A 70012-nucleotide genomic window follows, 5' to 3' on the forward strand; every position below is an offset into this window, starting at 1 on the left:
TGAGTGCTTCCTTTCTTAATTGCAATTATTCTCCAGGGCTGATTCATTGCATCCCTGCCCTGTTCCTACTTTGCTGCTGAGCAGCTTTACACCACGCTGATTACAGTCAAAGCAATAAGTTCTGCAAGAGGAAATTCAATGAGTCAAGCAGGGAGCTTCGGCAGCAAGACGCGGCTTCCCAACGACCCTTGCTGGTGTGTGAGGTCTTGATAATGTGCGTCAGAGCTTCACCGGCTGATTTCCTTATTGGTCGTTGGCAAAAGTCAAGGGCCCTTCTAGTAACTGATGACATGTTAGTGGAATCACATCATGTTATGGATACGTAGGAAGAGATGGAGTGGCTCGCTCGACGACGCACCAGACCTCCGACTGAATGGAAGCTACGTTAACCCTTTCAAACGGAAACGGAAAATACCACTGATTACAGCTACGAGCATCTCCACAGCATCTCCACCACTTTTGAACTTTTGCTTTATTAACTCTGAGACAAAAAGCTTTTGGCTTTCACATGGCTGTTCAAGATGTGATTTAACACCCAGTACTTTGCAGTTTTGTTTGAAATTCAGCTTAAAGCACAAACGCAAGATGACCTGAATGCAAACAGTTTTTTATTTAAATGTTTCATTCTACGAGGATCTTTATGTTTTCATTACTGAAAAGCTTTAATTAAAAGCTATTTTTGTGAATTTAAATGCTCACATTGAGAAACAACGACGCAATGAGTGAAGGCAGGTCCGAGTCGCTAGTTCATCACAGGGCCCCGTGTGAGCGGCTGTGAATTCAGTACCTTGCTCAAGGGAACCTCGGCAGTACTCTGAAAGTGTTCTGGCACCTCCCCTACTACCTTTTGTCTGCACTGGGACTCAAACCAAGAACCCTCATCAGAGTCCCCATCAGACTGAGCTACCAGCACTGCAAAAATCTTTAAATTGGACCAAGGAAGCGTCACGCCAGGTGAGAAACCTGACCATAAAAGGTTTGATTATCCAAAAAGGTGAAGCTGCAACAGGTGGGCAAAGAGCAGGTGAGCGAGGCTGATCGGAGCGGCAGTGAACCGGGAGCTGCAAAAGAAGGTAAAGACTCGAAAACTCTCCAGAAAGGCGTAGCCAGGCGTTACCACCGAGGATCTTCTACGATCTGACACGATGAGAAAGGAGCTGCTCTCTAATGCTGCAGATCTAATCGGCCCAAGGGAGCTGCTGGAGAGTGAGGTGGCACCTGAGTCCTGCCAGGGAGCATATACGTCTTCATTTACATATCCCACTGCATGGGTTCCACATTTGCTCCTATAGTTTGACCAGTGCATCATTCCCTCCTCAGTTGGAAGCAGGAAATAGGGACATCTTCGTGACCAGAGGTCAACTCCCACTTCTACCTATACATACTGTAAAAATGTGTAGGTGTAAATGCTGTATAGAGCAATATAGTTTTCTATAGACAATTACAATTGAATATGCTAACAAAATCAAACTAGACTGAATAATATAATGACACAATTGAACTCTGTCAGTCAGCGAATGGACCCCACTAGCTCTTGTAGGATGTGTACATTGCAAGTATAATTAGAATCACACATTAAACACGCTGGATTTCACTCAAATTTGATAACCCCGCACTAATATTTCATCCTGTTTTTCTTTTAAATGCTCTTAAATGCTCAACCTGTGTTTTACAGGTAATCATTGAGGGAAAAAAAATCTCTCCTGAGACGCTGTGACGCAACGCCCCTGCAGGGACGGCGTGATGATTTTGTTTTTGGTTCTTCCCACAGGCCGCGCTGTCACCATCGGGCCCAGGCAGGAGGCCGTCTCTGGGATACGTCACATGGCACTCCTCTCTCCAGACATATGGAATATGACTAACAATTCCGAGGAAGACACAGCAGCCCGATAACAGTTGGCAGGTCGGCTTACTACAGGGGACAGCTCTAACTTGTTATTGCTTCCATCAGAAAGTCACCAGCATTGAATCATCAGCACATTTGGCACACAATACCAGGGTTTTCCACCCACACGCTCACTACCAATGGATCCCATATGGATCCATTTGAATAGACCTGACGTCACGGGGGGCCTCCCACCCCCTTTATTACAGCTCTGATGATATAATTTGTATCTGTGCTGATGAATATCTGGTGTATATACTGTATATATATATATATATATATACAGTATATATACTGTATATATATATATATACGTATGTGTGACGTATGTGTATATACGTAATTAAGATTTAACTGTTGATTTATCAACTGCTTGGAATAAGAACGCAGAAATAGAAACAATGTGTTAACCTCAGGCAGACAGTGTTGTTTTAGCGTGTTGCATAGATCTCCACAGAAAAAAGACACACAACCACAACAAGTCTCCATGAAATCATTATTGTTTCTGTGCATTGGTGTTTTGGTGTTTTACCTTTATTAAACGTATGTTCCTGCACCCGCCCGTCCATGCACACCTTCAAACAGCACCAGACCAGGGTTTCTCCCACACAAACCCACACTCCCACTCCCACTCCCACTCCCACAGAAAAAGAAAAGAAAAGTCTGTTGCCAAACAGACTCGGTTGGGAATCCATTGTTTTGCTGTCAGATAAACCAGTTGGTCTCCGCTTTACTCGTCTAATCTCTTTAATTCCTCGTAGCTTCATCCGCAGGTGGTCGCTTTGGTTCGCTCTGCATGTCGCCGCGGCCTCTCATGTTTTTCTTGTCTCCCCTTCTTCTCCAGTAAAAAAGAAAAACAAAATAACGGCTGAGAACCAGGAATTACGCCCAGTGCTTCTGCCACAGGAAAAGTCTTCACCTCCTTTTTAATCGTTTGAATCTCTAATTTCAGAAAATGATTGATACAAATACAACCTTCTTCTTCTTTTGTTGGAACTGTAAGATTAAAAGCTACTTATTCTAATACTCCTGACCTGGAAGGCCGGTCTCGAGCTACATCCGCAGCTTTGCATGGGCACCACATGCTTGTGTTTGCTTTGTAGGTTTGCTTTCAGGTCGAACCCACCACTGTTCCACTCTGATGTATACGTGCAGCTCTGCAGTTCATTTGCATCTAATCTTGTCCAAACTAACATCATGACTTCCTGAGACCGATGGGATGTTTCATATCTGCAGGAAGAAAGAAAACTGGATCTCATCGGAGAACGTTGTTTTCATCTTTCAAAGCTATCTGGTTCTGGACTGATGCCTCTGCCACCTTAACAGGGTGCTGCATCTGTCCTCCTCCTGTGTCTGCGAGCCATCATGTTGTGCACTTGTGTTTTCTTCTTTTGTCATTTCCCAGCAAACCTTAACCTGCCTGACCGCAGTTTAAACATCTCACATTCTCTCTTTCTGGGTCTGCTCACCGAGTCCTCATTTCCATGCTTGTGTCACCCTCGTAGTTTTCTGTGTCACAGCAACAGTGAGTCTGGAGAGTTTCCTTCATAAGCTGAGCCCTGGCTGGCAGCATGGTGGCAGAATGCCCCCAAGGCAGTAGTGGTGGTACCGAGGGCAAATATGGACCAGTAAAATCCTGAGGGTGCAGGACCGGCATCAGACTCTAAGAGCCTTTGGTCGCAGATACTCAAATAAAAAAGCCCATATAAACACATATAACACAAGGTGGGATGGAGGATAATATTCCCACTGAATAATATCCCCCCCGATGAAACATTAACTTTAAACACTCCGCTGAGTCTATTTTAAACTGATGGAAAACTTAGGAGTGATTTTATTTGCATTTTTTTGCAAACAAAGAAAAATGTCAATCCACAGATATTTCTTTCAGAAAAGAGCCTTGCAAATTTGTCAGTGACATCTTTTGTAATTAATCTGCTATAAAACAAGACAAAATCCAAAACAAATGAGTGCCCTTCATTATTACTCAGATTTAACTAGGTGGCACGAATAATGGTTGTATTTTAATTTTTTGCCTTTGTGTTGAGCAAGGGCATTTAATAAAGACACAATAAATAAATAAAGTTCACAAGGGGAACTTAGCTTACTTAATGAATTAATGACACTTCACTGAGCAAAAATGTTCTGATTTTCTTGTTAATGCTGTTAATGCTGTGCACTGTTTGCAGGATCCCTTATGACAACTGTAACAGTCAGCTCCACCATTATCCAGTTCACCTCTGAGCCTCCCTGGTTTCCCCCAGTAACCTCCAATAAAAAAACCCATAAATTAATATATCAATTTGTCCTTCACAGGAAAATTCTGTCCACAGTCCGAACAGTGACGAGAATACAGAACATCACTCACATATAGCACGGCTCAACGCACACCACTCATTTTTTCTGGTGCGTTGCATTTGGAGTGAAACCTTTGCTGGATGTAATGTTTTTCTTTTTCCATTTTAATGATCTATAGCAGTGACCAGAAGGAGGGCAGTATGAAATATGGATCAGGAGGGTGGCTGGGGTCAAGTGCAATGGTTTTTGCGCTGCGTGCAGTGGCTGTGCTATTGAGGGCTGGGAGATTGGGGGTAGGTCACCACAAGTCTCTTCTTGTTGGGGGGTGAAAGGACAGTGAAGAAGCAAGTAGGGCAAAAAAGGAGGGCGGCCTGGACAATGCTTATATATAGTAGTAGGGGGAGTTTATGGAGTGCTGAGAGTCTTTCTTGGCCGTGTTTATGAACACGACATTTAACTTTAGGTGGCTGTCTGTGCATCACTGTCTGAGATTTGAAGATAGACCTAGATAGGTAGTGATTCTGACGGTACCGCTAGTGTGGCTCCTGTGGCAGTCCAGAAAAAGGGAGCGTATAATGAGAGCACGTTTCCTTAAGGACCTGGATTGCATCTGGTTCCGGGGCCTTCCCTGGTTTGCACCGGCTCCACAGCTCAGGGAGGGACACGTTCTTCAGGAGTGACCTAATCCCTTGTGTCAAAGATGTCCTGGTGGTGAGAATATCTGTGGAAAGTAAATGGATCTTAAGGGTCCGATTATGTGAGAACACTCCAATCAGAGCACGCCAATAAAAGCAATGCTGTTCTGGTTTTGTGTGTTGCTCATGACCCTGGCTGGGAGGTATACACAACGAAGGAAGGAGGTGGGGAATTAATGTACAACACACCCGTACCCCTCCGCCCCGCAGAACGGTGAAGTTCTCCAGGGTGACCTCAGCGTCAGGCACCGTTTCATCCCACCAGGCTTCCCTGAAGGATCTCTCCACCAGGCACTCAGCATGAAGTGTGTCCACTTTATTCTGGAGAGACTGCACATTCGCCACAATGATGGGGGCTAGCGGCGGTTTCAAGGGTCGTCTTCTCAGCCTGCCACAGACCGCCCCACACACACTGTGGAGGATCAGAGACGAAGCTGGACCTCCCGGGTGTGGGTGGGTCCGCTCCGGCTGCCCGACTGTTGCCAGCGTGGCTCGAAATGTAATTAAAAAGATCCAGGCTGCTTTGTGTCGCGCAATCGCATACCAGCGTGTCCTTTAAATCCAAGTGAATGTTCCCTCTGTTAATTTAGGAACATCACAGTCATTTTTAAATTTGAAAACTCACCTGCTGTCATATTCAACTGCAGAAAGTCTTTATGACACGTGTTTTCCCAGCACCTGCCACACCAACGTGCTTTCACATCTGGCAGACAGAAACATCCAGATTTGCATACGCTGGCTAAAATATTCCGATTTTCAGAAATTGCTCCAAAAGATGTCGCAATTTTTGGACCTTTGCTTTCGTTTTTGTATTTTTGGTTGATTTTGAAGTTGAGAGCAAATTCAGTCCACATTCTTACTGTTGAGGCAGCGCTGTGTGATTACAGGCTGCCTGTCAGTGCTAATGGAATCATCAAGGCAAATCTGGACAGAACAGAACTTGAATTCTGTGAAACAACAAACGAGATATACAGACGTCCCATGAGGTCCTTTGTCTTGCTTTAAATCAGAAAGTCATTTATGAAATATTTCATTCTGTGTGTCTAATCTAAACCTTATCACATAAGTGGGTTGTTGGTTTATCTGCTACACATAGCAATAATGGTTTTAGTCAGGAATCTCCCCCCACACACATGCACACGCGAGTCATCTCTTCACAAAAGCAGAGGGTGTGTAGGAGAACCCAGCTACACAAAGAGACATCCGGCTAACACACATTCAGAATTCCAGGATTATACGTCTATTTTTTCCCCTCTCACCGTCCTCCATTCATACAATTATCATGAGGCATCTTTAGGTTTTTTGCCCCCCCCGATTTGTCATAGCCGTGAGCTAACTATAGCTGCCTTTGTACAGTACGTGGGGTTCCGTGATGTAACACCCACTGTGCCTGGGCGAAGTGACGTGTAGGTGAGGAGGAGGAGAGGGTGCGGGCTGAGAGGCTTCAGCACACCGGCAGACAACTGACAATGAATAATGAGACATTTAAAATGTCCAAATGAAAGAAATGACGGTCAGTTCCTTCTCAGGGCCTTTTATCAACTAGTTTTTATAAGGTACCATTTGGGTGAAGATGATTATTTCCTGGTATTATTTCCTGGTTCCTGGTATATTTCCTTATATTGAGCAGTGTAATAATGATGTTAAAGGAAAGTTTACACAAACTGTCTATACATAATATGGCTTCTCTGCCTCCAATCTTAATAACATTTGGCGTGTGAGAGAAAGACTATTCTATTCAAAATGGGAAATATTTATACATTCTATTATAGTCAATAATTACTATAATATGTAAGTGAAATGTAACATGAAATAAACCTTCTTTGTCCACTATTAGGCCTACAACTATACCCAAAATAGAACAGTGAAATATCTAAACAGTTCAGAGGACGTAAATACACGTGTGGATGTTTTAACGTGGATGATATGGGTTAAAAAAAATGCAGGACAAAATGAAAGCAAATGTAGCGTTACAGTTGAGATTGGCTCATTTTTAATCCAATTCGCACGCTGTGACCTTCGAGGAGCCGAAGAGGTGGGAGGGAAGGACACAGCCATGTCGTGTGTCATGGTGTTTCCTGGTTATATCATCTCTTTAGTCACTGTCAAGCACTTAATCCAGCAGCTAATTGGAGGCTTCCCACTGATTCACTTAACAATGCTCACGGCTGCCCTCTGAAGCTTCTGCACAATCTAAGTGGAGCGTGTGAAAATGCAAATGAATGTAACGGTTCTTTTTCCTGATGGCAACATCACAGGTTTCATCCACATTGAATATGAAAGACCTGGCAAGGCCTCCCTGGCAGCTTCAGGTGTGAGCTACCCAGAAACCCTCAGAAATCAGTGCATGTGGCCTCACACACACATACATTCATCAGCTATTACAAGAAAATAATTGCAATTTTAAAATGTTCGACCACATTTTTTATGAAATGAACCTAAAGTTACTTCCTGGGTAGTTCTCTGATTGACATTTTGTTAATTCTGCAAAAGATTTTACCAAGAATATTTATTTTGTTGTGTCAGAACAAAAAATGACTCTGCAGACAATAGTGTTGTGTTTTTAAAATCTTTACCTGCCGACACCATGTTGAAAAAAAAAGCACACGAACAGCGCAAACACACCCTCTACCCATAATCCTCCTGGGTGAGAGACGTACCCCCAAGTGTCTGCTGCAGTATACCATATATGCAATAGTCATAAACTAAATTATATATGTTTGCCTTGTAAGATGGGTGCTTTTCTACCTTTGATAAGACATAGATGCTGTTTTATGATAAAGATTTATTTTAGATGTTCCCCCATTTTAGACTGATATCTTTCGGTCCGTGCACAGGTGTCCCTTCATTTGGTCTTTTTCCTCCCGCTACTGTATGTATGATGTATTTAAATTTGGAAATCTTACAAATAGAGGTCTTGAATAAGCAGGCACCTTAATCTTCTGTGAGCAAAGCTTTTCCACTGGAAAATGGCAGGAGCTCATCTGGTGAGTAAAATAGAATCTGTTGTCTCTTTAAAAACCTCCTGCCGGGCGACATGATAACACCATAGGGCTCCATTAGAGGTCCATTAAAATAACTACTGGGACGTTGTTCCCCATCCAGTTTCTAAGACAACCATGCCAAAAATAATATCAAAATAAAACTTTGCGATGGGTGATTCAGCAGGAAGCCTGTCTGGAACATCAGAGTTAACTTCTGCAAACACACATGATGCTGTTGTCCACTTTGTTATTTTGATGAGCTGCCATGTAAAAGCCGTCTATTCTTAGACCTTTTTCAGCTTCCACTTTTGGAAACAAACAGGATATTCTGCAGGTCAGACAGGGAAAATTACTTTGCCTGCTGGGTTAAACCCTGTAGCGACAGAACGCCGCTGGGTCAGGCTGCTCCCCTTTGATGATTGCAATGGACTTGATTGGCAATTGGATCCCAAATGCAGAGACGGCGGTTCAGCTTTTGAACTAAATGGATTTATTTACCCAAAGGTGAATACAAGCAATTCCAATAATTTCCTAGTCCACAAACAGTCAAAGCAACGTACGTAAGCAACGTCAGTGGAAGAAACCTCAGGAAACACAGAGCCCTGGAGGCTGAGGTCGTACTCTGAGGATTCCTTTTGACCCGAGGAGTCGTCATCTGGCAGCAGAAGGAAGTTGCAGATAGCTTCATGAGCAGATAGTGAATGAGCTGCAGGGGCACCAGACTGCTGGTTAACCAGAGAGAGAGGAGGAGAGTCTTTTTAATTGCTTCATCAAGCTGCCGAACAGTTGTTAAACCTTTGCTGATCGCTGAAATGACCTGCAGAAATGTACATTATTGATCAGTTTTCTGAAATCTTTTGTTTCAACCTGCGACGGTTCTCTTCCATTTCAAGCTAAACTGAAAAATGAGAAAAAAATCTGCTGTATTATATACCGCTTAAGTTGCTTCTATATCTGCTGCAAAAGAGTGTTTGCACTTGCTATCACCTTCAGGTTTTCGCAGATTTTGGCATCAGGTGTCAAGCTGACACCAAAATCCTGGCAGAAACGATGTCAGCACCTCGAGTAGATCCCCCATAAAGCCGCCTCCGACACCAGAATCGTATCCTGTTCACACAACAGGCTGCAGGCTTCGTTTACCAGTCAGACATTAATGGGTGTGCAGCGCAGATCATCAGCATTAACACAAGTAGCAATAATGATGGAACTTAATTATCAAAGAAATGTGACAGGCGATGTAATGCATGACACATGCAGGAGTTTTTGGATTTTTCAGACACATTATTTCTGCCTAAAAGGGCAAACTGCTGCGACCCGGAGGAAAATACACCGGTCATGTCAAAAAGAGTGATTCAGAGTGATTCATTCCTTTGGTTTTTGGTCATCGTGATCAAATGACGCACATAATGACTGCAATAAAATGTTCTCAGGACGGAAGTTATTACAGTGTCAAGTAGGGAAACCTGGGTCTGTCTGTACTTAGTCTCCTTGAGAAAGATGACGCAACAAGACACTTTCCACTATAGAGACAGAGAATAGATGGGAAAACCCTTTTTGGTTCATAAACACAATCAGAGATCATGTTCAGCGTCACAAATACATAGAATGTAATATTTTATTGTTGCTGGTTGTGGCATTTTTCTAGGGAAACATTTTGCTCAGTTCATAACGACATGAGATCATGACGCTGCTAATGTTGTTTTTTTCCAGCTGGCAGTGCATTAACGAAGCAACTCGAGCCAGCGTTTAACACCTCACCCTGCCTCTAACGACATGTTGAGGTACGAGAACTGTACCTGGGCCCTTTTACTCCCCCTCCCAAATAAAAAAGCCTCAACAAAAACAAACAGTCCAATGATGCTGTCAGTGACTCTAGAAACCAAGGTTAGAGTAGAGAAACAGCACCTTTATGTTTCGTGTGCATGTGGCAGACGGCATTATGGGTCATTCGTTTTATGCATTTAAATACATGAACGTGCACACGCGGTCTATCGACCTGCCCGACACATTTCTAATAGGTAATAAAGCGATGCGAGTGCCATTGCACCACTTTGGTGAACAGCCTGCAGTGGGAGGGAAAATTTATTCAAGAGTGTTTTTCACCGAGTGGCATCACAACCTGGAAAGTGGGACCGTTCATGTGTCCAAATATTTGTTTAACGTGGGAGGAGATTTTTCAGGGTTCACCTGCGGAGGTGCAGTCGTCTTCAGATAGCCGCAGATGTTGTGCTGCAACTGGCGGATGGGCATTGGCAGGAAATCCCTTTGTTGCCATGACAACCCCGTGTACCTACGTCGGAATGGCGTCAGCCGAGTCCCTGAGCCTCAGAGCAATATTTTTTTTTGCAGTAAATCAAAGCGAAGTTTGCCCTTCAGGTTGAGTCATGTTATGATGTTAGAATCAGGAACAGGATGTGGCAGGAAGAGTCTTTGGTGCTCGCAGTGACACGGATGTGACACGGAATCCTTCTGCTTAATCTATAAGAGGTGGCGAAGTCGTTGAGCTTCATTTACCACCGCTGGCTGCGGCTGCTCATGTTTGCTGTTTCAATTAAACTTGAAGAAATCGCTATAAAACATGTTAACCTAACATGGCTGTTGTTTCCTTCCACAGTCGAAATGCATCCACATTATGTCGATTAGAGTCTCTAAATTAATGTGTGTGTGTGTGTGTGTGTGTGTGTGTGTGTTGGGGGGAGGGGGTCAACGGTGTGTGTTCTGTGATGGACTGGACTTGGATGACCTTTATAAGTGTCACATGATAAAATAATCTTTTGTCTACATTGCTACTCAAGAACATTCTACTGGATCAATCAACTTGGCTCCTCCCACATTGTAAAGTGGTAGAAAGTTATATTCCTTATATTTAAAGCAAAAGAGATGCTACTGTAACACCAACGTACCGACAGTAATTCATGAAAGATACAACAGAAATTACAATAAAGGGACAATTTTGCCCTCCAGCACATAGATTAGGCCATAATGCAGCATTATGTAGAAGTGATGTCGATCTATCTGTTTACCTGACCATCATCCATCCATCCATCCATCCATCCATCCATCCATCCATCCATCCATCCATCCATCCATCCATCCATCCATCCATCCATCCATCCATCCATCCATCCATCGAACATGGAGCCTTTGTGGATCCCACCTATCCCACAGAGGTTTGACGGGATTCAGATGTTTGGTCTTTAGAGGCCAACTCAAACTCATTTTTGTGCTCCATGTGTTGGGGTCCAGGGTTCCGGGTCGTGTGTTGTTGTGGTCCTGTGTGTTCCTTCCTGCAGGGGGCGTGGGGGAGCCAATATTGGCAACAGCTGGTGCTGCAGGCAGGGACACCTGACGGCAATCTTCATCAGGCCACCTATTTAGGGAAGGAGCGCCTGTCTGCCACTGTTGGAGAGTTGTGGTGTTTCCCATGATAGAGCTGACTCCTGTTTCCTCATCATTGGTTCTTTACAACTCATTGATGCGTCTCCATGCTGCCGTGCTGGAATGGAGAACAGGCAGGACCTGACTCCCGTGGTGGCTCCGAGCTGGAGCTCTCTGTGCGCCCCAGAAGACTGGACAAGTGCGGGGGGGACTTTCTGATCGATATCTCAATAAAGACTTGGATTTTGGACTTTTACCACTGCGTTTTGACTGCTTTCGGGTCCTGGAAAATCCTAAACCTAACACCATGAACAACTGCGAAACCTTTTTTTGCGTGGCGGCAGGGCACGTTATGGAACCGACGTGAGATACAGCCAGTAGCACTTCCATGAGAGGGTGTGAGCGGTCTGCAACGATGTTTAGGTAAGTGGCACCTGTCAAAGCAGCAGGAGCCAAGTTTCACTGCAGAACGTTGCACAAAGCATTTGCTTCCTTCCCATAGTGCATCCTGGCGCCACAAATAAGACAAACAGCCATTTATGTGATGTAAAACAGTTCTTTAGCAATTTGAACCCCTTCCCTTTGTGCATCAGTGAACCTTGACCTCTGTCAGTTCAGTCTTTTCCTTGAACCCTTTTGATGGATCCTTGCACATAGCAAACAGCCCAATAGAGCTGCAGTTTGGGAGATGCTCTGACTGACTCACCACAATTTGGCACTTGCTCATTTTTTAATAGGGTTATTTACTGCAGCTGTCAGTGGTCAGAATGTTACATGATTCATCTTTATAGTGGAACTCACAACAGTAATTACAATGGCATATTTGAAATATGGGTCTGTCTTCATCATCCTTGTGAAAATTGCTTATGGGAATTCTGAATGTCATGCATGATCTTCCATAAAATGTCAAGACGAGGGGCGAGATCTCGGGGCTCTCGCAGTAACATCTGGACACTCCCACGAGACCTTCACACTCTGCTGCATCTTCGGGAGGCTCACACTTCACAAGCACTCGCAGAACCGACACACTTTCCACCCTCAGACTAACACTGAAAATTCACAGCCCAGGTCCCTCTCATCAAGAACATATGACCCACACAGCGATCATCAAACTTGTGAGCCGTTTCATCACCAGCGTAGCTTCTGATCCGTCTGATCACACTCACACACATCTACACACATGTGGAGTGCAGATCACAAGTTGTACGCTCACAAACCCGTTTACTTTTTAATCTTTGTAAATCCCAGAAGCTCAATGTTAATTCTGCTCAGACTGTCAGGGTTTGGTGGAAGTGGGACACAAAGCAGATGGCACGAGCAGAAGATGGGAATCTCTGAGACGGCACATTTGTAAACAGGCCGAGCTGCACTGTCTGATAAGAACCAAGAACTTTTGAAACTTTTAGCACAGCTTATTTAGTTGTCATATAAAAACAAACTTGAGTGATAATAAATACATTTACTTCTTCTTGAAGGCAGATTTTAGTCTTCCTACATGCGATGATCCTTTGTCACACATGCTCATTCTTTAATAAGCCTTGTTACTCCCCCAACATGTTTAACCTCAACGTATACATGAAGGAGAAATGAGATTGAATTTGTAGCTTCAGGAACTAAACAGCTAATTTTCAATGCATTTGAAGTGATGCTGAGATTAGCAGGATTTAGCAGGACTGGCTAGGATAAATGGGTGCGGCAGGAGTTCAGGTGTTCCAGGGAAATTGTAGCTGCTTTTTTTTTTTTTATAAACACACAAAATTTAAATTCTTGCTTTGTGTGAGCACATTAGGTGTCATTAAATCAGGAAAGAAGTTATTATCATAATTTAGTCCACATTAGATGACACATGACTCAGAAAGGCCGAGCTCTCCCATGTCTGACTCCCACGGCCTAAACATTTACCGGCCTCAGAAAATGAGAAACCCTTTTCATTGCCTCTGTGTTCTGGTCATTGTGAGCGGTCAATTGTGTGGGAAAGATGATCTGCCTTAATTTATTCCATTGCAATTTCAATTAATTATGCTTTTCTCGTCAATTATGGAGGACAGAGTGACCAACACGGTTTCATTCCTCATCTGAGTCCTGTTGGTGCGTTCATTTCCAGCACATGTCTGTATTGTATTAATTATTGTAATTAATTATTGTATTAATCTTATCAAAGGTTGTCAGTGCATCTTATTATTGCCTGATACTGCACCAATGCTTCTTTAAGCTGGACATATCAAAGAAGTGACACACACACACACACACACACACACACACACACACACACACACACACACACACACACACACACACACACACACAGGACAAAAGGACGGGTGAATATCGGGAACAGATGAGTACAAGTCCAACAGCTGATCAAAGCAAACTTTAAAGGACATTAAGTAAGCGTGACAACAGTAATCAATCAATCAATCAGTCAAATGAATCTTTATTTATACAGCCTCTGTTACAATCAAAATTGTTTCTAGGCGCGTTCTAGAATCCCAGGCCCTGACCCCCAACAAGCAACAGTGGCAGGAAAAACTCCCCAGGAAGAACAGGAATAAACCTGGAGCAGGACCAGGCTCATGTAGGGGGACCCTCCTGTTGATGGGGGCGCTGGGTAGAGAGGAGAGGAGAGGAGAGGAGAGGAGAGGAGAGGAGAGGAGAGGAGAGGAGAGGAGAGGAGAGGAGAGGAGAGGAGAGGAGAGGAGAGGAGGCGAGGCTAATGATGTTGATGTTGCGCTACGCTCCACCTGCCTCCCAATCAGTCATTAGCATGTCGAGATCGATGTCGCCAGTTACTACTGAGCTTCTGCTGGGAACGTTTCGGATCACAAACGTTATAAAACCTAAACGTCCTCGTTATAATTCCCAACGACATCACAACAAAGTCAGAAAAAGGAGCCTCGGAAAGATGCAGACGGCTGAACGAGGAGAATTTGAAGACCAATACTGCCGTTGCTAATTTTCTCCTGGACGTGTTAGATTGAGCGAAGTTTGGCTAATTTCATTCTAAGTGATGTGGGAACGGTTCAAATATTCTCTACAGCCAACAACGCTCTGCGTGCAGGTGGGTCTTTTTCTCAGGTGGCGATAAATAAATGCCTGGTAAAATTCTCCGGCGATGTTCCATCTGCCTCCTTCATGAACAATATTATTTACTGGTAATTATCGCTGTCAAAAGACAGATAAAGCTAAGTTGTGGGTTCTTGCCAACAGCAAATGAGATCCAAACCCACATATTCTCATCATCTCCCGTAAAGATTCACACATACGCACGTAGTCTGGTTTTGCTCCTCAAAATAGCTGGTATGGAACTTCGAAATAAGCCAATGGCGTCCAGTCTGGCAACCGTCATCATGCCAACCCTCCAATGTCTATGGAGGCTACATGCGTCAGAGTGAATGCTGGGATGGCACAGTGTGGGCGTGACACACCGTCATATGGGAATTTAAAAAGACACGGTAAATGATATTACCTCATTCCTTAGATCAGTCATGGCGCCGTATATTTGGGTTGATGAGCAGTTTTGCTCCTTGGAGGTTTGTATGGAGGCAGCCTGTCTTGTGCAGACCCCAGCGTGTGCAATGACTCTGGGACCAATTAGAATATCTGCTTTATCAGGCTTGGATGAAGGGCAACATTACTCAGGCTGCTGGGATATTTGAACGTGCAGATGTCCAACTTTAAACATGACGATCACCAATGCAACGATAACCAAAACCACTCCCGTCTACACTCACTTGTAGCACAAGTTTGCATCTGTGCAAAGACGCGCTGGAATTGACGACCATGTTGTTTGGCTGTGATCAAACCGCTGTCTCAAGCATTGTCTGCTGACCTTTTACATCTCAATACTTTTATCGCTGCTGCATTCTAAACACGTTGCACTTGCTTTCATTTGCAACTAGGCATATTCTTTCCTGAAATATAGCCAGAGTCACCCTTAAATGAGCAAAGCTGCCTCACCTAAGAGGATTACTCCCTCATAAATATGCATAAATATACAGTGGGATGTGAATGACTTCCACCATTCTTGTATGTTCTAAAAAAACACAGGAAGGAAATTGGAATAGCTAGCAGTTCAATATGGATGCCAGCCTCAAGAATGTCACCTTTCCAGAGCACTTATTCCATTAAAGAGCGTCTTTCTTTAACTTTGAGTCAGTCAGACATAAAAAAAAAGGTTAATTGCAAGTAGCCACAGAGCCACATTAAGGTTCTCCAATCTGCCACTATGGAGAACTGTGTGTTCGTGAGCATAAGACCACTGTCAACGGAGAATTAGCTGCACATCCAGCCGTGCTCAGTGTCTGTTTTGTGGTTTGTTTTTTTTGCCATGTTTGTCTGTGTACTTGAGGAGCTGAAAGGAAGATTACATTTACTCCAGCCATCTGGTTGTGGAGGTCCCACCTGTGTTCAATCTGTGCACAACACTTTTATTTGCATCAACGCTGGCAAGATTATCAGCTCGTTAGTATGTAAGTGTCGGGATGTTTGCAATGTTTGGGTTTTGAGAAGAATCACATGTCATTTCTGCCTGACATGTAGTTTGCCTGGTTTGGGACAGAGGTGCACATTTTTGTTATCTTTGGAGACTTTAGGGTTATTTTAACTAACACACACACACACACACACATGCACACAGTCATTTGAAGTTGTGAGGACCAGACAAAATGTCCTCACTCCCCTGAAATGTCCTCACTTTACTAGTAGAATGTGGATTATGGTATTCGGTATATAGCAAGTACAAGGGCACACAAACACACACATAGCTGAGTAATTCCTTGCAGCTCTCGGTGTACTCCCTCCCCATCTGTAAAAGTTCAAATGGATCATATGTGAAAAAATTGTAGACTTGTGCCTTCTGCTCAACAAGGAACGGCACAGCCGTGGTTCTGGCTGCTGAGTGAGTAATAGGTGGCGGTGCAAATGTAAGACGAGGAGACGTAGATGAGTGTAGACCACCGATAGTCTGTGATACAGAGGTGAGACCCTTCAGGGTACGATGTTAACCAGTTTGTCACTCCAGTTGACACCGCCTTGGCTTGTGGATTTAGTCATGCTTCTTATCAACTCTGTGGGTGTCGAACAGCAACAGACCTTCAACATTCCAATCTGCAAATGTTCAAATTACAGAAGAAATAATAATAATATAATTCTCACAATCTGTATTCTCATTATACAACTGATGCAGGGAGAAATACAAATAATCTGAAAATTGCTCAGTGTTTATTGCACATTAAGAAATGTTGGTCGGGCAGCTGCAGAGTCACATGACCTTGTTAGGATAATAGACGGCATTTACAGAAAGCACCAAAGTAAAGTACAAATTTGTGAATAAATAAAACTGCACGACTATACTCCCAGGGGAATATTTACCTGTGTAAACTGCTGTCTGAAGGACAAAAAACAACCCATTTTTATGAACAAAATAATAATTACAAGACAAACAGTTCAAAAATCAGTTTATTGGAGTTTTAACAGTAGGAATATTTTTATACTGGGCCCAAAATAATTATACTGTAAAATAGCAGTGAGTATTCTCGGCCTGTAAGTGTTTCACAGAACTGTTAAAAGTTGCACTTTCCAGCTCAGGATGTACGAGCTGATGCATCCGTGTGATTCTGAAGCCACTAAAGTGCCGTTTTCTATAAATACAACATAGAGGCTTGGAACCCATTTGAGCTTTATTGAGATTTATTTTTCGCTTTTCTCGTATTTAATGAATGTAGCACAATTGTAACCCCCACTGTCTCTAATATATATAAAAATCTCTGCCCCCTCCTGGGCGGTGTCCCCCTCCTCCAGACTTGGGTCCTCTACCAGAGGCCTGGGGGTCTGAGGGTTCTGCCCAGGATCTCAGCTGTTCCTGGGACTCTTCTGGACAGAGATCTCTGATGTGGTTCCTGGTATCTGCTGGAGCATCTGCTCAGCTTGTGGGTTACTGCCCCTAGAGTCCCAATCACTACTGGGACCACTGGTGCCTTCATGCCCCACATTCTCTCTATCTCCTCCTTCAGTCCTCGGTACTTCTCCATCTTCTCCTGTTCCTTCTTCCTGATGTTGCTATCACTCGGGATTGCTACATCCATCACCACCACTGTCTCCTGGTGTTTATCTACCACCACTATGTCAGGCTGGTTGGCCACCACCATCTTGTCAGTCTGGATCTGGAAGTCCCACAGGATCTTGTCCTGCTTGTTCTCCAGCACTTTTCTCCACCTGGACCCTGGGGCCTCCAGTCCATACTCAGATGTTCCTGTCCACTATGCCAGCCACCTGGTTAAGCCGCTCCATGTATGCTTTCCTGCTAACATCTTGCACCCTGCTGTGACATGCTAGACTGTCTCAGGGGCGTCTCCACACAGCCTCCACCTGGGGTCTGGTCTGGTCTGGTCTGGTAGACCCTGGCCTCTATTGCTCTGGTGCTCAGGGCCTGTTCCTGTGCAGCCTTGAGAGCCTCTGTGCTCTCTTCCAGCCCGGCCTTTTGCAGCCACTGGTAGGTTTTCTGGATATCAGCCACTTCCTCAATTTGTCGTTGGTACATTCCATGCAGGGGCTTTAAAAATGATATTTTCCCCCATGACTACTCTCTATTATTTTAGTCTGAAATAAATAGTATTACGTGGATGTTACCCCAGGTTTTATTTGTCAGTTCAGTTTCATCCTTGTTAATTGATGACAGAATACGAAGATGACGCATGCGAGTTAGCAACTGACATTTCTGAGACCCAGGCTGCTATTCTGATGCTAAACAGTGAAGCATCAAGTGTTTTCACATCTCCAATAAGTGATCTCACATCTCGCTCTGGTCATAGCATTAAAGAAAGAGAAAAGGATCAGTTGTTTTCTCAATGAATGTCGATTAAACCACTGACGTACATTTTAGTCGCATCTTCTGAGACGAGAGGCAGAAGTGGAATGCTGGAATACTAATTTGCACTTCTTTTTTTGCCGTATGCCATCATCCCCCCTCCCTTTCAACAGGAACAGCTACACACTCCCACATCTGTGATTGAGTAGCATCAGGACGGCTGTCTCAGTGTCAGAGTCCTTCTAATGTTGGAATGTCAGTCACACCCACAAATCTGCTCATTCAGGTCACCAAACTGTACAGGCTATTACACTATTTACACTTGTATTTCCACCACATATTATTTAGAGCATTGAATTTTCAATCATCTCCTAGCTGCGTTTTATCTAGCTGTGTCACTGGAGGGGCTTTGGACCCGGATGATCCTAAAACAACAAAAGGAAAGGACGTAATGCTTGATTTGATCACTATAACGCTGCATTTTCTGGTCACCTAACAGAGAGGCTTACTGTGGGCTTTCTTGTTGGCCAGAAAGTGGAAAGCAGCAGAGGGAGACGTACAGCACATGTCCCAAAAAAAGATATTTATGTCCTCGTGGATGACGGAAATGCAAAATAACTTAGCTAAATTTACAGTAGAAAAGGCCTATGACGTCATATCGTTGACCTTCCTCTCCCATAGTTTGCACATGGAGAACTGTGGCTATTTTCATCTGAGTGAGTAAGAAACCATTATCTCTAAGACGAGTTCTCCTTATCCCCATTCAGCTGCATGTGAGAATGGCTTGAGTAACCCATCTCTCTAAATACTCATTGAGATCCATTAGGACCAGGGAATAGAGGGAAATGTCTGGTGGAAGGTTCACTTTGTCCTCAAAATACTATTTTACAACCTTAGTTGTGTTGCTGAGAGACAGAAATATACTTCGGACAGGTCGGCTCAAACCTGGAGGCAAATGGGATGAAACTATTGTCCACATGTTTGACAAACCAGCCCCCACACAAGAGCCGAGGTCACGTCTGCAGCGTAAAGCAGCAGCAGCTTGTGAATGAAGGATGCTTTGAAAAGGCTGTGATGGTCGCCCGGGGCAATGGACCAGGAGGTGACGTCTGGTGAAAATGTGGGGTCACTCTTAACTACCCACCAATCCCCAGTCACACAACACAGCCCTTGGGGGGGGGGGGTTCCATCAGCAGTGGGACGCCCCAAATATGAATTGCTTTAGACACACTTAGTCTTTAAAGTACATCTTAATCTTAAATCCCAGTATGTGAGGTTCACACCAAGATCCGCTCTGCTGCCTCTGAGTTCCTGTCGCACAGCTTCGTTCTAGTAAAGAGACTGATCATGAAAAACATAGAAAATCAGCTCAATCTCACCTTTGTTAAATCATCTGCTTCGTTATGCTATTACAATGAATACATTATCAATTGATGTAATGACTCTAATATTGGTGCCCCTTTTTCAACATGCTGTCCTGATTTCAGAGCATATTTTAGCTTTTTATATTTTAGCTTTTTAGCTTTCTTTTGTGGAATAGCCTTAAAATGTATTTTTGCTTCACCATTATCATTTTGATTGTGTCAAATGGGCAAAGTTCAGTCAGCTGAAAAATAAAAACTTAAATTTGAAATAATTAAATTCACTGATCCAGCATATTGATGCCAATATCCCTTAAAAACGAAAGTTTTATCAGAAAACGATCTGAAGTTGATGCCTACAGCGGCAGCGGACCCTTTTGAAGTAGCTAATGTTGGGTTGTTCCCGTAAATGGGCGTGAACTGTTACTGAACTCTGCATCCTTGATATTATTCACTGTGCTTCACCATAAACTGCACTATCCTACCGCAGTCTGCAATTATCAGAGAATTATGTGATGATGGGAGGGCAGATGGTGGCTTTGTGAAATTATGTAACTAAATATTAAAATGAGGCACAGTGCAAACACAAACAAAACCCATCAGAACTTCCAAAAAGCTGGCTGTGTTGCTCTGAAAACTTATATCACACATGCTTGTTTTGTCATTAGAAGAGAACCTGAGACACGTGAGGCACAAATATGCTATAGGACACAAAAGGAATAAGGCTTTTAGTGCATGTGTACTTCTTTATGGTGATTTCGACCCTGCCTGTGCTGGTAATCTGCTCGTTCTTCTGTCTGGCCGAGCCTTTTCCTGCTCCGTCTTTTCCCATTTTCCTGAGTTCTTCTCTGAGGATTATCAACCTGTGGGATTCTTTCCTGGATTTCTTGGACGCTGTGTTCTTTCATGATCAGAGGCTGTTTATGAATAAAATATGATTGCAAATTCCTCCACCGTGGTTTGTGTGTTGTTCCTGCTTCTGGCCATGACAGGTTCACTTCAACATTTGCACCTCAGGCATTAGAATTTGTCCGTCTGCAGTTCTCTGTCAAGGGAACTGTTGAAGGTTTGTTTAAAAGAAAAACCCAAAATGCAGAGACCAATGCAAATGACTGAAGATGAAAGCTACCGTGGAAGCACAAAGGGAAGAGAGAGGATTGGGTTTTTGCTGTGGGCAGAAACAACAGCTTCACATCAAGCTGAAGTGACCTAGACAGAGCCACAGCAAGAGGGGGGGAGGAAGAGAGGGGAGGGAGAGAGGGAGCGAGGACGGGAGCAAGGGAGGGAGCAAGGAAGGAAGGAAGGGAGGGAGGGAGGGGAGGGAGCGAGGGTACGCGGCAGCGAGCGGAAGCGGTGGGCGAATCAGGGACAAGACTGATAGAAAGCAGTGATAAGAAAATTGAAGAAGGTGCGGGAAGTGTTGTTGAGATGATGTGAGCACAGAGTCAGGGGATCAAAACAAAGACCTCATCAAGGAGAAGAGAGCGCCCGGGCAGACGGGTCGTTCTCCAGATGCACTGTGAGACATGTGATGGGGAAGATGGGGAACGCTATTAGATGAGTCTGCAGACATAACTCTGTGCTGACGAATGAGGACTCACAGGACGAGAAGTTAGAATCCTGGCATGAAGATCAGTGAACCATTTACCTTTATTATGTGTAAAAGGTTGCAACTTGCAAAAGGGAAACACAGATGCTGCTCTTTATCTTTACTGAAATTGCTTGAATCATGCAGCCCGACAGGATCCTGCATGTGGATGAGTCCTGAGTGAACGGTCGGTGTTTGCAGCTTGTGCAGCGAGAACCATCTGGTTCAAAAGAAACGGGTCTCTTCTATAATCTCTCTGCTGTCACCTCAGTTTGCTCAACAGAACCTTCTTGAACTCAGCATCTGTGTCAGTATTTTGTTCTCTCGGCACCATTTCTCTTCAGGTTTCCTCAAACGCCCTGAGTTTCCATGGAGACAGGAAATACCAGGCAGGTGGTGAATTCTCAAGGACTCATGTAACAGTGGATATTCCACTTCCGACAGGACAAATGACCCCCCTTGGAAAAAAGTGAATGGAAAAAGAGAATTCTAGTTGAGTGCAGCTCTACCTGTCAAGAAGTGACGTCAGCAGTCATCAGAAGTCAGCGACATGCTGGTTCAGCAGCCCCAGAACCAAGCATGTGCTACTTTATACACAAAACCGTGTTTGATCCAATTGCATTTACTTCTTTAGCAATGACGAGAGTTGGTGACTGAAATACAAAATAAACTCGGTGGCTGCAGCTTGTCAATAATATTTCATGTTTTCCACCAGCTAAAGGTCAAATGTAGAAAAAAAACAAAAACCCAAAACAGTGTGTATCATTAACCTAAAACCTGAAATTTTGAAAAGATGGCTATATAGAATAAATGAAGATGAGGGTAAATTAAACCTGAGCTGTCAGCGAAGCAGCTTTTGACTTGAAAGCAATAGGCCTGCAGAGAAGAACATTAACGTTGAATAGCTGAGAGCAAAATCCAATAGCAGGCGCGAGAGGGTATCGACGTTTACTGGCCAGCAATCCAGCTTCAACATTAGACGAGTGCACAGCAGCCGCTATGTATTCAGGTGGAAGAGTCATAAACACAGTTAGCATGTCCAGTGAATAAATGCCTGACAGGTCCCAGAAATCAATTAGAGAAAAGCACCACATGGATGAAACCGGATTGTGTGACAAGACTGATTGACATTTGTCCCTCCTTTTCTGTCCAGGTTGAAAGACGTCAAAGAGCTCCGGTGAAGAAAAAGCAGGAAGTTATTTCTTTGCTAGCTCACTTTTAACGCCTTTGTCTCTGATCATCATTGGACCCAGTTTAACCAGAATTCTTATATGAAATTTGGAGGGGCCAAAAGGCTTTCTTTCACATGCACGAGGATACACACATAACTGATTATGTGGCCCTCCATCCTGAATAATTGCTACTGTAATGTCAAAATTTAAAATATTGGAATGACCCGGCAGGGTAAACTAAAATCTCTGACTCAACCTCATTTTACTGCTGTGTAGCTACAAGCAAATGACACCTTTGATCTCAGCCTCTAAAACACTTTAACAGGATCACAAGTCATTTGTCAGGGGTCTTTCCCATTAGCTTTGATCAGATTTATGGAGAAAAAAACCCCGTTCTTACAGCATTTTCATCTTTGATTGGGCACCAAGAGATGCTGCCCAATGTTTTTAAAACATGGTTTGTGTTCAAGAATAAACTCTCAATCATTAAGTGTCTTTTCTTGGATATGGGGGGGTGGATCTTGCTTGATCGGGACTGTCATCAATGTTCAGAACAGGCCCAGCTATACAGCTCAAAAAAGCAGAAAAGATGGATTTAATTTTAGAGCAGGCATGAGGATTTTCAGATTCAAAACACCCAATTACCTTTGTGAGAGGTACCCTTTATTTGAAGAAAATTGTCTGCATGTATCTGCAGTTTTATATAAAAACAGACTGATTGAGCTGCTTATAGGCACACTAGGCAGACTGTTTTTCTTTTAATTTAGTGTCCTGCCATCAGAGCCAGGTGAAGCATAATTGATTTTGCTTTGGCTATTGAATTTGAAAGCAGTGCCCGTATTACAGCGCTATATTTGATCAGCAATTGTAGCACTAATGTAAAAAAACCTATTTGTGGCCGTAGAGCGTCTCTTTCTGTAAGATTTTCTTTATGATTTGAGCATCATTGGGGCGGGTTGGACGGTCTGGCTCGAATTAAACAGGTGTCTCGGAGGAGTTGTGTTCCATCTCTGGGTCGCCTCATGGCTTGGTGATGAACATGACCTATATTTCATCATATATTTCATGCTACGCACATGTCATGTAGGGATTGTTGCGTAACTTTCCTTATATAATCCCCAAATTTGATCAAAGAATAAATATATCATATTCCGTGTATTTTTGTTGAAAGGTCGTCTGGGGAAGAAAACCAAAAAAAAGGAAATAAATGTGTAGTGGCCGATGCACTTAATCCATTTCTGCTGAGCATCGGGAGACAATAAACAAATGCTTAAAAGCTCAAAATACCCACAAGAAGGCGGAGCAGAACCCGTAGTCGTGTCTCCGATCATCGGTAACACTCCATGTGTAGTATGAGTAACCGCTGACACACCGTCCACACCCACCGGCTCCGGCTGTAGGCAGTAGGACGGGCAGGCCCAAGGCACGAGGCTCCCAGGATAAAAATGATTCCAACCTGCTGCCCAATAAAAAACCACCGCACACCCACATATTACGGCGCCGTGGACCTCCGATCATCAGCAGTGCAGGCAAACTCCCTCTCACTACTTCTGCCTTCGGAGCAGCTTTGCTTATGTTCAGGCCTCTCAGGTGGTTTTACTTCAGTGTTCATCAAATAACACTGTAAAGTAAGTCCAAATACTAGTTCACTTTATTGACGTGAATCTTGTGGTTTAAGTTTTATGTCTATGAAAAGGTTAATTGAACAAATGTACCAAAAGGCCTATTGAAAGAAAGACAGCGGGCTGAAAAGAGAGATAGAAAATAACCTTGATGTGCTGAATCACTGTCTCTGTGTACAGTTATTCAGAATATCCAGACAACTTACATTAAATGGAACAATGCTTCTCACTCAGAAACATCCGGTGCACATTCTTATACTTCATCTTCTCTTGTTCATTCTGTTCATGTCCATGGCCCGTTTGTGGATCCCAAGGTTAGGGTAACATACAGTACACAGTGCAAGACAATTATTTATTTTAGAGTCCGTACCTGGGCTTCTGTTGTGTGACTCAGCAGCTGGCACATCGCATGGTAACCCCACATGTTGTGTTTTCCTCACTCATGAGGGCTTCATCGTCAGAGAATGCATCTCCATCTCTTTGCTGCCCCCGTCAGGCTCATATGGGAACAGCAGCACTTCCGGTCCTCATCTGTATTCCTCTTGTGTTGCAGTCCCCCTCCCTCTCTCAACTGTTCAGCTTTTTTTCATCAATGAACAAGCACCTCCAAGCACACACATATTGTCAAGCAGTGGTAAGGGAAATCATACTCCTGTGCAGATGCACATGCGGTTCTTCAGATTCTCCTAATGTCAGTGCTTGGGTTTGCCGGATGTTTAGACATGTGCCCATATTGAGATGTGAATTTACTGTCATTTGGATGCACAACATAGAAAATAATTGCTGCGTATTTGCAGGTATCGTCTTCTGCACAGTCATCCCTTCTACGCTGTGACTCTGCAGTTCCTCACTGGGCTGCACACGCGGCAGGTGTTGCACCCCCCGACTGAAGAATATTAAAAGACTCTTGTGTTGCGTCTGAAGGGAAATCGAGTGAGGTCAGCTGATGATCTGGAGGTTCGCAGACTTAGACGATGTGGGTGTGAGGTTCCTCCTGGGCTTTGCTGCAGTTGATTCCTGCAGCCTCCCTTCTGTCTGAGCTGCAGCCTCTGAAAGGACCTCTGCATCCGCACGTGTGCAACACACACGTGGACGGCAAGTTACAGAAAGTTTGTTCTCTTCTCTCTTTTACATTGCTGCGTCTGCTGTGTTGGCATCTGTCAGCAGGGTATTGGCTTTTATGCCCAGCTCCACACCATCTCATGACAACAGGGGTGTTAAAATCTGTTGCTTTTCCCGGTACTGAGATACACGTGCTCATTTACAGCACATGCTGAAGCCATCTATGGTAACATGGCATCCCTCCCGCTTTCCTCCACTAATTCATGACATAAAAAAAAGAAAACTGAAATTCTGTGGCCAAAATATGACAGTAGTGGGTGGTTATTTCGATTTGCTAGAATTTAAATCTTGCTTAAAACAGAAAGATGAAACCAGTAAAAAAAATACACTTTACAACGCCTGATCTTAAATAACAACCAGAATCAGAATCAGAATCAGAATCAGAAGCAGCTTTATTGCCATTGTTCATGTAATACACAGTATTACACAAGCTAGGAATTTGTCTTGGTGTGATGCTGCGACATTCAACATAAAGAAGACAACACTAGAATAAGATAAATAAAATAAGACATATATATATATAGTATATATATAAATAGTAAGAAATAGTGCAGGTCAATGCAGGAGTAATGTCATGTTCGTGAGTCCGACTGGCTGCTGTACGTGGTGCTTAAGGCAGAGAGACATGGTGATAAGTCACTTGGTGTTCAGCAGCCTGATGGCAGAGGGGAAGAAGCTGTTCGTGTAGCGGGAGGTTTTGGTCCGAATGGACCGTAGTCTCCTGCCTGAGGGGAGGGGGGAAAACAGTCCGTGACCAGAGTGGGAAGGGTCGGCCGACAGCCTATAGGTAGGAGGTGGGGCACCTGGAACACTGGAGCCACATCAACAACCTTGCCCTGAACTCCGAGAAGACAAAGGACGTTAGCTCAGACTTCAGACGTCAAGTCCAGGGCGACCACCAACCTAGTCCAGAGCTTCAAACTCTTGGAAGGGCACAGGACCTGAGCCAGGACCTGCCATGGGCCACCAACACAGCTTCAGTGAAAGGGCTCCAGAGGCTCCACTTTAGTAGCATCCTGAAGAACGCTCAGCAAAGCTGCTGCCTACTTGCTGCATCCACTTGGTCCATTCCCTCAGCAACACCCACGTCCTTGCACATATTCCACACTCCCAGAACTCATATGTCTTGTAAAAGAATCACTTTTGCACCTCACACCAGAACCAGTACCGTGCTGCGTAATACTGTTGCGCAATATTACTGCTTGATCAATACCTGGACCTTGTGGAACACTACCTTATTGTGCAACATTACGTTGCTGCTGTGCAGACTCTGCTTCACCATTATCAGACGGATAAATGACCAGCGTCTGTGTGAAACCTATGATTTTAATGGAATTCTCAGGAAATGTTCGTAATGGGTCAAAGAACAGAAGTTTCACTTTGGGCGATGTTCCAGATTTTGGAGGGACTTTGGTCATCCAAAGATCAAAGGCCTTGTTGTCTACATTGTAGTGTTTCCTCACTTTCTCCTTAAATCTGCTGATGCTAAACTCCACACAGGCGGTCAGACAGATCCATGACAGCAGACCATAGTGTGTCCTCTGCTATGTGTGGGCTCTGTTACATATTGAATAAACTCCAGGCAGTTGAAGAACTTGACATTTTGTGAGTAGTAATATCAATATGTAAATTAAACTCAGTTATTGTGAAAGTCATGGGTGGTTGTTTGACAGAACAGTTTTGTCTTTTTACATAATTCCTGATTACTCTGAAGCAAAGGTCAAGCCAGAATGACCTCTGTAACTACCTGGTTGGCTGAGTCTACCATGAAATGGCAGAAAGATGCCTTGGAGCCTTATCTGGTCAATGAAAGCAAAGCTTTGCTGGCAGGATTGATCACGTTGGAACGATGAGATTATATCAGTGAGGGCAGCAGCCACCATGCATCAGCTTTTGAGTCAAGTCATAGTCGGGGACACTGAAAAACCTTTATTGATTTTATTATAACACCAGTGTGTCTCACCAGCTGTCAGCCTGACAGATCTAAGCTACTGCTGAGGTCTTGGAGGCCACTTGGTCCTGGAGCCCATTCAGGGCTAAAAAAATAAATTCATTTCCCCTCTAAAGTTTTGCTAGTTTCACTGAAACAAGAACTTGTAGTTTCATTAAATATTTACCTTTCATTGCAAAAGAAATGGAATTTCTTGGTTTGTATGCTCTTCTTTTCAGATCAATTATGCCCTCTAAAGCTTAATTGTCCATCGCTTCTGCAGATTGAACCTTAATGAACAGAAATGTGAGTTGACGTGTCACACAATCGTCACACCTCTACATCAGGGAAGATTCAAGGAAATACAAACCGTATTCTCCACAACTGCCCTGGGATCCTACAAAATTCCGCTGTTGTTGTCTTTCGGTTTGTCAGCCTATTTTGAGTCATCGGGGGTGATCAGATTTTAGTTGATTAATATTCCATCACCGCCTACACACCTAAATTTGTCATCTTCATGTTGTCTTCTGTCACACTGTCAGTAACATTCTTCAGCGGATGAATCACGGTTCGCTTGGAGGATATTTCAAGACCGTGGAGGATGACAAGTTTTTGTCATTTGGTTTTTCTATATGACCACCAAATAAACAGAAATGGTGTTTAAATATAGCGTTGAAGTGGCGGCTGTGGGAAGACACGAGGAATTTAAGTGAGAAAAAGTACTTTTGTGTTTTTTTGGTCCCAGTAGAGCAGACTGGCATGTATAAAGTTTGCATCCTGGCTAAGTGGAAATAAGGAATAAGAGTGTGCCAAAACCTGGTGGACTCAATTTCAAAAGATTCAAATGTGAATTTCTTTTATCAGGGTTTGACATTTCTTTTAACTGTTGTGTTCCTCGTCATTTTACTAAAGCACTCATTTATCTATTCAGTAATCACTGAATTTCCATTAGACTGACACATACAGGCAGACCACAGTTAGAGAACCAACAATAAACCAACAATCACTTCTCTACCTCAATAAGGGATTTGTTCATTAAAAACGCCACCAGCAACACACATGCAGGTCAGCGTTGATCCACAGTGGCGGCGCAGCAGGTCTGACCCTCATCTGGCCTTCCGTAATGGCAATAAAGCTTCCTCTTATACAAAGTTGGATTTGGCCACTCAAAAAAACACCACAGTGATATTAAAGAATTTTAAAAACACAGATCCTTTCTTTCAGTATTTTGGCTTTAAATAAAGCATTAAAGACATACAGTTTTTGAGTTGGGGGTGGGGGGGGGGGGGGTGTTAGGTTAATTATTTTAGTTCAAATGTCTGTTTTAATCTCACTGTGTCTCCATTAAATGAGCTGAGGTCAGAGGGCAGCTGAATCAGCAGGAAAGCCAGACTTTGATTTCCCTGCCCACACAGTTTCCTCCAGGAGGATGTGCAACACTCCCAGGCTGAGCACCGGAGGTCAGATCTTTCTCCTGGGTTTGCTCTGGGATCTCCTCCCTTAAGAACCTGCCTGAAATGCCTCCCTCTGAAGGTGTCCAAAGGCATTTGGACACCTAGCCTGCATAACCTGCAAAAGCATCTAATATCTAACAGGCAGTGTTTTTGAAAATGGAAGTTTGCACTATTAGAGATGATGCAATTATGATGAAGCAAAATCCCATAATTGTGGAGTCAAACTTGAAATTTGCACATCTGAGGCAGGAAGCTGCAGGTCATCAAAATCCTGCTGGGTTTATTCTGCTTCCACTCTCAGAATATTGAGTTCATTGAGCTTCAATGTGTTTTTGCTTTAATCCGGAATAAATTGAAGCGGATAACCTCTGTAAGAGTGACACACATACTGCTCCTATCCACTGGCCATGATGTCGTCATAGAAACAGACTAGATTCTTTTTTAATTCAAAATATTTCATGAAACAAAATGAAATGAAACCATCACTACAAAAACTAATGACTTTATGTTATTTGTTTTGGAAAGAAATCATTCTGTAATGAGTCAAGAAAGGAAAAATAGGTTTAAAAAATTGACGTTGGCATTTGATGCACCTGAAATTAGTGGGTAAACGTTATTAGCTTAAATATCAGGGAAGGGCCGTTACTTTCTCAAAAGTGCCCAGATCATAGAGAACGTGAAAGTTCATCAGTTTATTCAGATAAGAGACACGAGGCAGAAGCAGCTCAGCAACCATCAACAGAAGATTCATTACTAATACACACAGGAAACACAGGCAGACAGGCAGGCAGAGAGACAGGCAGAGAAACAGGCAGACAGACAGGCAGGCAGGCAGGCAGACAGACAGGCAGGCAGGCAGACAGGCAGAGAGACAGACAGGCAGGCAGAGAGACAGGCAGGCAGGCAGGCAGAGAGACAGGCAGAGAGACAGGCAGACAGGCAGACAGACAGGCAGGCAGAGAGACAGGCAGGCAGGCAGGCAGAGAGACAGGCAGAGAGACAGGCAGACAGGCAGACAGACAGGCAGACAGGCAGACAGAGAGACAGGCAGGCAGGCAGGCAGACAGGCAGGCAGAGAGACAGGCAGGCAGGCAGGCAGACAGGCAGGCAGAGAGACAGGCAGGCAGACAGGCAGGCAGAGAGACAGGCAGGCAGGCAGACAGGCAGGCAGACAGGCAGGCAGAGAGACAGACAGGCATGCGGGCAGACAGGCAGGCAGACAGGCAGAGAGACAGGCAGGCAGAGAGACAGGCAGACAGACAGGCAGGCAGAGAGACAGGCAGGCAGGCAGGCAGAGAGACAGGCAGACAGGCAGGCAGAGAGACAGGCAGAGAGACAGGCAGACAGGCAGGCAGACAGGCAGGCAGGCAGACAGGCAGAGAGACAGGCAGGCAGGCAGACAGGCAGGCAGAGAGACAGGCAGGCAGGCAGGCAGAGAGACAGGCAGACAGAGAGACAGGCAGGCAGGCAGACAGGCAGGCAGAGAGACAGGCAGGCAGACAGGCAGGCAGGCAGGCAGACAGGCAGGCAGGCAGAGAGACAGACAGGCAGGCGGGCAGACAGGCAGGCAGACAGGCAGGCAGACAGGCAGGCAGGCAGACAGAGAGACAGGCAGGCAGGCAGACAGGCAGGCAGGCAGACAGAGAGACAGGCAGGCAGGCAGACAGGCAGACAGGCAGGCAGAGAGACAGGCAGACAGGCAGGCAGAGAGACAGGCAGACAGACAGGCAGGCAGGCAGACAGGCAGGCAGACAGGCAGGCAGGCAGACAGAGAGACAGGCAGGCAGGCAGGCAGACAGGCAGGCAGGCAGACAGAGAGACAGGCAGGCAGGCAGACAGGCAGGCAGGCAGACAGAGAGACAGGCAGGCAGGCAGGCAGAGAGACAGGCAGACAGACAGGCAGGCAGAGAGACAGGCAGGCAGGCAGAGAGACAGGCAGACAGGCAGGCAGACAGACAGGCAGACAGACAGGCAGGCAGGCAGACAGGCAGAGAGACAGGCAGGCAGAGAGACAGGCAGGCAGGCAGGCAGGCAGGCAGAGAGACAGGCAGAGAGACAGGCAGACAGACAGACAGAGAGACAGGCAGGCAGGCAGGCAGAGAGACAGGCAGGCAGACAGGCAGGCAGAGAGACAGGCAGGCAGGCAGAGAGACAGACAGGCAGGCAGACAGACAGGCAGAGAGACAGGCAGGCAGGCAGGCAGAGAGACAGGCAGACAGACAGGCAGGCAGAGAGACAGGCAGGCAGGCAGGCAGAGAGACAGGCAGACAGGCAGGCAGAGAGACAGGCAGAGAGACAGGCAGACAGGCAGGCAGACAGGCAGGCAGGCAGACAGGCAGAGAGACAGGCAGGCAGGCAGACAGGCAGGCAGAGAGACAGGCAGGCAGGCAGGCAGAGAGACAGGCAGGCAGGCAGACAGGCAGGCAGAGAGACAGGCAGGCAGGCAGACAGGCAGGCAGAGAGACAGGCAAGCAGGCAGGCAGAGAGACAGGCAGAGAGACAGGCAGACAGGCAGACAGACAGGCAGACAGAGAGACAAGCAGGCAGGCAGACAGGCAGGCAGAGAGACAGGCAGGCAGGCAGACAGGCAGGCAGAGAGACAGGCAGGCAGGCAGACAGGCAGGCAGAGAGACAGACAGGCAGGCGGGCAGAGAGACAGGCAGAGAGACAGGCAGACAGACAGGCAGACAGACAGGCAGGCAGGCAGGCAGAGAGACAGGCAGAGAGACAGGCAGGCAGACAGGCAGGCAGAGAGACAGGCAGGCAGGCAGAGAGACAGACAGGCAGGCAGACAGACAGGCAGAGAGACAGGCAGGCAGGCAGGCAGAGAGACAGGCAGACAGACAGGCAGGCAGAGAGACAGGCAGACAGGCAGGCAGAGAGACAGGCAGAGAGACAGGCAGACAGGCAGGCAGACAGGCAGGCAGGCAGACAGGCAGAGAGACAGGCAGGCAGGCAGACAGGCAGGCAGAGAGACAGGCAGAGAGACAGGCAGAGAGACAGGCAGACAGACAGGCAGACAGAGAGACAGGCAGGCAGGCAGACAGGCAGAGAGACAGGCAGGCAGGCAGACAGGCAGGCAGAGAGACAGGCAGGCAGGCAGACAGGCAGGCAGAGAGACAGACAGGCAGGCGGGCAGACAGGCAGGCAGACAGGCAGAGAGACAGGCAGGCAGAGAGACAGGCAGAGAGACAGGCAGACAGACAGGCAGACAGGCAGACAGAGAGACAAGCAGGCAGGCAGGCAGACAGGCAGGCAGAGAGACAGGCAGACAGGCAGGCAGAGAGACAGACAGGCAGGCGGGCAGACAGGCAGGCAGACAGGCAGAGAGACAGGCAGGCAGGCAGGCAGAGAGACAGGCAGACAGACAGGCAGACAGGCAGGCAGACAGGCAGACAGAGAGACAAGCAGGCAGGCAGGCAGACAGGCAGGCAGAGAGACAGGCAGGCAGGCAGACAGGCAGGCAGAGAGACAGACAGGCAGGCGGGCAGACAGGCAGGCAGACAGGCAGAGAGACAGGCAGGCAGGCAGGCAGAGAGACAGGCAGACAGACAGGCAGGCAGAGAGACAGGCAGACAGGCAGGCAGAGAGACAGGCAGAGAGACAGGCAGACAGACAGGCAGAGAGACAGGCAGGCAGAGAGACAGACAGACAGGCAGAGAGACAGGCAGGCAGAGAGACAGACAGACAGGCAGAGAGACAGGCAGGCAGAGAGACAGACAGACAGGCAGACAGACAGGCCCTCCTGGAAACAACATGCACCGGCCCACACAGAGAAAAGCCCTGCGGGATCCACTTGGGATCCTGTTTATCTCAATCTACTGATTTCTGGTGTTCAGTCTGAGTTACTGAATTGTCTGATGGCAAAATCTGATCTAACATATGATCTTAAATCACAATTCCCATCAGCATAATTACAATAATACACATACAAAATTTCACACGGACGGTTCCTTTTGATGAAACTCCTCAATAAATTCACATGAAACCAGTTTCCATAAAGGTATTTAAGTTCCTTTCCCTAAAGGACAAGTAATAAAAGTCCACTGTATGTAATTAATGATCGTATTACCCCACAGTAACGAAAAGCCCAGCTGAACTGAAAAATTGTCAGGTCAAAGAATGACTTATTAGACGTTTTGTCTACTCACAATGCGGTTTTGGAACGGTGGTTAATTATTCCCAGACTCTGGAATTTTACAATTGAGTGAGTCAGGCATTGCTTGAAATTTCTGGTGTTTGAGACATCACATCAAAATTCCAACAACACCATTTCATCTCTCATAATGATGTGTCTTGAGAAATCAAAATGAGGCTGATATTTGCGCCTTTATTACTGCTTTTATTCCCTCTGATTCATCCAGCAGCAGTGACACATACAATGACCTTAATCCTCCCACGGATTCCTTTGTAATGGTAGTTCTTTTGTGGATAGCCCAACATTTGTTTCATTGGTGTTCCACCGCCAAATATGCGGCACCATGATGATATTGTGAGCATACTGGGAGAAGATGTCAGAATACGAGATCACATTAAACTCGCACAACCTTTACTGGTTACCGTTAAATGTGCCAGATGTGTCTTAAGCTAAAAGCTAACTGATCATTAGCCTCTATGAACAACTGTGCTGACCACTTATAAGCAACATTTCCATTGGTTGAACCCACAGCACCACAAACTGTACCAGGTGATGCGAACACTGCCATTAAAGGACCTGAAATCTCAGAAATGAACTGGTATCAGCCCCTTCTTTAATCTCAGATGCATCCTCGCCGATGACACCTGGGCCGTACGGGGCATGTGTCAGCCAGCTGCATGTGAATTGGACCACAAAGAGGCTTTGAGGTGCTGTGACTCAAACATTTTGATCAGCTCCACGTTAACACCAGTTTTGCGAGTTAGACAAACCCCCAGAGGCATTTTCCGACCGACACCAGCATTAACGCTATTGTAAAGTCTGTTAGAGTCTCTCATCAGTCTAAAAAAGGCCAGTAAGATATTTGATTTGGTTCCCGTCGTGTATGATATCTACGTTTCTCGTTACAACAGATCTGCAGTCACAGTTGTGCTTGTCTAAATAATTACATTGGTAAATGAAAGTTATCATATTCCATCGCTCAGTGAACTCACATCTGTCTGAGTGTCAGTGTCTCCTGACCTGATATTTATGTTGCAGCATGTTTGAAGTTCAAATATATATATAGTTCTCATTTCTCAATACAAATACTTTTTGTCCCGCTGCTGCATAATTTACTGGTTTATTTAGATTTGATTTTCTATCAGTTATGTGAGTGTGAGGGCAGTTATTCAGCAAATTATTCAGTTTGATTAAAATGCACTTTTGATTTCTTCATATGGTTAATCAATAAAATAAAGCTCTCCACACAACCTTACAGGACCTTATTAGCAGCAGGATTATCCAGCTAGATGCACTTATCTTGCACTCTCCCTCTCTTCATTTGATATTCATGCAGTTCAATGTTCTTTAAACGCATTCTTTGGACTGAGAGTTTGAACTTGTGCCTTTTAAAGTTCTGCACAAGCTGTGGCACTTTTATTAATCTCACTGCTCGTATGTAGCACGGGCGCTGCGGCCCCATTCAATTAAGGTTGATTAATAACTGATGGCATCTCAATTAAAGGAATTCCCCAGCTGCTTCTTGTGTTTTAGTGTTAGTCTGTGTTAATCAATTAGCATTATGTAAGTAGAATAATCTTGTCTATTAGTTCACGTTACTGAGGAATCATATCCGTGGGAAAGAGAGATGATAAAGCAAACACAAGGACTGCTAATGTCACCCACAATAGGAGATTTAATAACACCTGTTGAGGGTTAAAGGTGGCTGTAAGTAATGGAAAAACCTTGGACAAACTAGACAGCTAGACGGCCCGGGCCAGAGCCCTGACTCGACCCAGGCAGCCCCTCCACTCTTGGGAACCTTCACCTTCAGTGGTGCAGCCCTCCCCTGGTCTGTGCACAATCTTCTGTCTGAGCTCTGGAGGTGGTTCATTTGAACTCTCGAGTCGGTTGCTTATTTGCATTCACAGTCATGTGAGCTTGCCTGTGTTGGCCCAGTCCATGTCCAATCAATTCGGGTCAATTTCTCAATCAAGGTTTAGCAGCATCTCAGAGACAATTAAGAGAAATGGGGGGACCCCAGAGCTTCACACACACTTCCATTAGTGGTAGCATAAGGCCATATCTGCAGCCAATGGAGGTTGTTCACATCCATATGTGCTGTGGTCAGGATGAGTGGTTTCCACCGCAGTGTCAAGATCCTCAGCCTGACTTTCAGACCATACAGTGGTGCAGGGGTCCCGGGTCATTCTGCTGCATGATAATGGTCGGCGTCATATGGCTGGAGGGGGTCGACAGTACCCGAATGAGGATGGTGAGTGATGTTATTTAACGGCTTCTTCCCAAAACCTAAATCCAACTGAGCACCCCCTGAGATGATGATTGGCCAGGGTGGAGTCTGGGAGGATCTCCTCCAGGACACCATCCAACATGCACTTGGCAATTCTCATTGGGAGCATGTAAGAAGTTTATACCCAAGATTATTCACAAACAGCGTGCCAACAGAGATTTCCATAGAAAATTAGTCAATCATCTTCCACTACAGCTCCACAACCTATAATTAATGAACAGCAACTCTTCTCACATTTTTGCTACAAGATGAAATTACTGTCATATAATTGTCAGTTTTCCAGGTGATCAAATTTAGATTAGACGGACATTTTGGTTCGGAGGCTAGCTAAGCCACCAGCGCTAATCATGACTATTTACTTAAGGCAGAAAAAAGTACAAAATCAAGAGAAGTTATGACAAAGTTGGAATTGTTGGATTGCAATACCTCTCGTGTGTCACTGCCAATCCGCGTGTTCTTTTAATGAAGACTTCAAGTAAACAAATGTCAATTTCAAAATGTATTTAGCACATAGAATCAATTCAAGATACAAATATAACAGAGCTCCGGGCCAGTTCATAACCCTACAATAACAGAGTCCATTGCCAGGGCATGAAGTCTGACAACCTAACTATCCCTTGGCCCAGTCTTTTATAGAAAGACATATGTAAATTATTGATGCTAATTCAGTCCAATCCAGTCCTTCTTCTTGGGTGACCTCATCTTCTTCTTCTAGCCTCATTTGGTGTTGGTGCAGTCCTTCTTCTCCTTTGTCTTCTCAGATGGCCAGATCAGATGTCTTATTCCTGTCCAGGAACTTATCAATCACCAGTAAATTATGCTCTCATGTTTTACGATGAGGGTCTACCATTTCCTGTCTGCCTGGCTCCAACTGTCTAAGCAGTATTCATGTCAAAGAAGGGTCAACTGACTTGCTTATGTGTATTCCTACTAAAGATTATATACTATCCCTAACTTCTAAACTAACTGTAACATAAAACAAAAACATATAGTATAACACATGCTAATAAGATAAAAGATGCTAACAAGATAAACTAATTCTCTTCAGAATGTCAACAAGCTCTCATTTGAAGGTTGTTTAAGTGAGTAAGAGACTGACGACTGAAGTCCTGTCATTCCAGAACCATCTCATTCATTTAAAGTGGGTTTGGATCAAGAGAGAGAAGATGTTTTTTTCCTTTTTTGGCCTTGACGTCACACCATATTTAACAACTATGAGTTGTCTGAATTTTTGAATAAACGAGTGTTCATACATAGGAAAATATTCAATATTATGTTTGTCCATATTATCAATAATCAGTGTGTTTATAGTTAGACCATCATCTTATCATCTGATGCGATTTGCAACCGTGACCCAAATTTCACACTAACAGGTTTCAACTCTAAAACCATCCCTCTAAGTGAGACAGAAGGAGAACCATAATGACGCACAGGCCTTCCCTGCATACATTTCATCCATATTTATCAAAATGGAAAATTACCATTTTAATTGGATCATGCAAAGTCATAGAGGGATTCGCATTAGCATAGAGATGAAGGAAAGCCTGGCAGAAGCTCTGCTTCCATTCAGAGAGAAACATTTGTTGCAAGAACTGAACCATCCGGACGTGCAGAATGAGCCACTTGCACAGGAGACTCAGAGAAACCGGGTGGGACGTCAGGGCTGCATCCAGGACAGGTGACCAGCTGGACAGGCTTCGAACATAAAGGACCAGCAACCACATTCACACACTCCTTCACAGCGACGGTCAACTTGATCTGGCCTTAATTATCCGCCCATCTCCCATATGCATGACTGGACTGTGGGAGGAAGCTGGGGACCCCCAACAGACCCGGGTGAACAAGGGATTTAAGTTGTGTTTTGTTCTGCCTTAAAACATAATAATGCATTTTTAAATCTGCTTTTTTCCCCCAGCAATGATCCGGTTTAAGGAACCATGAAAAAAGGCTTCTGCACTCACTGCTTTCTGAGCGCTTTCCTTGTTCTCCCTGTTCTCTGGAAGTGTTCCCAGAAAGGTGTCAGTATTTACAGTCTGGCTGGCAGAGCTTCAAAGCTTTATCACACATTTTTATCACACAACACGCAGCACACAGGTGCAACACGACTGATGTCAAGCTCACACTTCTGAGGACACATGTCATATTTCTTCTGCTTCTTCTTCTTGTCTGCAATGTCAAGTCATGACCTAATCACACTGGTGTTGAGTTGCATTCACTTAATTTTTGCAGGGCTCTGTTGCAGTTGGGCTCGAAACGTTTAAACTCGCATTTATAGTCCTGATTATAGACCAACAGAAATACCAGTAAGTGGAGTGACGTCAGTGTTCAGGTCCAACAGGACGCTGCCGATTGAATCAGCAAATCATCATAATCCGGCCTGGCATCGTTTTCAAACCGATAGCCACGGGCAACTGCTTCACAAGGGTTGTTGTTTTAAACTGCCCAGAGAGGGTGGAGATGAAAGCAGAAGCCTGTGATACCTCTGTGTCTCCAGAGGAAAATTTTGTATTTTGCTGTTAGGCTAAAACACGGAGTGCAGTGGTCATCTGGAAGCAGCTCGTCAAGATAGCTTTCTTGAAACAGGTTTAACTAATAAAAGCCTCATAATCTGTTATTTAGTAGAAATAATAGACCAGATGCAGTGTGTCCACCAAGAAAGACAAAACCAACATCTTTTCTTTCTTTGGCATGAAAAACTGGAAACACCTGAATGTTGCATCTGCACGGTGAGAGGAAGTGGTTCAGACAAACTGCGCTGACGTTGGCTGCTTGCGATGTGATGCATTCGCTGGCCCATGATGGATCCTGGCAATTATCTGTGCAAGCTGCCTTTATCACCCGTCACCTTTGTAATGGCTTTTTTGTGAAGCAGACAGGAAGCAGATTATCATCAAAAGAACTCCAATTACAAAGCTGCTCCACCGGGCTCGGAATGGCCACATCCGCTGTGGAGAATGTAGCCTTCACACGATGACCTGCGCATCTCCGTCCTCTCAATTTAGACTGCTTCTAACGTCACATTTGCTCCATTATTACCGATGAAGGTTGTGTTTTGTTGGCCTGTTATTTAAAGAGGCATAAATGACCATCTGTAGAAGTTTTATTTTTTCTCCCCCGAGTACAAGGATTTTGCGTTTCAGCAAACCGGAAATGTTAAATAATGGTGACAACATCAAAAAGGTCTACTAAGAGCTAAAGGCTTTGGATTTTTTCCAAGTCCAATATCAGGTGAGGTTCTGCTTTGTCCACAGAATTTCTTCGTTACAGGTTAACAGCCTGTAAAACTCTTGTACCCACTTGAAATCCAATTAATTTGTGCTGCATGAGAAGATCAGGCCCTTAAATAGCAGATTAAACAAGCTCCATCCTCACAGTGGATGAACCTGACATGTTTTCAGAGCTGCTCTTTCTAATGATTGATGGAGGTCTGTAGTTTGTGTACAGACAGTTTCGGTATTTTCCCCCCAAATCTATTTTCTCATACAAAATTACAAACAGTGCACAATCACAGTCACAGCGGGGGGGTGAGGTCAAATCAGACCAGTGATTACAGGTTTGGGAAACTATAACAACATGATCAGCAGCACTCGAGCCACCGGAACTGAATCAGACTTCATTGAACTCTGAAGTGACGCTGAGAGATGGAAATTCAAAACGCTCGATGAGATTTCAATGTCTGTTATATTTGTCAACAACTTTGCATTCAGATTCAATTTTATTTCTAAAGTTACGACCCAAACTGTCTCTAGGAGCTCTACAGAAACCCAGAGCTCAACAACAGAGGCAGGAAAACCTCAGAAACATTGAGGAGGACAAGGCAACTCTGGAAGGACCCTCCTCCTGATGTCCAGCCAGGTACAGGATGAGAAGGAGGGGTGAGGACAAAGCAGCCAGGACAGCAACAGGTAAAAGTCCTATTCAGGGACAACGGCTGCCATGTTCACCTGAGCAGAGACGAAAAGAAGAGGGTGGAGTCAAGGTGAGTCTACCAGTACATTTAAGAAGATACGCAGGAACCTCAATCTGGCTGCAGATCAGCAGCAGGTGGAGGTGTGACTGAGGGAAATGGTCAGCAGTGTTGCCTCACAGTAAGAAGGTTGTGTTACATCCTGACGCACAACAGACCTGCTCGCTGTGTCTGTGTGGGTTTCCTCCGGTTTCCCCCACCATCAAACACATGCAGGTTAGGTTAACCATGCAGGTTAGGTTAACCATGCAGGTTAGGTTAACTATGCAGGTTAGGTTAACCAACAGTGGCGGCGCGGCCGAGGCCACAACGGCGCATCTTGACCCTCCACCTGACCTCGAAATTTCACTGTGCAAGTCATTTTATAATCCGCCACGTCTCAGTCAAGCAACGGGGGGAAACAATTTTCTTAGTTTATGATGGTCACATTAAAGTTGAACATTTCTGGAAGTTTGAATTGAAATCAAATTACCCCCCATTAAAAAAAGTGGCTATATTCAGAATTACCTGATGACACATTCTGTACCTGTGGAAAATGTGGTGCTGAAAGGTTTTTCTCATGCAGGTCTAATGACGCACATGTAGCTAAAAAAAAAGGAACCGCTTGCTGAAGCACAGCGACTGTGAATAACAGGAATTTGAAAGCTGCTGCGCTACTTCAAAGAGGTTTTCTCCACCCTCCATCCACATCAGAGGAAACGAGCGGAGTGCATGCATAGTTGGCGTTGTCTTAATCTCAACTTCTTTGAGTAAAGTGGAAGAAAAAAAGGTTTGAGGTTTGATGGCAGTCCCAGAATGACACCTGCAGTAGCCTCCATCTGCTTTTGGCTAGGTCAGGGATGAATGCGCGCTTCATGAGCTCTTCTGCGTCACACAGTGAGCAACAGCGCTCGTTTTGAATGACCGCCCCCACCTCTACATGCTGCATGTTCCCACAAAGCAACGCAACAGCGCGGCTGCAGCTGTGCATCCACACGCTTGTTGTCTGACGCGCCACTTCCCTCTCAGCCACAAACGCACAACATTCTATGTCACAATTACACCTGATTTACACACGTTAGAATCCTCACCATGCTGCAGGGATCTCTGTGCTGGAACTTCACCGTGAAACACAGTTGTCACGGTAACGGAGCTTGTCATCCAGAAAAACCCCTTCAGCTCAGTGACGCTGTGCCTAGGATGAAGCAGATTTTCACTTGAAATTTAAAAAGGTTCAAAAGTGAAGCTGCCGTTAATAATCAGATTTTTGCTCCTGCAAAACAATAGATAACAACCATTATCGAATTCATTCTGACTATTGTTTGTTCACATGTAAGATAAATATTGGCACAAATGGGAGGGGGGGTGCTTCCGGTAGCAGCTTGATGCAGAATACTAATGCTGCAGTTTGAGGAACCTGGTGACAGGAAGTTGGCTGCCCTTAAGTGGAAACGAGGGAGTGCTGCTGAATACATCACTCCCATCCTCACAAACTTTGGTGGCTGCAGGCAGACAGCGCTCCGTCTAGACCTGAGAGGAAGAATAAAACATAACGCCCAGACTGCAGAGAGGAGGAGGAGGGAGCAGAGGCCTTAAAAGATCTGCACAGTTACGAGCCACATCTGAATGAAGAGCACGTCGTTGCAATCACACAACAAACGTATGCAGCCTGATTAGAGGCGGTAGAGGACGCCATCCTGCTTCTCATACATTATTTGTTTGGACAAAAGTGTTGGTCACCAGAAAGGGGAGTAATAATTCTATCAAAATAGAGAACAAGCCATCAAACTCTTAATGAAACCTTAAATCTCTGAAATTCCCAGAATCCCAGGGCCTGGAAATCAAGTTTTGATCTCCCGGACTCTCCGTGTTTGTGCGTGAAACTAGCGTGATTCATTCTTCTCTGTAGTGCTGCTTTTTCATAAGGTGAGAGGGAGGTGCTGAAGCCTGGCCCGTTATCACCTGTTAACACGTTAAAAACCAGGACATGTTGACAAGTTCGCAACCAGGACATGTCATGTTAACAAGTTAGCAACCAGGACATGTTAACACGTTAGCAACCAGGACATGTCATGTTAACACGTTAGCAACCACTCACTCACTCACTCATTTTCTACCGCTTGTTCCTCCACTGAGGGTCGCGGGGGGACTGGAACGTTAGCAACCAGGACATGTTAACACGTTAGCAACCAGGACATGTCATGTTAACACGTTAGCAACCAGGACATGTTAACAAGTTCGCAACCAGGACATGTCATGTTAACACGTTAGCAACCAGGACATGTTAACAAGTTCGCAACCAGGACATGTCATGTTAACAAGTTAGCAACCAGGACATGTTAACACGTTAGCAACCAGGACATGTCATGTTAACACGTTAGCAACCAGGACATGTCATGTTAACAAGTTAGCAACCAGGACATGTTAACACGTTAGCAACCAGGACATGTCATGTTAACACGTTAGCAACCAGGACATGTTAACAAGTTCGCAACCAGGACATGTCATGTTAACAAGTTAGCAACCAGGACATGTTAACACGTTAGCAACCAGGACATGTCATGTTAACACGTTAGCAACCAGGACATGTTAACACGTTAGCAACCAGGACATGTCATGTTAACACGTTAGCAACCAGGACATGTCATGTTAACAAGTTAAAACCAGGACATGTTAACAAGTTAGCAACCAGGACATGTCATGTTAACACATTAGCAACCAGGACATGTTAACAAGTTAACAACCAGGACATGTTAACAAGTTAGCAACCAGGACATGTCATGTTAACACATTAGCAACCAGGACATGTTAACAAGTTAACAACCAGGACATGTTAACAAGTTAGCAACCAGGACATGTCATGTTAACACGTTAGCAACCAGGACATGTCATGTTAACACGTTAACAACCAGGACATGTCACGTTAACAAGTTAAAACCAGGACATGTTAACAAGTTAGCAACCAGGACATGTCATGTTAACAAGTTAGCAACCAGGACATGTTAACAAGTTAACAACCAGGACATGTTAACAAGTTAGCAACCAGGACATGTCATGTTAACACGTTAGCAACCAGGACATGTTAACAAGTTAACAACCAGGACATGTTAACAAGTTAGCAACCAGGACATGTCATGTTAACACGTTAGCAACCAGGACATGTTAACAAGTTAACAACCAGGACATGTTAACAAGTTAGCAACCAGGACATGTCATGTTAACAAGTTAACAACCAGGACATGTTAACAAGTTAGCAACCAGGACATGTTAACACGTTAACAACCAGGACATGTCAAATAGATTTTTAGCAACTTACCAGCACGCAATAAAATGAGCCGACCCAACAACCTCCAGCATCCCGACTGGCACTAATGTAGAACGTTGGCACGGTCACAGCCCCCTCCTGCCTCCGGATCATCTCACACACTCTATCCTGGATTTTGACCCCCACTAAGCTGGCCAGAGACTTTGGAACAAGCCCAGGACCTCCCAGGACAGACCCAGAAGCACATCACTGGTGAGCTATTATTATTATTGTTTTTGTTGTTGTTATATTACATGCATGTAGACGCAGTACCTTTCAGATCCATCCTAGTCTGTGACGTTGGCCTTCTGTGAACCGAAGGACATTTTGGAATAAATACAGATAACCAGCCTGAAGTTATTGGATGGAAGGTTGATAATTGAACTTAATGACACGGTTTGTGCACGGCCGAGTGCATCAATTCCACCCGCTTGTCCCATCTCGCACATCTGAAGTGGCGTTAGACCAGGACATACGCGTGCTGCATTTTGATGAACCCGTATCTATGGAAACTCACCCTCGAGAGACAACTTGTTCAATACAACTCACTTTGAGCATTGCACAGCACTTAAGTTGAGCTTTTTACCTATTGTGGAGACCATGTGGAGACCATTATCAGGGCTGAGAGACAGGACAATGATGATGTGCTGCTTCCAACCACAGCTCTACACACTTTTTCTGAGTCTGAATGAAAAGTCAAGCCCAAGTGAGCGGCTGATAAGCCAAAGTCAGCTCCGTTCATGTTTCCTCTGTGGGCTCAGGGTGGAGAAACAAAGAATTACTCCCTTCATGCTTCACTGTTGAGGAACCAGCGGGGGGGATGTGAATGGAAGGAACATGTGAAGGTGATCTTTACAGAATACCAGCTAATGACAAACACATTTGTTTTTTTTTCAAAATCATCAAGTTATTGACGTTTTTGTTTGACCCAGCTGTTAATTACAGTAAATGATTGTTGAACGTATTTAGTTTAACTCGGTTAAATTACTCTGCCTCCAGTTTGGGCTCAGGTTAATAGAACAAAGGCATCAAAAAAGGATTCAAGTCTTTCATGATTCAGCCCAGTTTTCCGTGCCTATAGCTACAAATGTGCTTAATCGCCGGGCAAGAATTTATTTGCTGTGGATCATTTTCTTCAATTGTTTAATTTGTGACACCTGTGAGACTCCCAGCGCTCTGCTGGAGGCTCTGTGCAAAAATATTCCAATGGTTAAAATAACCTAAAACTCACACCACGTGTGTTTTTCTGTCTAATGATGCAACGGCTCCTTTTTGAAATGGAAGTGAGCCTAAAATTACTGCTTCCATTTTTCACAGGTACTAATTTGAAACCGTTTTCCCAGAAATACATCTTGGAAATGAGCCACTGGTCTAAAAGCAGCAATAATTGTCTTTAATTCCAGACTATCGGGGGGCTATTTCGGGACTAATCATTTACCCGGGCGGGCATCCCAATGTCTTGGCCAAGACGTTTCTTCTTGTGCACGCCCACAGTCTGCTGACTTATTCAGGGTTTACAGATAAAGATAAATCCCACTGTGGCACATTCATTAATGATAAACACATGAGATGAACCTTTCTTATGAGTTTCTTACTATCAGAAGACTGGGTAGCCTTTTTCAATGAAACCCTTCACATTCATTTTCTGCCCAACAGGAGGGATGTCTCTCAGACACTTGAGTTGCGCTGACCTTTTTTTTATTTAAACTTGTGCATTTCCTTCATTTCCACCCTTTTCAAAGATCTAGATTGCTTTCATTCTTTCCCGCTGCTGATGACGTGCGCTCTGCTCGCCGACTGTGGCAAAATGTGTCGAGATGAACCAGAAAATACCTGATTGCATCGAGTTAGCGTGTGAATCATGAGCATTTGACAGTAGGCAGCCAGGGTCAGGTAGCAGCTACAGAGGGAGGTCTGTCCAGGGTCCAGGGTCCAGGGTGTCCAGCGTGCTTTCCTGTGTCTCAGCTGGTGAAGGCTGGAATAACCCCCCCAAAAAGTTTGTTCAGGGCCGGTAATGTTGGTTAGCAGAGAACTAATGGAGGGGTGGATGATTGATGAATAGATATCTTGCAGGATTCTAACAGTGAAGGTATGATTGAGAGGGACCTCAGGATTGGATCACTCCCACCAACCCCTCCTTTTTCCCACCCCCCTCCCTCCCACCGGAAATGACTTGATGGACCTACTGCGGCTAGAAACCCAGTTTCCATGGGGACCGCTGTCTTTTAGACTTGCTAGACATCTGCGTAAGACAGATGAGCAGTTCAGAAAGAAAAGTTTTCAATCTGATGCACTTAGTTACTAACGCAGGGATTAAATGAAGATGAATTGTTGGGAAAGGAGCTTCAAATTGTACCGCGAATCAATCACTGGCCGGTACGACAAGGCGACGGGGCTGATGAAGAAATAAGTGCAGTGCAACTATTTTTTGCACCTAAGCCGACAGTGAGCAAGCAAATCAACAAGTCCATGCACTCAACTCGTATGCACCCCCCAAATAACATGCACGCGTTATTAAATGTGCTTGTTCAAACATTAGACTTTAGATTTAGCTGCAGGAAGGAAATAGTGTACTGATATGGTCTCGCTACCTGGTGCAAAAATGAATATATAGCGCCCCCTAGTGTGTGTATAGGATTTATAGGATATATTATATATATATTCTCACACTCGTATAATTGCAACACATGAACATCACTGTTTAATGGTGATGGGAGTCGTGACATTCGCTCTATAAAAAGCCGCAAACAATGTGAGACGTCCTTGCAATTAGGTATAATTAAGGATAAATAAACGGGACCTGGTCTTTAACATGATCAGACATTGTCAGTGCTTCCTCCTTCCTCAATCTGTGACTTTCTTTCTCCAGCAGTGAGTCATTAGTCAGTAATATGTGGCTGCGCATCATTAATTATGCTGCAGGGGGCAGGAAGCGATTTAACGCAGCACAAGAGGGAATACAAACCAACAATGGCCAATAGATGACTGCCCTGTTCGACTGTTTGGGCTGGTGACATGTTAAATGTCAAGAAATGTTTAAATTATTATTTCAATACATTAAATGGTGTGAGTTGTTCACCATTCGGGTCACAGCAGTAAGGGCTCCGACCCAGGACAACAGGACTCTTATTGTTATTAGAAGATATTTCATCACTCATTCACACCCATTTTCAAGCCAAGAATCATTATTGTGGAGCAATTTTTATAAACCAGCTTCATGAGATGACTTTGAAGGTGTTTATTTTCCTACTGATCGACCCGTCAGTTCCATTACGAGTCATACAGCAGCTTCACTCGACCTTGGTGCTGATTGTGAGACGCCACAATAACTTAAACATCACCTGGACTTTCAGTGGTTGTTTTTTTAATGAAAGTATTTTAGTGGGAAAGTGGTGACAGAGGAGCTAATCAGCCTTTTTGCACGTCTTTCTTGGCTCATCATTCAGGAGCTATGTGGTCTCCCCAGGCCCCCTCACTGTGCTGGGTCCCAGGAGCTCCTCAGTCCCACGGACTCTTGGGTTCTTGGTGACAAACGAATCCCGGCCAACTCATTTCCAAGACCTGAATCCAATCAAGCATGCCTGTGACATCACACCACAGCACAGCTCACCACGGACCACGGAGCCTCTTTTCAACCCATTTATCAGGACTTTATTGCGGACTGGGATGTACAATTGAGCTCTTCACTTTGTTCTCATTAGTATTTTCCATTGTTAATGGGAATTTAGAATCCAGAGTAATGCTGGCCTTCTGTCCACCCCCTCCACTTTTTTTTATGAAACCACGGCATTTAGGTAGATATGGGATGATACATTTTTAAAAAGCACACAAGAGAAGGGAAATGAAAGAAAATGGTGACATCGACTCTACTGTACATCGCTTTGTCATCATGTCGCATCCGCTGAGCGATTCGTCACAGCTGCTAATGTTGGACGTCAGGAGGAAGGTGCATCAGCCTCCTGTTGTGAGGTGTTTTCATCGCTGGCGTCTTTTTATAGCAGTAGACCGCAATGAGTGGTGATAAACAACAATTCAATAGGATCTGATGGCTTATTAGTGAGATTAGGAAGGTCTGAGTCTTTGTAAACACACACAGGAACTTGTGTGCACACGTACCAGGAGTTGGTGCACGTTAAATGGCCTGAAGAGAAATAGAAACACACACACACACACACACACACACACACACACACACACACACACACACACACACACACACACAGTTTGAGGGAAGAGAGGGGACGTCCTCTTTAGTTCTAAAAGCTCGGTGGCGGCTGGTGGGGTTAGCAGCAGGTCAGAGGCCACTCGAGGGGGCGTCCAGCAGGCGACACATCGGGGTCACGTGCCTTCAGTTCAGGGCCTGTGCACAGAAATCTCAGTTATTATTTTTTTTCCACTAAAATGCTGACTTAGATATAGTAAGTGATACATCATTCAAAAAACAAGTGAGATATAAAATGTTGGGACATAAAATGCATGAAATGAGAAAAATGAAAGCCCCCACACAGGAAGAGGACTTTACACACAGCTTTACACACACACCAACAACACTCAGAGCGAAGGGTCAGCGAGACGATGCATTCACTGACATCACAAAGGCATCAGATTGTCCCTGTAAGGAAGATCTGACCTTTCACTGGGCTCCGTCATCCCCAGATTTCCCCCAGCTGTCCCAACACTGCGACTGTTTGGATCTCTATTCTTGTGTGCAGTGCAGACAGCTGGTAAGGGAGCTGCCGCCCGGCTTCTGGCTGTCAGAGTTGCTGCTTTTGGCCCCTGGGGGCCCATTGGGTCCTGGTGTCAGGGAAAGTAAAGCTGCCCTTCCTGAGCCCCTCCTGCTGCCAGCCCAGACCCCTGCAGATCGGGCTACTGCAGCCAAAGAAGCAGACAGAGAGGGAGCAGCAAATATAAATAATTAAAATAATCCTGAAAGACTCAGAAGTTTCTTGGGGTCACTTCAATGATTGTTGGAATGCAGGCTGCCTTTCCAAGCAGCTCGGTACTGGAGCTGATGTCCCAGCTCCTGTTTGTCTCTGTTCCAGGTGCTGAGGTCCCAAGCGGTTTGGACCTGATCCTCTCGATCTGTTTTAGTAAGAGGTGGACTTCTTTATGGATGTGCATGACTCTGAGTCAAGGAGCAACATTTGATATAGATGAAGCTGCTTTTCTCCACCTGCAACAAAATATATTTTCGCAACACCTTTTCACCGACTTATCAACACCAGAGAGCCCATTTCCTGCTTGAGTCGCAGCCTCGTGAAATTCAAAAGATCTTTTAAAAGGTATGTAAGATTGATGTGTTTATAAAGCACTTCCCTGATTATTACAAGCACTCACAGCACTTTTCATATTGTCACAGTCATATAACAGCACTGGGCAACTCACATAGAATGATCCAGCATGAATGAGCAGTGCGCGTGTGTGTGTGTGTGTGTGTGTGTGTGTGTGTGTGTGTGTGTGTGTGTGTGTGCGCGCGCATCCCCAGTTCTTGTCCTTTTTTGCTTGTGCTTGCTTGTGTTAAAACCATCAATTATTTCCTGAGCTACACTCAGTCACCACTGGTCCTCAAGATCCACGATGACCCCCAAAAACGGTCAAATTCATTGTCAGGAGACAATAGACTGTTTGTTTGTTTTCTTGTTTTAAAATTAAGTTCATATTCTGATACATTGATTTATAGCATAACCTTTTGGTGACACTAGTGTGTGGTGCTATCTGTGATTAAAATGCCCTCCAACAAATGCAGGAAGTAGCACTTTGATGATGATGATGATGATGATGATGAAGCTGTTGGAGATATGACCTGAGCAACCTGGCTGTGTAATACTGCCCCCGTGTGGACAGTCTCAGAACAGGCAGGAAAAACAGCTTCTGCTAAACTGCTCATTTTTAACTCTGCATTTTATGTTGGGAAATTCCTTTGATTTTGTTTCCAAATGGTTCCCACTTGTGTGTTTTCCTGATCATAAATATAAAGCAAACCCAGACCATCAAATTCTAAGAGTGTGGTTTATTAGGTGTTTTACAACTGGCAGCTCTGATTTGTTAAAACGTCGTTTTGGACACACTAAATGTTGAGCACAAGCTTTAGAGATTGTGCTAATAGGACCAGCAGAGCAAACCCAGTCTGAGTCATGGAGAAGAGAACCGGTGGTCAGTGAACTCTGCAGCACATGTTGCAGGGCGATCTACAGTAACAGAGGTGGCGACAGCTGCTGATTCGTCAAAGAGGCCTCTTGTTGAGGCTCAATGAGGCTTACAGGCAAGTGGTCGGACTGGTTAGACCAAAAAAAACAAAAAACACTGACTGTGTTCCACTGTGTGCCTCCGTGCTTTGGGAATCAAAATATTCGGCCATGGGGTGTAAGGCTCAGCAGCAGAGCCAGTTTAGTTTATGGATTCTTTTCAACCAGTTTGGAGAAAATTCGGATCAAGCAGGTGTGTGTGCTCCTGCCCTCGGGTATATTTTGTGCAGGAATGTTTGTGTGATGAGGCATGTGAAGGCAGGAGGCAGCCTCCCAACATGGGAGTGTTAAACCAAGTATAAACCTGCCTCACACACACACCAGACAGTGAACAAATATATGTCCACCTTCATATTTTCCTGTGATTTTCTGATTAATGAGCACGGTTAATATCACAACACCCCAAAATGATTGACGGTCCGTTTAAAGACACTTGATACTCAACCAAACACACTGTTAAACGTGTATTTGATCCACAAACATGCAGCAGCTCTATGCTAATGTGTTTCCAAATCGTCATCTTGACATTTAAGTCTGTAAAAGTCACTGTGCATCCACGTGCACAGTGTTTCCTCCGTCTTAATGGTGACACGTTGTAATGACTAGAACGCGCAGGAATGCAAGCGCGCGTCGTGCACTCGGAGCCGTTTCCGCACCCATCCTCTGGTCCCGTGATGCCAACCATCTCTGGCATGTTTGCCTCTTTAAAAATAGGGCGGCCATCGTGCCAGACAGCCTTCTTTATCGCCAGGAATCAGTTGGTCTGACGCTCTGCGTCGCGGCTGGAGCTGCTCTGCGCGTGCCCGTCAAGTTTGGACAGGTAACCGTAAACGCGCCGCGGACCACGCCCTCCCTGCGCACAGGTAACGCGAAGCAGGAAGTTGCTGTCAACGAGGTCCGACGCTGGAAAGACACGGAAAATGCGTTTTGTTTAAGAAAGAGTAGATGTGAAGGATTCCCCGGTTTTTAAAACAAGTATTGGTTTTGTTTTGAAGGCACCATGCGGCTCAGCGCGAGCGGCGCACTTTGGGGACTTTTTCTCCTGACGCTCCTCGACTCAGCAGGTGGGACGTTCATTTCTTTCAGATGAAGATGGGCTGGTTTGGTGTTTGGTGAAGCTTTGTTCGCGGTTTGCTGCGTCGCTCCATTAATGTCGGGCGCGCTCTGAAATCGGCCGAACTGTGGCGTCATTTTACGAGAGAGACAAGTTGGTGACACAGAATCGGAACAACATTCGCGAACTCGGCCGTTAACGACTCATTAGAGGAGAAAAGACGTTTAAGGTTCGGCACTAACTTGTGGACCCTCCATTCTCGCGCTTTGTGAGGCGTTTACGGAGCTTCCTGGAGGCTTGAATTGATCATGGCTTCATTAATAATTTACCCAACAATCTGCTGGTGCAGTGTGAATCATAAAAGTGTCGTCTTCCTTCTCCTCTGTCTAAATGTGTTCCCCCCCCCATCGGGATCGTCCTGTTTGCCTAAAGATCTTTACATTTTGGCAGAGTTTCGGGAGTTTGCACCCCGCGACACACCCACTCTTTCGCCCTTTGGTGGTTTCTCCCCCCCCCCCCAAGGAAATGCAAATATTTTAATGTTGCATTCAAGTGCGCTTGCAGCCTCACACGCACATCATCATGAGAAATGCTGTCAATCAGCGTGCGTGTCTGCACAGCTTTGTTCCTGAACACTGATATGTAGGAGTGCAATTTGGTTTTCATGTCCCACGGTGGATTTGGTTCTATTTGACACATTTAAAGCACATTTGATTCAGAAGGGACGATTTCCTCCATTTATTTTTGCAGTTCAGGTGCTGTTGCCCCTGGGGCAGATAAAACTATGGTAATTATTCAGTCTGACTGCATGTTAAGGTATTAACAGCATATTTTAGAGCGCAGGGTCCAGAAAGCAGCGTGTAATTTGGTGTGACTGACATCAGTGTGTAGTTTCAGCATTTTTCACTGCATATATTTTCCTTTTAAATGATAATGTGGTATTTATGTAAAACATATGTTTATTCTTAAGAGATATTCTATAAAATGGGTTATATTTTTCTACAACGTAAATATGCATGAATGAAAGCAAATGTGTGTTGGTTCAGTTGCTCTCTCAAACGTTTGCACGGGTTTGGAGGGAAACACTTTAAACTGCCGTTTAAATATGCAGATTGAGCACCAACAGTGATCCAAGCCTGCTAATAATCCAGATTTATCATTCCTGAAACATCCTGAAACACCAGCTAGTCTGTTTTTCAGGACTATTTGATTTCTTTAGCCGGTGCTCAGGTGACTCACGAGAGCAGGAAGCTGCTAAATTTGCACGGGTTCGTCACAACATGGCGCAGGAATGGGTGTGTCTGCAATGGCGCTTGCTCAAGGGTCAGCTACACTCGGTGTGTGATCTTAGCACCGCTCAGAATTAGCATTAGATCTTTTTAATTAGAGGGATTTCAAAGCTTCACAGCGTTCCACATCCAGCCGTTAAAAGTCTTTTTTTTTATCTTTTTGGTTTAACCTGAACTCTTGATGAGCAGAACAGCCAACAACCTCTGATCTGATCCTCCAGAATGTTTCCAGACGGTGATCAAACCAGACGCCGGATCGACAGTGACCGTGTCCACGCAGCTCCCTTCGGATCAATGTGCCGTGTGCACCATCAGCGGGGTGAATGACACAACCACTTCCTGCCACTCCTCTCTGTCCCTGGAGCCTGGACAGGAAGTCAAACTGCTCTTCAACTGCAGCCAGTCCATCGAGCAGGCGTACGCAGTGAAGATTGCTGGCACGATCGGTGAGATCATTCCTCCCTGTAGATGTTGGTGTACCAATAATTTCTGCTCATATGAAAGCGAACCCCCTGGAGGTGTCAGGTTGAGTCACTTAAAAACTGTTTGATTCCGTCACTAGAGTGCACTCAGGACGCCTGCAGCCCATCAACAGTGAAAACTCAACCGGCGCTCCTCAAAGAGCTCACCAGAACCTTCAGCTGGGAGCTTAAGGCGCCTGAGAAGATAGCCGTGGGTCTGGACATCCTCGGGGAAGGCCTGGTGGAGACATCACAGCCGTGCCCTAATGGATTACTGTACTCTGTGGCCACCTCCAAATCCAACAGCACGGGCCAGACCCAGTACTGTCAGGGTGGATCCGTGACCCGGTTTGACCTTCTCAACCAGGCTGTCGTCTCTCTGAAAGTGGAGCCCAATGTTCCAGTCACATCTGTGCTGTTCCAGGCCTCAGCAGGACCTTTAAGTAAGAACCTATTCAAACCAAACCTGTGTAAGAAAGTGCTGAACCTCCGGCTGGTGTGTGTTAGCATTTGTTAGTCATCTTGTACGCAGATTTCAACAGGTTGGACGTGTTCCGTTTAAAGTAGCTGCAAAATTAACTCAAAGTATGAAACTTTATGTTGCTGAATGGAAAAATGACGACGGGTCATTTAAAGACAAAGCGCCACCTACATCTCACTGGCAGTAAAACCCAGGCAGGAGCTGCTAGCGTCCCACATTAGCTGTGCCTTGTTTCCTAGCAACTGTCCTCATTTTGTCAAGACGCATCCCTGAAATCAAGGTTTGATCATTTCTACTTAGCTTTATCCCCCCAGAGGACGTTGAGGCCTACAAAAACATTTCAATGGTTCGGCTCGTTACCCACCCTCGTTGTTTTATTTCGCCTTTAGAGGGACGGAAAATGATCACAACTGTGGATTCCAGCACGACTGTTGTGGTTGAGCGGGATCCTGGGGAACCAGATTGTGAGGTGTGCTCAGTTGATGGATCGACGCCCAGTTGTAGCCCCACGGAGAAGATGCTGAGCAACGTTGTAAATCTCACGCTGGAGTTTAGCTGCCCCGCGCCTCAGAATGTGTTCAGCGTGAAGATAACGAAGCACATCGGTGAGAGCTTCGCCCGTTTATCGGGAACTGGCCGCTGTATTTCACTTATTTCTAGATTAGCCTACATTTCTGGACTGTTCTGAAATCATTCTTTAATTAATTCCTTTTATTTTTTAGAGTGCACCAAGACGCTTTGCACTCCAGATGCCGCAGAGGTCCATTCTGATCTCTTTGAGGACTTTCAGAGATCACTAACGTGGAACATTAGCGTTCCAGACAGGACGGTCTTAACTCTGGAGTTCCCCACTGGGCTGGCGGAGCTCTCCGGAGCCCAAAGGTGTCCCGACGGCCTCCAGTTGTCAGTGAGCACGACAAAAAGCGACGGAACAGTCAAAAGTCAGCGCTACTGCAGGAGTGGGACTGCGTCTCGTCTGGAGCTGTTGGGAGCAACGACCGTGAATGTGGAGGTGCCGAAAGAGGAAGAACTGGAGGGAACGCCGTTTACTGCGAGAGCGGCACCGAGAGGTAAGCGTCTCCGGAGTTGAACACCGCCTTTTCTCTTTGTTATTTAGCGTCCTGTCCACGTAAACGGGCTGTTTCTGCAGGTGGCAGAAAAGTGTTGGTGAGCCCGAACCCCGACACCATCATCAGGATCCAGCGAGTGGCCCAGGAACCGGACTGCAGCGTGTGTGAGAACAAGGACTCCGGTCAGGTATGCCACCCACAACGTCTGACCCTGAAAGACGCCACCAACGCCTCGGTGGAGTTCACCTGCCCTCAACCTCAGGAGGTCTTCGCTGTAGAGATCAACAGAGAGATCGGTACCACGATAACAGATTTTAGTGAATGATCTAAAACGGTTCCAGTGTTGCTTCATGACCAGAACCTTCCTCTGTCCACATCTCAGACTGCAGGCAAACCCCCTGTTCAGGGGACCTCGTTAGGGCCGAGTCGTCGCTCTTCCCGAACTTTAATCAAACCTTCACCTGGGATCTAAGCGTTAACCCCACTCAGGCCCTGCAACTGGACGTCCCAGAAGCGGGAATGCATCAGATTCCAAACGGGGACACTTGTCCGGACGAGCACACGTACTTCCTGGTGACATATCTGCGCTCGGGTCCTGCAACCATCGGTACCTTTTGCACAGGTGGAACCATAACCTCCATCATGGTGCTCTACAAAGCCCGCATGACTCTGCAGGTACCCGGAAACAGGAAGCTGGAACCCGTGGACTTCAAACTCAGCAATGGACCTGAGACCAGCAGTAAGTCTGCGTGTGTTTGCTGTGATAGCAGGATAAATGTCTTCATTTTTTATGTTTTTACCTGCAACATCCTCTCTGCGCCCCTCCAGTGGTGGCCTCGGTGAAAGTCCTTCTGCCGCGCGGCGTGTCCAGCACAAGTTTCTTCACAGCCAATTATCCCAGAGATTTCCCGGACAAGCAGCAGGTGGAATGGGACTTCACAGTGCCGGGAATGCACAATTACACGGTGCATTTCCAGGAGTTCCAAGCTCCAGAGTGCCTCAGCAGGACGGTGGAGATGGAGTACCACAAAAAGGGCAAGAAGGTGACCAGACTGGCCCCGACGGACCCGCAGCCCCAACACCAACAGGGCAGCTTCAACATGGTGCTGAAGAACTGCGACACCAACACGACGCTCCCAGGGCTCAGGTTGAGCTACAAAGTGTCTCTAATGAGGAGCGGTCATCCAGGTACCCAGAGAAACCTGAGGAGTCGGGAAGCTTTTGGGCGTTTAATGCAGACATTTCAGAAGTTATTAAGAAAATGGAGAAGCTGGTAAGTGGCACTCTGAGTTCACACCTCTTATTTCTCCCTTTGTGTCCCCTCGTAGTGCTGTGCACCGTGGATCTCACCAAACGCAAAGATCTGTCCCTGCATCTGGAGAGAGTAGGTTCTGATCCTAACTGTGAGATGAGCATCAACTCCAGCATCCAAGAGAAGATAAACATAGCTGCAGGCACCAAAGTCAGCCTTTCCTTCCTCGACTGTCCCAATGAAGATGTGCGCCTCACTGCCAACCAAGTCATTAGTAAGAACTCTTAATATTTAACCGAGTTGTTTCATCACTTTTGAATAAGAAACTGTTGTTTTAGATAAGATTTAAGCTTTGCACGGTACTTTGAAGCAGGTGTTTCTATGCTAAGCTAACTAGTTGCTATCCATTTTGACTGATAATTAAACGGACACTGCGAACATAGATACATTGTTACACAATCTGCACAAGTAAAGAAGGTGTGGGCTTAATGCATATTGTTTGCCATCTGAGTAATGTTCTCTGTTTCCTCACAGCGTGCGCCACTCTGGCGTCCTGCCCCCCAACCCTCCTCACCGTGCCCAGCCTGGCTTCCTGTCTGCCGATGCCCCTGCACAGCTTCACGTGGCACGTGAGCGTCCCTCAGGACAGCACAGTGGACCTGGCGTCACCCACAGGGAGTCTGCGCCAGTCCCTGCCGGACCAGGAGTGCAACGGGTCCCTCTCCCTACACGTGGCAGAGAGCGATGGATTATCTGTCGGGGATTTCTGCTTCGATGGAGCCATTCAGAAGATTCAGGCTCATACCAACCTCTCCATCACAGCCAGAGTTCCCAACTTCAAGAAAAGCAGGGGGCCTTTTCTAAATGTCAGTTTCAGTCAGGAGATCCCAGGTAATATATGTGACTGAAAGAAACCTGAAGGTTATCAATTTTAGTCCCTTTGTTGGATGTTGAAGTTCTGAATGGGATCCAAACTGAGAACGGGTGACACATTGGGTTAAACCTGAGCAAAAGCTTCCCTCCATGTGCACAGACACATGCATATTATCTACTGATTCTCTAATACAGCATGTGGGGTTCACTGTTTCAGCGCCTGTAATCACAAGTACAAGTAGACATTTGGAATGTTTTCACAGAGGTGTCGCTTCATGGAGATCCATTGGAATTCTGTTGCGTATAAATTTGAATGCTCGTTACCCACACGGGGGCGCTGTTGCGCTACAAACGTTTGAGACGCCGAAGCTATTCGGAAGGTCAGTAATTAACATTTCTGGCATTCTCCGTTTTATTTTAGAGACCGTCATTTACAGAATCAGTCCAGAAGAGCCACAGACTCTGCTGGCGACCCCTAACTGGCCACAGGGAATGAAGCCTTCCTCCACCGTGTCCTGGATCGTCACGTTGCCGAGCCAGTACCAGGCCGACCTGCAGTTCTTGAACGTGAGCCAACCAAAGTGCAATGACAGACACACTGCCATCAGAGTGAAGCTGCTGGGGCAGGAAGAAGAGCTCCTGAGCCGCAGGGAGGACGAGCCCACAGAAGACCTCTTGCTACCCCAAAGTTTCTATCTCAACATGTCCAACTGCATTGCAGAGGAGGGAGAGTTCAAAGCAATGACTAGAATAATTCTGCAGAAGAAGCCAAGTAAGTACTTCAATTAATTATCTATTGACACGTAAGACATCCAGCGTATCAGCAGTCGTTTAAAGGCTCAAACACACCCTTGTTGTAGTCTCTGCAGGCATTTTGCCCATCGTTCTGGGGGTAGCAGGAGCTCTTCTGCTTCTGCTCATAGTCCTGGCTGTTGTCTGCATCCTGAAAAAGTAAGTAGAGCCTGGTGTTATCTTTCAGAACCGGCATGTAAATATGAGACAGACTACACCTCAGGCAGTGTAGAACCACTCTGAAAGTGTTTCCTTCTGTGATTCACCAGGAAAAAGAGCGAGAAGACAAACAGCTCATCCATCTACATTAGCAAAGGGGGTTTCTTCCAGCCCACTGAAATACGCTACAAAAGTCGATCTGACAACAACTCCCACATCTACGACTCCATAGATGAGACGATGGTCTACGGTCACCTGCTGCCTGATTCCAGCTACCCTGACAGCCTGCAGGACAATTACAACGGAATGCAGGTGGACTCCTACCAGACATTCAGCGGTCCCACCGAAGGAAAGCTGCCTGTCATCCAAGAGCCAGACCACGATCCTGAGGTGGACCAGTTTAATACGTTCCTGGACCCATCTCAGAGTTTCATGCCGCCGCGGCCGCGCACGCCGATCGATCGGCAGGATAGCCTCGGCTTCCAGGACAGCAGGATGGTGGACAATGAGCTCTATACCTTCAAGAGCACGGGGGATATGAACCCCATACGGCTGTCTGCCGTTGGCATGGAACCACCACCAGTCATCGCCGAGGACTCCCTGTAGTGTGTCAAGACTGTAGCGGTACTGTTACGCTTTGTTATTACAGAACAGCTCCAGGTTGCACTGAACTTCACTCACTCAGGACATCTGGGTGCGATGAGCGTCAGAATGTGATTGATCACAGCTTTGTCTCGTTTAACACTTTAGGAGAAAATGCTGTGATGTTCCTCGTTAAAAGTTTGGCTGTCCGGGAGATGTTTACACCTTTATTCCAGCCTCATGTCTGTCCCGCCAAAGGCTGCTCGTTAGCTTAGCTTAGCATAGCATAAAGAAAGCCTGGAGCAAACTCCTCACTGGCACCTATAGGGAGTCTCTTGCTCTTTAAGGATCAAGTTTCCTGGTGGAAATTTCCCCTTTTGTCTCTTCTAGTCCCAATTGTCACAGGCGCTGGAGGACGTCCGTGTGTCCAGCCAGTAGAAGCGAGCTTTTGTTACTTTTCCCCTTACATTTCAGCCTTTTTGCTAAACTAAGCTAATGGCCTCCTGGATGAAATCCCCACTTTCCTTTTTAGTGTTGTCAGTTGTCAATTTTGCCTTTTTTTTAGATTTATTAAATATGCCTGTATGGCTGCAGGTGCAGGAATGTCCAAGTACTTGTAGTACTTGTTTTAACTTTTTAATGTCTCTTACTAGTAATTTTTGTGAGTATTTCTTAAGCTGTTTTTGCAATAAATTGTACAAACAGGTTTTTTGCTTTTTTTAAATCTATTCACTTGATGTGGAGCTGATATTTGGATGTTGAAAGGGTTCAAAACTGGTGTGAAGCCAGATTTGAACCACCCTGCAGGAGTGAATCAAACAAACAAAAACAGAGCAACAGCACCCTGAATTTCACTTTTTATTGAGAACTTTTCAAGCTTGATATTATCGGTACCAGAGCCGAGCAAAAGGGGCGTGGCCTCTTAAAGGTCACTCAGAGCTGTGTCTCCATGCAGCCGTTGTCCTTAAACACTTGATTGTCTGAGGAACTCGCTGCGTTCTGACCGACGTTGACCTCTGGCTGAGGGTTTTCGCCCTCCAGATAAGAACCGCTGGCTTAAAGCTGCGTTTTAGAAACTCAAATCTACGTGGCGTTGCAGCGAGCGTGCACGGTGGAAGCAGCCATGAGCATGCATCTGCTGAAATAAATGGGGTTAAACAATGTTGAACTGGCAGACGGAGGCCTTTTCGTCTTTACAGTTCTGGTCAGACCACTTCCCTTGGGAGGCCACAGACAGGACGGCGCAGTTCTGGGACTGGCCGCCGTCTGGCTGAGGGGACCGACTGTTGGACGCGTCCCAGTTTTTGTATGTAAGGTCCAAGCCGGTCTGGTCCACCCAAGCGCCCTCCTTCACCATGTCGGTCGCGCCGAGCCAGACCTGCTCGCCGGGGCCGATGCTCTGGCGGACGTAGTCTCTGAGCTGGTCGTTCTCGTCGCTGGACGACGGCGTGCCGAGGACGCCGCCGAGGTTGTTGCAGTCCTCACTGGCAGTGTGGTAGCCTTTCCTCACAGGGTCCACCAGGTAGCACTTTCTGTGGATCTTTATGCCTTTCAAACAGACTGGAAAAGATGGACAAACGGTCACCTGCTGAGTGGGATTTTGGACATTTTGGAAGTCCTCCAGTAATTTCTCACGAACTGGAGCTCAAAAAAGACCAAATCGTGACGTGTAAGAACTGTAGAGAGGGTTGTCCACCTCACCTCATCACCCCCCCCAAGCTCATTTCACCTGAATCTGCCTCATCAGATCCCTTCCCTTCACCTGACCTCCATAACAAAGTGGTTCCAGTGATAATCATACAGCCGTTACACACCTGAGAGGAACCTGCCGTTAACCTACGGTAACGTTACACCTCATTTGTAGATGTTGCTGACTTATTTGGAAACAAGGAACAGATTGGTGAAGGGAGGTGTGCTACCAGTCTGCAGGGCTTGTTGTTCCTTCAGCAGGTTCAGCTCGCTGACAATATCGTTGATCTGTTTCTGGAGCTGCTCAATGGCCGCGTCCTGTCTCTCTGGTTCTAGCAACAAATCAGAGGAACTCAAGTCACACGAGAAACTAACGGCATGTCGGCGTCACAGAAACCTGGTTAAAGAGAAGCAGGTCAGATCTGGACGCTGTACCTTTTTTCGCTGGTTTTCTCCTGGGCTGGTTCTGCTGAGCAGAACAGTGGAGCAGCAGCAGCACTCCCAGCAGCACACACACTCCTCGGAGCTCCATGGTCTGACCCTGTGAGTGAGACTGCTGCAGTGTGGACGCTCACAATTTATGCTCCCCACTCCTACACACACACAGGCACACACACACACACACACACACACACACACACACACACACACGCAGGCCGTCTTCCAAACAGGATAATATGTAAGTCTAAAACCATTTTCAGAAATAACAATCCAGCAGCGGAGGGGTTTTCCATGACTCCGACTCCACCGAGCGTGAATGTGAGCCGGGTCAGGTGGAGACTGGCGGGCAGGAGACGGTGGGAAGCAGTTTCCTCAGGAATTAAATGTCTCTGAACGCTCTGTTCACACTGGCTTTGGTCACTGACAAGTCTCCTTCATTTTCATGTGGAGGTCATTGATGGTGAGGTCACCAGGTGAGGCAGCAGTGATGGCTCCCACCAGAGGGAATCGGGCTGATCTGCCTTCAGCCTTGGTGAGGATTCGGCTTTTCATTCACTAAGTATTCCCAAAGTCCGTAGTCAGAGCTCCAGACATGAATAGGAGTTTGTTTTGGACCTTCCTTCTCCCGACCAGTGTGCGCGCGCGCGCACACACACACACACACACACACACACACACACACACACACACACACACACACACACACACACACACACACACACACACACAGTCTGAGGGAAGAGTGGAGACATCTGGACTTTTCTGTAAGGCTTCCATGTTACACCATCGTCTGCTGACACGTGGCAGAAACACAAGGACGTCGTCTGTTCTTCTAACTTCACATTTGTTTACCACAGAATAGTAAAATAAATCAAACTTTACATGGTAAAAAGACCTTTTTAAGCTCTTTGTGAAGCTCTTTTACAAAAGTACATGAAAAACTTTAGATTTTGTATAGAATTTTCAGATCTTACCTTTTATTTTGTGTTATTACGTATTAAATTATAAACTTGACATGGAAAACTGGTTAATAAATTAAAGGTTATTCATGATCATCAAGGTTAATCTTTCGGTTTCCATTTCAGCTTTGCCAAAATGTTACTTGTTACTTAAAACGTGGAGTTCTGTTCATATTTTTAATGGACAGAACTTCCAGCTGATGTCCTGTTGGCCTCGTCCAGCCAGGAGCTTCAGCTTGTCCTGGGACGGTTGGCAGCCGAGGGTGAAGTGGCTGAGGGATGAGATTCAGCACCTCCGAGTCAGAGGTCAAGGTTCTGGACTTGAGGAGTTCAAGGCCCTCAGGGTGGGGTTAAAGTGGGAGTGGGACAAAGGTGACGGGTAGATCGGTGCTGGGCGCTCCCTTTGAGACAGGGTGGGACGCTCAGTAGGTGCTTCCTAGGGAGGCGTTCCAGGCGAGGACGGCCCAGGACACGCTGGGGACACTATGTCCCTCAGCTGGTCTGGGAACGCCTCAGAATCCTCCCGGAAGAGCTGGAGGATTTGCAGCGAGGGACGTCTGGGCTTAGACTGCTTCCGGTGCGACCCAGCCCCGGAAAAGCAGATGAATAAGAATGAGAATCGGAATTATTGACTTTAGATGAAACTTGAAGGGCTGGAAAGATGCTTTAGAGTGAAGTAAATATTTTCATGCTTTTGGGAGATTATTCTGAACTTTTTTCTGAGTAAAGCTAGTATGAGAATCAAGCCATGGCTAACCTGGGACATGTGCCAGCCCATAGTTTTTATACCTACATTAGAGTCAAGAGTAGTCAGTTTGAAGACTTGGGACAAAAAGTTAAGATATGAATTATGGTTTTAGCTAAGGAAAATGACTGTGGAGACCCCAAAGAGTTAGAAAACCTGTGTGTGTGTGTGTGTGTGTGAGTGTGAGAGCATAAAAAACAAAAATACTGTCATATATTGAGGTTTACACTCCAGTTCACTCCTCTCTGGGGAATGTTCCATTCTTTTTCCAGTTAAATTGAATTCTTTTCCGCAGTGTTTATTTGTGTCTGTGCCACCAGAGAACAAACGGCTGATTTAATTACCAAAAACAAACGGTAACAATTCAACTTTTTGACAAGAAATTGTAACCATCTGTGCAACATTGTTTATTGTGTTGATGATGATGATGATGGGAGTGAGGAATGCCTAGTTCTAGTCCAGAAGTTCACCATTGAAGGAGTATTCAACTGAATCATGTGATTAACGCACTGTGATACGTTGCTTATGAAAACCACTTATGACAGTGGAGCAGATCAGTTTTAAAATTTTATTAGAAACTTTCCATGTACACACGCAGCAAACTTAACCGAAGAAGCCAACTTTCTGTTGCTTCTTTCCCAAACTCTCCTCCTGCTCGAGAAGCTTCATGAGTGGAGCATGAAGAGCCTTCCCGACTCGTTTACCTGCCTGGAAATGGGAAAAGCATTTGGTGTGACACCTCATACGTTCGTACAAAACAGTTTAATGAAAAGCAGAAAATGTTAGGAAATGAACTGAGGGCGATTGCGTAATAACTGGACATCTACAGTATCTGTCAAGAGGAGTAAACCAAGAGCAACTGTCATTGGCCACATTCTTCCACTAACTTTTATCCACCACAGCTGCTTATTTTTGGCTTTTGTTGGTGCTCACACCATTTAATGTCTAAGGCATTATTTCTGCAGAACTTAAACAAATTCACAGGTTTACGATTCTCTTAACACAAAATAGTCCAATTTGTGCTGGAAAGACACACAAAAAGGTTGATTTAACACTTCATACCTGTGCATTTTAGCTAAAGCTATATTAATGTTTAATGTAAAAATGAAAAAAATCAAATTCCAGCAGCTCCAGTGAGGAGGCCCTGACAGAGGGACTCACCTCTGTCATTTCAAAGATGCTCTCCGGATCAAGGCTGCCCCCTCCCACCTTACGTGTGCAGGTGACCGTGCCCTTGTGTGTGACAGACATGATGAGGCTCGCCACAGAGCACGCCTTCTCCTGCAGAGTGGCATCAACGATGTGGCGGTGGCCCACCTACGGAGAAACGAGATGGCTTGTGAGTGTGCGTGTTGCCTCTGTGTTATGGCGGGTGTAAAAACAGCAGAGCTTACTTTGCACAGCGTCACTATACAAGGGACATTCTCTACGTTAAGCCTCATGCAGTCATACGGGTCATCCGACAGCTCTATGTCTTTTCCTCCTTCATCATCAGATGATATGAAAACTTTGGGGATTCTGTCAAGAAAAGTGTCACAAGAATAGCTGTCAGATATAACGTGAATCAGCGGATCCATTCAAGCCAAATCAACTCTTACTTTGTGTTGAAAAGAGCGGCCTTGATAGCGATCGACATGGCATCGTAAAGATTTCCATCACACTGCAGGAGCTGTGGAAAAATGTTCATGTGAGACTTCATGATTGGATCTGAAACCTACATATCCAATAGCCCAACTGTTTCAGTCAGCCAGAAGCATCTGGACTCGCTCACCAGCACATCAACATACAGCACCCAGCAGTGTTCTCCTGGACTGATGCAGAGCCTCTTCAGGTCGATGCTGTGTTTGTTATTAAAGACTCGGTACAGGGTGTTACTTAGCTCTGTGCCCAGCTCTTCACCTCCTCTGCCCTCAAACTCAGGAGTTGCATTTGCTGAACTAGAAATTAGAAATAGAATAAACAGGTGATGTGACAAGAATCATCTGTTAGAGTAAGATGATTTTAAATATGCTATATTCAAATATAGTAAATACATGTTAGGCACAACACCACCACCTAGTGGCAGTTCATAAAAGCACTAGAATATCCAAAGTTAAAAAGGTCTAATCAACATACCCACCAATCAACAAAGAACTCCAAGTAACCTTCGTTTGGTACCATGGGCCTTGGTTTCCCTATTTCGGTCTTAATCCCTACTAGAACGACAGTATGTCCCTAAAAAGAACACAAAAGCCTTGTAAAAGTCATCCTGTAAAAGCATTTACAACAATAATGGATTTAATGTTGGACAGAAGGAGGCTACACATTTGGAAGTGATGTTTGTGGGTAAGGAGATATTTCGGAGCGTCTGTGTCAACGGGATGTATGGCACTTAAGCCAATAATATTGCTTTTAATATACTGTACTTACCAGTGTGACTTTGGCAGAGCCGTCAGTGTTGGAAACCACGTCCGTCTCTATCTCCATGTGTCTGTAATCCTCACAGCCTCGGCCATCAACCCTTAAGTCATCCTAAGAGCAAGAATCATGTCAACAATGCTTCAGTTAGCAGAAGCTAGCATAGCGAGCGAATAGCACGTCAAAATCAGTAAACGCTGCTTTAGAGATCCAGAGGACCAAATGCGAATTAAACTTCAAATGATAAAATTTAAAAACCTTACCCGTATACCATGCAAAATGTAAACTTTTTCAGCTTCACTGACTTCTACTGCTGCCATCATGTAAAATCGGTCGGAATCATGTGTTTGTGCCGCAGAACTACGTCATCAAAAGGCGACGACCCATGTCTGAACGCTTCCGGATTTTTTTTTTTTTACAAATGTAATTTCACAAAAAAATACAGTAGAAGCATGGTTTGGGCCGAGTTACAAAATGGGTAAAAGGGACTCATTCCATGTATCCACCTTTTCAGTTAAATGCAGTTATTTTTCACGACTGAAGCCCTGACATTTAACATTTCGATCGAAGTGTTAAGCTACGCACGAATGGCTAACTTGAACATAATCATATCAACTTTTTTCGAATCTAAATCTCATTCCTTAAAGAAGCCATTTGTAAAAATAATAGTAAGGATGTTTGGAGAAATCAAGTTTGTCTCCCAAAACAATCAGCTAACCAGCCCATGATGCTTTAAATGCGGTTGTCCAATATTTATAGTGATTTATATGAGCTGAGCCTGGGAGAAAGTGCTCCTGACAGACAGCGAACAGGGAACAGCGGGATCTCGGACTTCCTTGTTTGCGCCGTGTGTTGTTCCACCGACGGCTGAGATCAGCACCCAGAGAAAAGCCTGCTGAAATAAGGCAGAACTGTGCTGCATGACCCGGTCGGGCTACAGAGTCCACGAACAAACTGACAAATTTAGTGTCGTCGAAACCGAGGCGAGGGTGAAAGCGGAGCCGAGCCCCGCAGACCGGGGAGGCTAGCTGGGATCGCGCTAACCGACCGAGAGGCGGGTTTGCTCGTCATTTTCTTTTCTTTTCTTTTTTAAATTTAAACCTACGCGTACAGGACCGAAAGGAACTTTGTCTACCGATCAGGATACTACGAGGTATGTTATAATTAAAGTAGCCCGAGAGTCTAGATGCAGACTTGAGATCCAGTTTTCCCATTCAGTTGCCACATTTACTTCCTGTTTTATTTCTGCCAGTTTATTAATATTAGATCACTAAAACACCACCGTCTAATCCAAGAAAATATAATGGTAATTTTAGACATTTAAATGTAACTAAACTCATAACACTTGACCGGTTCTTTTAGCAATATTATCGTTTTTGGTGATAGCATCGTTTTATTGAACGAGTAAAATCGGTCTCCACAGCTGAGGTGGGTCCCGGTCCGGGTCCAGGTCCGGGACTATGGTCGTTATTCATCAGATCATTTATTGGCACTGTTCCTTTAGGAAGTGTGAAGGGATGTTTCCTGGCAGATGTCAATTTTCAGCTTTTGCAAAACGGTCATCTGTGTGTGTGCGTGTGCGTGTGCGTGTGTGTGTGTGTGTGTGTGTGTGTGTGTGTGTGTGTTCTCCTATACTGACCCGTATCACAGGTGTTAACCCTTTGACGCCAACGTGCATGTATACTTTACACTTGTAGTTTTATTTCCTCTGGGAAGAACTGAATGTATTTATTGCGTTATATGTTTCCTGTCACTGGCTGTCACATTCTTATTCCAAATGGAGCTTAAACATTGGCCTTGTGGGGCCTGGTTCCCAATGCTGTCAGCTCTCCCAGTCAGGGATGGGGGAGGGGGGGTTCTGCAGGGTCCTTTTGTGTTCTGTCATGGTAATGAGGTCTTGGCGGTTCTTGGCGTTCAGGTCTGGGACCATAGATTCTTTCATCCATCTGCTTTTGCCTGATGTGCCGCTGTGTTGCAGCGTCCAGCTCTTGTTCCTCATTAGCAGAGTTCCAGACAGGCTTAAAACCAATGATCATCATGACACCACTAGATCAGGTTTAGTCTCTCACCCGTGCAGAGTAAAACCTGTCCGTCAGGAGAGTGAATCACTTGCATGTGGAGGAGTAACGGCGGTAATTTGGGTTTCGTTTGAGTTTGACTTCAAGATTTGACATGTAACTGTCCTAACTCATTGTTAAAGTTCTGTCCAACATGGAGGTGTGTTTCTAATCAAGGTTCTACACTTAAAGGCCAAACTTGAGCGACACCTCGTCGTCACCCATTTCCCTCCGGTTATTTTATGTTTTATTTGTCAGGATATTTTCAAACCTTCTTCTTGCTGGTGTTTAGCAGCAGGTTTCTGTACTAACATCACCATTAAATTCTCATCAAGCTAAAACTCGTGCAGGAACCGTTGGCAGATGACGCCTGTGTATTTTGTAGTGTTCATCCTGTGGGAATCACGAGTGCTGGAGACTTGTTATGTTATATGTTAGTTTGGGTCTCAGTAATGAGCCACCGGAGTAATGATGCCCACCTCTGTGAGCCCATATAAAAGAGGTAAATATCAGCACCGAAGGTGAAATATGCCAGTGAATTTTAATTAAATCCATCCAGGGGAAGTTGATTAATTTCTGCCTAATTGTGCTGCGTTTTGATTGAATTTTGATGACTTTTCTGTCTCTGGGGTAGATTATTTGTACAAAATATGACTGAGCCATCTGCAACTATTGCAGCCATAACATTTAGTTCCTTGTTTTTACGGACTCGTTTTAGACCAGATCTGCTTTTTCCAGCAGTTTGCTGCTGTTTCGCCCTCTGATGTCATTTATCCTGCATCGGCTGATGCTTCCTGGGCCTCATTGTGCTGATTCACTGTCTCATTCTTGCCTATTTTCTTTGTATTTATCAGACATTTGGAGCTCTGAATTGTTGTGGCAGAGCACCAGTTATTAATTAATGCTCATCTTCCATTAACCTGCATGTCCTCGTTAACCTAAAGTAGCTCATCTTAAACACACATAAACACGCTCTAGACCACCAGTGTGACAACTTAAAGTTACCTGGTGATAAACGCCAAGTTTCTAAAACATACAGGCATTAAAGTGGACACCTAAAATGTATATGACATTTAAGTGTGTGGGAGCTGATGGGATTGTTCCTGTTGAAATGCCATGATAGTTGTTCATATTGTAATATGTGAGGCTCTTTTCTAATTCCAGTCTTTCATTCCCTCCATCCTCGTCCTCGTCCTCCTCCCCATCAGATTTTACAGTATGTGGCTGGAGCCACGGGCACGCTAGGATGAAGAGCGCAGCACACCGCACCAGGGACATCGAGCGGCAAGCTGGCTACCTGAAGCCCGAGCACTGCGCCCCTCCCCCGCCCCGCAGTGGCGCCGACACCATGTGGTTCATTCGTGACGGATGTGGCATCGTGTGCGGCGTCATCACCTGGTTCCTGGTTTTCTATGCAGAGTTTGTGGTGGTTTTCGTCCTGCTATTGCCCGCCAAAAACATGGCGTACAGCCTCTTCAACGGGCTGATCTTCAGCACACTGGCTTTCCTCGCCCTCGCCTCTCACGCCAAGGCCATGTGCACAGACCCGGTTAGTTTTACAACATTGTCTTATCCTGTCTAAGTTTTGATTAGGATTTCTTTTGGTTTAGGTCTATTTTTAACTCGGTAATTTATCATTCAGGAAAATGATTTTGTTGATAAAGTTTGATAAAGTTTTTGTTGCTTCCTCCCGTCAGAGCAGGAAGTTCTGCAGCTTTTAATGCTTTTGTCTCCATCTCTTGCTCAGGGCGCGGTGCCCAAAGGAAACGCTACCAAAGAATTCATCGAAAGCCTGCAGCTGAAGCCAGGCCAGGTGGTGTACAAGTGCCCCAAGTGCTGCAGCATCAAGCCAGACAGAGCTCACCACTGCAGGTACCAGGAGGTGCCGGTGGATCCGCTGTTTAATCCACCCTCTACCTTTCTGTGTGTGTGCCTGATGATACAGGGATCCCTCTTGAGATGCTTCACTGGGATCTCATGTTAGCAAAAGCACAAAAATATCACTGAGCATTTCAGACCGGATGAGCGTCAGTGTGGTTTCATTCTCCTAAATATGTGGTTTAGGAATCATCCTTGGATCAACAACTGCGGTCCAAACTTCCAGTGTTGGAGTATAACACTGTCTATAAATGGGTTTATATCTGGACATCTATAAATGTGTTGATATGGTTGAAGTGTCGGGGTCCACTGAGAGGGTAGCTTGTACATTTTTACGCTACCTCACTGACCTTATCTCTGCTTTGTGTGTGTGTCCAGTGTGTGTAAACGCTGCATCAAAAAGATGGACCACCACTGTCCCTGGGTGAACAACTGTGTCGGAGAGAACAACCAGAAATACTTTGTGCTTTTCACGGTGAGACGACAATGTGGCAACACACACGCGTAACATGTCGCACACGTGTAACATGTCGCACACGTGTAACATGACGCACACGCGTAACATGTCGCACACGTGTAACATGTCGCACACGCGTAACATGTCGCACACGCGTAACATGTTGCACACGCGTCACATGTCGCACACGCGTAACATGTCGCACACGCGTAACATGTCGCACACGCGTAACATGTTGCACACGCGTAACATGTCGCACACGCGTAACATGTCGCACACGCGTAACATGTCGCGTGTGTTCCTGCTCTTCTGTTGAAGCCTGATGGCCCCTGCAGGACACAGAAGGTTGGAAACTTCAGGATATAAAGCCCTTTTCATCCTGGTAGTTTAGCTAGCCCGACATCCACTGCAGGACTTTTCTGTTATTCTGAAAATATCCGACGCAAATAAAAAGGTTTGCAGGGTGACTTTGCACATTTGGGACTCATTTCATCTTCCAGGGAGGCCAGACCTTTGCCTGCCGTTTGCACAATAAACCGTTTCAGGTTTCAGACCACATTAGGTGAATCGGTTAACGTTAATGCTGTCTTTTGTCCTACCTCTCTTGCCAGATGTATATCGCACTCATATCCTTCCATGCACTAATCATGGCGGCCTTCCATTTTGTTTTCTGCTTTGACCAAGACTGGACAAGTGAGTAAACTAGTGTGGAGATGTGAACTGTTGCCATATTGACCTGTTGAGAGGGACAGGTTTGGTTGCTACTGAATAAACAGGCCTTTAGAATAAGCCAGAGCTCTCAGAGAGTCTGTAATTAGGCTCCGACAGCCGTACGTGTGCGCTGACTGTGATGCTCTTGCTCCTCCCTCCAGAGTGCAGCTATTTTTCTCCACCGGCAACCGTCATCCTCCTCATCCTCCTCTGCTTCGAGGGGCTCCTCTTTCTGATCTTCACGGCCGTCATGTTCGGGACCCAGGTCCATTCTATCTGCAGTGATGAGACGGTGAGTAAAGGCGGACACGAGTTCACGTCTCCTCCGGTCCCTCCATGACTTCACCCTTCCTAACGTGTGAGCTGCTCGATGCTCTTTGATGTCTTTGATCTACAGACACCTACCGTGATGACAGTGTTTCTGTGTGTGCACCCACCACTGGAGGCACCAGGCTAACATGTCCTCCTTGTTTGGTCCATCTTGTCCTCACAGGGCATTGAGCAGCTCAAGAAGGAGGAGAGAAGATGGGCCAAGAAGTCGAAGTGGATGAATATGAAGGTGGTGTTTGGCCACCCCCTCTCCATCAGCTGGCTGAATCCCTTCGTGGTGCCGGACCACGGCAAGGCTGACGTCTACCAGTACATCGTATGAAAGAAGGAGCGCAGACGCGGCTACACTGACATGGTTAGATGTGTCGGGCTCCAAGACACCACCTTGTAAATGTTGATTCGTTTTTTATGTCGTTCCTTTGTGGAGCTGACTGAGGAACGAGCTGCAGGTGCGACTGGACAATAAGCACTTGTTAAGCAGCATCCGGACTGAATTCCTTCTTCCTGCACCATTTCCGTGACAACGTGACAGAATGAGATGCCTCCACACACACCCAGCGCTCCCATCTAGGTGGACCTGCACCAACAGTGGATGGGTTCGATTCCCTATTCGACTGCTATCTCGGGAACACTAAATAAAACTTTATTTTAAACAGCTCGTGAAAATTTGAATCTTTTTGTTTTTCACTCATTAAAAGCTTCTTTTTTCCCCACTTTTTGCTGCGTGCTGGCGTCGACAGTTCCAGGAGCATCGATGCCAACGTGTTTGCTCACAGTCGTCAACCATCAGCGGCTCAGAGGGACGGTCGGGGAATAAAGCAATAAACTGAGCGCTGTGGTTCACCTGTGGCTCATGCAGGTCGTCGTGGTTGCTGCCCTGAATGGAGCCGCCATGTTTTAAAAGGTGCAGATGTTCAATGTTGCATATTTTTAAAAATTAGAACCTCAAAGCTCGACGCATTTAACTGTAAAAAATGCTGGAACTGTTTGATGGCCGTGCTGGAATCAGGAAATGTGGCGTTTGAGGTCGAGGCTTTGGGTCGTAGAAGGAGCAACACAACACAGCAGCTCTGCTGGTCTGGAACGACTCGACCAATTTCACTGGTGAGGAGAATGAAATAAAAACACACAAACACTGTGATGCAGAGGCAAATCTTGTTCTGGGTGCGTGAGTTTATTTATTGTGATTTATGATCTTTTTTAAATGTCATCATTGGGCAGTAGTTGAAATGGAGGCGACAACACATTGATGGCTGATTCACATCAGTCTCTAATCTCATGGAACACTTTCAAGCTCTCTTCTCAGGGTTAACTTAAGTTCATGATTTTCATCAAACCGAGCGGCTTCCTGTTAACACTGAAAAACACCCCCACTGTGGCTGAATAAGTTCTCCCTAAACTGAAATGAAATCCTTTTCCACTGCTTGAAGATAACATTCTGCTATTGCTAATAAGTTGTTACCCACTTCTCTACTGAATCCACAACCATGCGCCTTTTCCAGGCATTTATCTTTGTCCGTGAACCAAAAACATACCACATATCCCCAAAAGGTGCGAGCACATAGTGAGTTTACATCGTCTGTGGCTGCTGACGTGTGTGGAGCAGAAGCCCTGCGTGCTGCCTCACGGCTGCCATCACATTATGGGATACACGTGAATCACGATACAAAATGTTATCAGCTACCATTATGCAGGAATATAATATGTTAACAAGTTAACTAATGTGAAATAAAACACTTCTGTGATATGTTCAGGCAGTGTAAGTGGACTTCAGTAAATAGATTTAGCTGACTTAAGCTAAAGAACCTTCTAGAAGCACATGATGTCATTTCCTGTTGCTTACATGAGTACAAAGTTATTGCATTGACAGCTCCAGTGAAATCGGGGGAACCTTTAGTCTGTGGAGGATGGGGGACTGGAACCAAAAGAGTCACGCCTCGTTCATTGGGGAAATGTTGGGGCGCAACTCACTGAGGGTGAGTGATGCTACACTCTGCTTTGGTGTGAGATGTTCAAGCTAGGAACGTGCACACGTATCGTAAGAAGAAGAGCTGCCTTGTGAGCCATGCTCGTGTGTTCACATTGAAGCTGTTAAGAACAGCAAATAAAAGGTTGGAG

General features: G+C 45.5%; 5 protein-coding genes and 2 long non-coding RNA genes across 7 annotated transcripts in view; 3 read left to right on the forward strand and 4 right to left on the reverse strand.

The window, feature by feature from the left end:
• Positions 1–11270: 11270 nt before the first annotated feature.
• Positions 11271–22656, forward strand: LOC115251773 (uncharacterized). The gene is made up of 2 exons (XR_003890299.1): positions 11271–11663; positions 22148–22656. It is a non-coding gene; the product is annotated as an uncharacterized lncRNA (long non-coding RNA).
• Positions 22657–35693: 13037 nt separating this feature from the next.
• On the reverse strand, positions 35694–42389 carry LOC115251733 (uncharacterized). The gene is made up of 4 exons (XR_003890265.1): positions 42246–42389; positions 41985–42154; positions 39760–39863; positions 35694–38666 (listed from the first exon to the last, which is right to left on the reverse strand). It is a non-coding gene; the product is annotated as an uncharacterized lncRNA (long non-coding RNA).
• Positions 42390–48835: 6446 nt separating this feature from the next.
• cdcp1b (CUB domain containing protein 1b) lies at positions 48836–56937 on the forward strand. The gene is made up of 14 exons (XM_011609409.2): positions 48836–49080; positions 49213–49281; positions 50782–51006; positions 51123–51464; positions 51892–52107; positions 52225–52572; positions 52653–52868; positions 52955–53311; positions 53401–53760; positions 53901–54098; positions 54359–54715; positions 55119–55469; positions 55558–55648; positions 55759–56937. The coding sequence occupies exons 2-14, from the start codon at positions 49218–49220 to the stop codon at positions 56252–56254; spliced, it is 3621 nt and encodes a 1206-aa protein (XP_011607711.2). The 5' UTR covers positions 48836–49080; positions 49213–49217; the 3' UTR covers positions 56255–56937.
• Positions 56938–57075: 138 nt separating this feature from the next.
• LOC101074413 (tetranectin-like) lies at positions 57076–58507 on the reverse strand. Its single transcript, XM_003969331.3, has 3 exons — positions 58355–58507; positions 58150–58251; positions 57076–57790 (listed from the first exon to the last, which is right to left on the reverse strand). Exons 1-3 carry the CDS (start codon positions 58449–58451, stop codon positions 57384–57386), a joined length of 606 nt encoding a protein of 201 aa, XP_003969380.1. The 5' UTR covers positions 58452–58507; the 3' UTR covers positions 57076–57383.
• Positions 58508–60617: 2110 nt separating this feature from the next.
• Positions 60618–62882, reverse strand: exosc7 (exosome component 7). The gene is made up of 8 exons (XM_003969276.3): positions 62725–62882; positions 62474–62575; positions 62184–62278; positions 61836–62001; positions 61663–61733; positions 61459–61582; positions 61226–61381; positions 60618–60772 (listed from the first exon to the last, which is right to left on the reverse strand). The coding sequence occupies exons 1-8, from the start codon at positions 62782–62784 to the stop codon at positions 60668–60670; spliced, it is 879 nt and encodes a 292-aa protein (XP_003969325.2). The 5' UTR covers positions 62785–62882; the 3' UTR covers positions 60618–60667.
• Positions 62883–63114: 232 nt separating this feature from the next.
• zdhhc3b (zDHHC palmitoyltransferase 3b) lies at positions 63115–68554 on the forward strand. Its single transcript, XM_003969275.3, has 7 exons — positions 63115–63614; positions 65727–66067; positions 66266–66390; positions 66775–66871; positions 67465–67546; positions 67726–67856; positions 68058–68554. The coding sequence occupies exons 2-7, from the start codon at positions 65765–65767 to the stop codon at positions 68214–68216; spliced, it is 897 nt and encodes a 298-aa protein (XP_003969324.1). The 5' UTR covers positions 63115–63614; positions 65727–65764; the 3' UTR covers positions 68217–68554.
• Positions 68555–69034: 480 nt separating this feature from the next.
• Positions 69035–70012, reverse strand: part of tmem42b (transmembrane protein 42b) — a 2885-nt gene continuing 1907 nt past the window's right edge. Inside the window, exon 3 of the mRNA XM_011609406.2 lies at positions 69035–70012. This exon is cut by the window's right edge and continues 755 nt beyond it. The gene's annotated coding sequence lies outside the window, so the exon portion shown is untranslated.

This window comes from Takifugu rubripes, chromosome 12 (genome assembly GCF_901000725.2).
Source record: "Takifugu rubripes chromosome 12, fTakRub1.2, whole genome shotgun sequence".
Taxonomy (NCBI): Eukaryota; Metazoa; Chordata; class Actinopteri; order Tetraodontiformes; family Tetraodontidae; genus Takifugu; species Takifugu rubripes.

Excerpts from the sequence above, each read along its gene's own strand:
- cdcp1b (XM_011609409.2), top strand. The coding sequence starts at position 49,218 with ATGCGGCTCAGCGCGAGCGGCGCACTTTGGGGACTTTTTCTCCTGACG. Across the intron at positions 49,282-50,781 it reads GACGCTCCTCGACTCAGCAG|AATGTTTCCAGACGGTGATC; the intron begins GTGGGACGTTCA and ends CTGATCCTCCAG. Across the intron at positions 52,108-52,224 it reads GAAGATAACGAAGCACATCG|AGTGCACCAAGACGCTTTGC; the intron begins GTGAGAGCTTCG and ends TTTATTTTTTAG.
- LOC101074413 (XM_003969331.3), bottom strand. The coding sequence starts at position 58,451 with ATGGAGCTCCGAGGAGTGTGTGTGCTGCTGGGAGTGCTGCTGCTGCTC. Across the intron at positions 58,252-58,354 it reads GAGAAAACCAGCGAAAAAAG|AACCAGAGAGACAGGACGCG; the intron begins GTACAGCGTCCA and ends ATTTGTTGCTAG. Across the intron at positions 57,791-58,149 it reads ACAACAAGCCCTGCAGACTG|TCTGTTTGAAAGGCATAAAG; the intron begins GTAGCACACCTC and ends CATCTTTTCCAG.
- exosc7 (XM_003969276.3), bottom strand. The coding sequence starts at position 62,784 with ATGATGGCAGCAGTAGAAGTCAGTGAAGCTGAAAAAGTTTACATTTTG. Across the intron at positions 62,576-62,724 it reads ACATTTTGCATGGTATACGG|GATGACTTAAGGGTTGATGG; the intron begins GTAAGGTTTTTA and ends TCTTGCTCTTAG. Across the intron at positions 61,734-61,835 it reads TGCTGTATGTTGATGTGCTG|CTCCTGCAGTGTGATGGAAA; the intron begins GTGAGCGAGTCC and ends ATTTTTCCACAG.
- zdhhc3b (XM_003969275.3), top strand. The coding sequence starts at position 65,765 with ATGAAGAGCGCAGCACACCGCACCAGGGACATCGAGCGGCAAGCTGGC. Across the intron at positions 66,068-66,265 it reads AGGCCATGTGCACAGACCCG|GGCGCGGTGCCCAAAGGAAA; the intron begins GTTAGTTTTACA and ends TCTCTTGCTCAG. Across the intron at positions 67,547-67,725 it reads CTTTGACCAAGACTGGACAA|AGTGCAGCTATTTTTCTCCA; the intron begins GTGAGTAAACTA and ends TCCTCCCTCCAG.